Genomic DNA, 72089 nt, shown 5'->3' on the forward strand with positions numbered 1-72089 from the left:
GACCACGAGGGGCTAACAAATAGCGGCTCCCCCCCCCCCCCGATTACTGGAGACCATCTCATGCAAAACTTGATGTGCTTTGCTTTGAAATGGTTGGGCCTGTAGCAGCTTGCAACCGCGCCTAGTCACAGCTGCTCATCTCCCTTCCCTGTGGCATCTGCCAGACAACACTGGAAATAACAACATCAGAGGGAAATTTTGCCTGGCTTTTGGCCTCTGCTTTTTGGGACACATGCTTTGTTGTTCAAGAGGGCCATCTCACATTATATATTTTTGTTTTAAAGTGAAAGAACGCCAACCAAGCCAAGCAAAGCTGAGATGAAAGCCGTAATACCAAAGGGATGCATTATGGAAGCACAGCTTATCTCCAGTTCCTTACTTGGTGCCTGCCCGTTGCAATGCTGCGGAGGAAATTAAAACAAACAAAAAACAAACCCACTGCTTTCTGATGCATAAACGCAGTCCAGCTTTCTATCATTATTGACTGACAGAAAACCCAATTGAGATTGCTGAATTGCTAATGTTCCAAGTGGCTTGTTGAGATTAGATACAGTGGTACCTCTGTTTTCAAACATCTCCGTTGATGAATGTTTCAGAACTCAAACGCCATAAATCTGGAAGTAAATGCTTTGGTTTTTGAACGTGCCTCGAAAGCCAAACTGGAAACATGGTTTCTGTATTGAGTTTTCCGTATTGAGATTTCTGTTTCAAGACTTCCGTTTTGAGTTTTCTGTTTTTGAACGTTTCGGAACTCGAACGGTCTTCCGGAATGGATTACGTTCGAAAACCAAGGTACCACTGTACATTACAGGGTTAAATAGCAGCAGCAAGGGGCACAGCCCACTGTCAAGACCATATGAGCAGATGAGAGCAGTCAAAAAGCTGAGAGGAGTGTGGTTTCAGGAAGCCTTTCGATCAGCTCCCCAACTTAAAATTCTATCTGAAAAAGTTATGTTAGGAACTTCCAGCTTGTCTTTACCTTGTAATTGCCTAGGAAGTTTGCGCCATATGAAAGTACACTAGGGAGATGAAACTGTACTGCAATTAGAGTTCCCAAATACACAAACAGAAGAAATTGTGAAAAATTGCAATGACAAGGTTGGTTGGTTAGCTTGTGATTCTGCAACTTCAGAGAAAGCCATGCCTAATGGGGCAACACAACAAAGGTAAATTAAAGACCACACCATTTTATGCAGCAAAGAGGTACTTCTGTAGTTCTGCATTTCCCACCCAATATTTAAGGGTGTATATATTTCAGTGCTTCTGCTAAAGACTAAATTACTGGATAAAACTGATTCCGATACAGTACGATCACATATTACGAAGGGGTTCAGGTCCAAGTGTTCCACGTGTACACAAAAATATGTATACTCAAACCAGCTTCATATGAGCATCCCTAGCCTTCCTGACACAGTGTACTTAGCAGGCCTTACCTCCCACACCCCACCCCACAAGCAAGACAGAGAGCTTAAAATTTCTCTCTGTCCCAAGTAACCCAAGTGGACATGACATGACACAAAAGTGCTTTTAAGCTCTCTGCTGAGCAAATGGCCCCAAATCCTTGAATATGAGGCCTTTTTAAGGTCACAACGCAGGACTTATGGGGCAGGGACCAAGGTATTTAGGCAAACCATGGCTAAATTCCCTTGGGAACTTTCAGAGAGACACCTGTACAAGGAGGCAAAGATTTTCTGAAGTGCTTGTCAGAATCTTTAAACAATGCTGGGAGGCTTTAGAAGAGGATTAGACAAATTCATGGTGAACGAGGCTATTGTGGCTACTAACCCCAATGGCTGCGTTCCACCTCCACTGTCAGAGGCAGTGCGCTTCTGCATACCAGTGGCACAGGAGTGGAGAGTGCTGTTGTGCTCAGGTCCTGCTTGTGTGCTTTCCATAGGCACCAGGTTGACCACAGTGGGAATAGGATGCTGGACTCAATGTGCTACTGGCCTGATGCAACAGGGTTCTTCTGATGCACTGCTTCACAAACCAATGCAGTTGCTCCCTTTCTTCTCTCTTCCTCATCTCTGGCCACAAAGGACCAAACATGACTTTGCTTCTTATTCAGCACTAGTACATTAACCCCGTTAAATTAACGGGCGCTAGAACATATGTGGTCAAACTGTTGCCGTAGCAACGTCGGGGACATGCGCAGAGCTGACTGAGCGGCTCTCGCTTATCTCGTTTTTTCCCCTAACAACGCGAGAGCCGCATGACGTAGCCAGCTCTGCGCATAGCATCCCTGTTGCCCTAGCAACATCGGGAACACGCGCAGAGCGTCTCTGCGCTCCAAGTCCCAACGGCTGTCCGTGGGGCACATGCGCAGTAGCGCAATCCCACGGACACAGGGACTGGATGCAGAGACACTTGCACTTTATTATAGGTGATTACGTAAAAGGCACCAGATATATTGTGTTGTTTCCACGTAAGGTCTCCCTTTACATTCCGTTTCCCTGTTTTGTGCATAGCCCCACCGATGTTCTCGATTAACACTCCCTGCTCTACTTTGATTTCCCTGTCCCATTGATGTCTTCCTCTCCTGTGCTCTCTATTTGACAACTGACTTGATATCTTCTAAACAGCACTTCCTGAGATTAAGTGAAATAATTTTTTTCACCTTCTCGCCTCTTGTATTAGACATTAGGCACCATTAGCTGGCTCGTAGCTCGCCTTGGTACAACATATTGAGATTTAGAGCATCATATATTAAACATGCAAACAGATACTTTTAACGGTAGCCGCCACATCTTGCAATATGTTTTATTAACGCCAGGCTGCTCCGAGTCATTTGTCACTGTCAGGATCACTACTGTTCCCAACATTTCTTAGGACTGTGTAAGTGAACAGAATAGTGGAGGATATTACATGTTTCCCCAAGGATTTTTGGTAATCTCTGAGATGGGGGGTGGGGGGTGGGACAGACAGCAGGGGAGGAAGGAGAGGGGGGAAGCAGAATGCAGTGATTTAAAGTGCACTTCAAGTGTGCTTATGTATTTTGGGTCATTCTTGTTGCTAGTGCTTCAGAAAATAAAGGATATGTGTAGTCAAGGGACCCTCAAATTGTGTAATTACAATCAACGGTGCCTTTTAAGTAAAAGGGTACAAATTTGCTCATTTTGCAAATATTATTCTGTTTCTAAGCTTCAAAGACTTAGAAATGTTTCAGCAAGGAAGGCAGCAGCAGAAGGAAAAGAAAGAAAGAGGGGGAAAGGAATGGGAAACTGGGTAAGATAGGCTCAGGAGGCAGCAAGTAGTAGCACCACCCACTTACCACAGATAGTCCTGCCAAGTCATTATTTTGCTTTAAATCTGTAGTAATGTGACTAGGGATTGGTGACTTTTGGTTTATCTCTGTTTCTCATTTTACCAAGTAGTTGCATTTCTCTTACTTTTGCAATAGCTGACACGGTATTTGTGAATGTCCTTCCATTCTACAAATCGTGTCTTCCATCGTGGAGAGCACGTGTTGCGGTGAGATCACCTAAAATTGCCTCCTTGTTGTGGGGCAGGGCTGTTTGGCTAGCCACAACACCCCATTGGTTGCCCCTCGGTTGCTGGGGCAGAAATTTGGCCTGTTGGGTTGTCTATTGGCTACCAAGGGGCTATTTAATTTGTTCTACGTTGCTGGGAGCTTCCTCTTTCTTGCGACGTGCTCCAGATCACCCTCCCTCCCTCCCTATATTTAGGGCTGTTCTTTTGGCCTTGCTATGCCTGTCTAGGGGTCGTCTGTTTTGGAGCAGGGGCCTGGTAGGAATTTTGCCATTCGGCTGTTTGGCTGTTGCCATATGGTGTTGCAAATTGTGCTTGCTAAAAGCATACCTGCACTGTTTCTTGGTCTTTCAAACCCAAATCTAAGTTGAGTCATCTCCAGATCATCCGAGGTCAGACTGGGGCTACTCCAAAGTGCCAGATTGGGCCCCAAATCAGATCTGGGGGCCTATTCCCATCCATAGTATATCTCTCTCAGTTTTGTACGGATGGAATGTAGTCTACTGTGCAGTTACATATGTGGTTCCATCCACCTTTGCCTTTGGCCCTGTGCACCACTGGCATGCAACCCCTAGAAGGCTTTCCAGGAAGGGACGCTGTCCTTGGGCTGAAAAATGCTCTACATCCCTAGATTAAGAAATAGGAGGGCACACTCTTCCAGCATCCATCACCATCCTTATCCTGGCTCAACACAGAGGCAGTTTCTCAATGACACTAATTGAATGACATCATGAGAATTCATGTTTCTTTTTCTGGATTTGGAATTGCAACATGGTGAACAACAGAAAACTATTTATTCACTCCCACATTAATATTTTCATCAAGATACTTCCTGTTGCCAACTGGTTGCTGATTTAAATCATCCAGACCCAAGTGTTTCCCCCACTCCATCATGCCCAGATTAACCAAAATGTTGGTAAATGAACAATTTTATCCCCTGTTGGCATGCATTAAATGTATTGAGATATGTAAGTGAGTGGTGCCCATTTTATTTCCCTCCTGGGGAAAACTTGGTCCCAAGCTTGATGTTAATCAAATGGCAATGAGCGAAATGTTTGTGGACTCACGTACATGCAAAAGAAACCTGTGTACAAGAACCATTTACATGTAGTGCCAAGGGTGCACGAAAACCTAGGGCACAGCAACTGAAAAAGTGGGCCCTTAGGGCTTTGCCTCCATTTGGCAAAAGCAAGATAGCACCTGCGTATGTGGGCAAACAGTGGCAGCTGGTGTTGCAATGCTTTGCTGAATGCATCTCTGGAAAACAACAATGAGAAGCTGTTTAGCTATTCCATACAAAATATTGATAATGCTGCCTAAGTGCCTTTCCTCTGAAGGAAGAATGGCCTGATCAGGATGCAAGCAGCATCCAACACAGTCCTTTGCATTTTATATACCAGTGCAAGAGAAACGCCGTGGATATCAGCCGCGTTGTTCCCAATTTGCACTGGCAACAGCAAGAGGAGATTCAGCTCCTGGGGCTGAAATTTGCATGCGAGGTGACATTTTTATAGGCATTTACAGTATTACAAATCATCAGAATAATAAAGGGAGTGTCCAAATGGGCTTTCTAAGCAAGCCCTCAGCCACAATTAGGACAATGAGCAATTTGAATCCTTTGCAGAGAAGGCATGGGGGGACTTTCTGGAATTAAGAAGGCAACAGGACCCCACAAACTCTCTTGCGGCAATGTTACACTGAACACTGCTATAATTAATAAGAACACATACTTTACAGGAAAAAAATATTTCTTTTTCAGCTTGACTTGTCTAATGAACAACAACAATACCAAGTACTTCATAACGGGACTCCTGCCTCTCTCTTTTTAGTGGCACAGTGTTTGTTGTGAATTATTTAAGGCCTTTAGATTTAAGCACAGAGATTCAGCCTCACCCCAGATGAATTGAAAAAGCCTAATTAGCAGTTTTGATTTAATTCTATTTCAGTGCTAGTCTTCTACTCATGGAATGTGCCAGCTACACAAAATGCTTCTGTCTCTGAGTGGGGGCAAGGCCGATCTTGAAACAGGACTTGGAAGTCTGTCTTTCCTTTTTTCCTAACAGGAAATCCACATTTCATGTTTGGTGTTCCTTAGAAGCTGAGGGAAGTAGGATTCCCCAACACCACTTCTGTTTCACCTTTTTGCCATCTGACTGTAGGCTCGTTCCACACCTCCCAAGTGCCCTGGGGGAAAAATGGGACAACCCGTTTTTTGACGTGAGATCGCGGTGGCCATTTTGAGCATTGTGATCTTGTGTGCTCTCACATTGTGCACTCGCCTCAGAAAAGCACCTTTGTTGGTGGCCTGATCTTGCATGGCACCAAGATCACATGTTTTAGGGCAGCACATGAGAACTCACTCCAAAAAAGCACCCTTTCAAGGTTGAGAGTGGCGCATGTCCTGGTTTTGGCTCCTGAAAAGTTGGACAGTATGCTGTTCACTGGACACAGATACAAGCTGTCTTTAAGCGTTTATAAGCGTTTGTGTGAAAGAGTGTAACGTGTTGAACTGTGCAGCTTAGCTGTCATGTGGACAGGCACATAGACTGTACAGCTGTTGAATGTTGCACATGAAAAACTATATGAGTAATTCAGAGAAGTGTAGATTTTGAAGGATTGCTGTGGTTTGGTTCAAGTATTGTTGTGGAAGGTGCGAATCTGGTAACTTTGTCTTATAATGTGGACTGAATCACATTTTACCCCCATCTCTAGCCAGCAGAGACTGGGATGTAGGTTGTGGTGCTAGCAAGGAATATAGTTGAACAAATTCAGCACTATGCCCTAGAAAGAGCACTTTCTGTGATATGGACCCTTGATGGAGGCTGGCTAGCTTATTCAAGAATATGTGGTCTACTATAAAACACAAATATATTTACTATGTACAGAATGACATTATTTGCTGCAGCACCTGCAATGATTTATAGTAAATAATACATTTAGACTGTAGCTGAAAACAGTAAAGGTATTTATCAATTAATTTTAAAACATGAATGATACCCTTTGTTTGCCTCATGCAGTCATTCATTCTGTATCTTTTATGCAGTTGTATATATGTAGCCTTGCAAAAGATGGTTTATATCTTGTCTGTGTTTTGTTTCTTGTTAAAACTACGTCGTGATTGGACGTGTTTTATGCATTGTGTTTTATCACCTGAGCGGCTTTCAGTTCACCTTGTGGGAAAAGGGACGTAAGTTATTAAATAATAACTAAACAAATAGGTGAATTACAGCTATAACCAACAAAAAATGGGAAAGAGGGAGGAATGAAGATCAATTGGGTTTTTTTCTATGCCCTCCTGGCCTACAGTGACAGTACAGAAGGTGTGGGAAGGTGCATTTTTCTTTCTTTTTGTGTTCTTTTTTAAATGAACAATTTCCCTCCCATTGATTAAAATGGGGAGAAAGACACAGTTTGAGAGCCCTAGGGTTAACATGGTTTGTCACCCATTCTGAGTGCATGTCACATGAATAAATAGGCTTTGGGTTCTGCAGTTCTCCTGGCATGCCCCTGACATCCTTTTCTGCCCTCTCTAACGTCAAAGCTCCAGTAGAGTTTGGATTTGGATTTGATATCCCGCTTTATCACTACCCTAAGGAGTCTCAAAGTGGCTAACAATCTCCTTTTCCCTTCCTACCCCACAACAAACACTCTGTGAGGTAAGTGAGGCTGAGAGACTTCAGAGAAGTGTGACTAGCTCAAGGTCACCCAGCAGCTGCATGTGGAGGAGCGGGGAAGCAAACCCGGTTCACCAGATTATGAGTCTACTGCTCTTAACCACTACACCACACTGGCTCTCTAGTGTTGGAAGGGCCAGATGTGAATATTCACACACCCTCATAGAGAAGGCATGCAAGGTTGGATCTTCCTCTCTGAGGGCAGACTCATCAAGCTTCGTCGCGAGAGAGAGAGAGAGAGAGAGAGAGAGAGAGAGAGAGAGAGATCAGAAGAATCCTATGGTCTTCTTGCCTTGATAGGTACCACAGGATTACAACCTAAGTAAGTCTGTGCATGTTCCTTCGGAATTTCTGTAGTGACCATTTCCCCCCAGAAAGTTCAGATGAAGGAATCATGCAAGGAAGGAAGGAAGGAGGGAAGGAGGAATGAAAGAGAAAGAAAGATACACTGAGAAGTGTAAAACCAAAGTTGAATTGCTAGCCCACCTGCTTCTTTTGTTTTAATAGAAACAGATTACAAAACTAAATATGAAAATGTGGAGATGAGATTCTAAGACATCAGAAAGACTGATAGGTGGTGGTGTGCTTATGGTTTGTGACAGTGTTGCACCTGCACTCACTTTCCATGCTCAAGACAGTCAACTGTTCAGATGAGTCATGTAACATCTGACTTTCAGCTCTAGGGTCTCTCCTGCAGCAACTTCTATACTTTCTAAATATGGTTTGGAACATCCCAGTTTGCAGAAACTGCTGTGGCTGACATCCTAGAACTATTGGGTCATATGCTACATTGTTCAGATGCCCATCTGTCATGCATGATCTAACTGATCAAGGTATAGGTTTCTGTGTGATGCTGGTAACTTGTGGACAAGACCAAAGTCTTCAGTCCTGAAACCACGCAGTCCAGAAAAGGACCAACTGAAATCTATTGAGTTCAACTAAAATAAGTAGGTTTGAGGATCCAGAACAAGGTTGTTTGGTGCTGACATTCCTCTGAGTGCTGAACTTCAAGTGGAGAGCCAAAAGGCAACCTTGAAAAGGAATTAAGATGGCTACAGGAGAGTGAATGAGAACAGACAGTCAAGATTTCCCAAAGCTAAGTACTTGGGTGCAGCACATTAATACTCTGCAACAGCTCTGAATCTGCCACGGCTGACAGCCAAAGGGGACTGAACTGAACATCTGCCATCTGTGATTTGTAACTGGCTTGTTGCAATCCTCTACTCCTTTCCCCTCCTCCTAAGTCGGAGAGCATGAGTCCCACTCCAAGCATCTCATGTCTTGGTTTTACCGGATATACAAAAGAACAGCCATGCCAAGTGGGGAGTGATGTTGTCTGATGACTAGTCCCATTTGTTGCTTATTCTGACAATGAGCAGGAGACAGAATAATTGTTCCCTTTCAGATAAGTCTGTTGCTCAAGAGGTTTCCATCTGGTGAATCTGGGACTAATTAGAGTGCATCCACACACAAAGGTTTTGGAAGGGCTCAGAAGAATGGTGGATAAATTGCACCGTGCACTAGGCAAGTGGGTGCCCCAGTGGATGCAAATCACGAAGTGGGGGGTATGTCACTCAAGGCTTGCTAATAACCTGCATCAGTATTATTGTTTTGTTTGGAAGCAATGGGCAAATATGTTGCTCCCTATACAGTTTTCCCACCTAGCAGGATTTTTATTAAGATGTTACTTTGCATAAGATGTTAGAAGGGTTCAGATAATAGGCTGACAATGGAATTATGTTAAAAGTGAGGGGCAGTGGATTCAGATACAAATAAAGAAGACAGCAATTTATCCCTCAGGGCTTAGCATGTAGGAATTCTTCTCTGAATACAGCCCATTTTACATACATAGGACAGCAGTGACACAAGAAAATTAACATAAACATCACACTCTCCTCTCCCAGCCCCCCCCCAAACACTTGTGCAGAGATTTGGATCCATGTAATGTAGCACATTTCCTTTTTTGCCCAGAGGACTGAAATGCTGGAAGGAAAGGATGAAAGCAGAAGAATTATTTCATGGGAAGCAAAGATTTCAGCCAACTCCCCAGGCAGCAAAGGAGTGGGAGTCAAAAGATCATAGCTACATATCCCATCCATGGAGAATTCTTGTATTTTAGGGGTGTCTCACCACCTCGTCAGTGATGGAAGAAACATTAAAAATAAATCTGAATTGCTGTGAGGGAAAAATGCAAAATGCATTCTGGGAGGGAAAATCCATGCTTCACTTGACAAAAACAAACAAACAAAGAAAACCACCCTGATTTTAAACTTTATCAAATGAGTTGTTTCTAGCTAGAATGGGAAGAAATTACTTACTCTCCAAAATGAACAAATATCTTGTTCATTGCACTGCAATGAAGTGAAGTGCAGCTGACATATTGGACCACAGTTCAGTCTGCAACAGTTTATGCTATAGTGCAGCCTTTGCCCAACAAATGTTGCTGGACTACAACTCCCATCATCCCCAGTCAGCATGGATAATAGAATGGTTACTCTATATGCTCCCACAAGCAGGGACAAGTGACACATATTTAATTAAGAAATGCTTGGCAAGGCTTAACCTTTACAGGCTGTAGACAACTTAGTTAGGTCTGGCTTACTTCTGCTTGACTACCACTCGGTTATTGATGACTTGCATGAATGAGTGTCCTGTATATTACCAATCAAATTTTACAACTAGAACTTCCAAATGACATCATGTCAACTCAAACATAAAATTATTCATTGAATTTAGCCGACACATGGTGCTGTGAGTCATCAAACATAGGATACTCAAGGGGTTTACATTTGCATTTTCAGCCCAAGGGTCACATTCCCTTCTGGGCAACCTTCTGGGAAGCAAAAAAGAAAAAGGCAGAACAATACATGTGAATATTACCTTTGTACCATACTCTGGTTTCTGCAAACACACAAGCCTCTCTGTCCTCCATCTGAGGAAGAAAGAGGAATGATCAGAGTTCAAGGACATATGCCAGCCAGGCAAAAAGAGAGAGAGACAGGAGGGTGTGGCCAGGGGAAAGTCCACAGGATCAGACCGAGAGGCATGGAAAGTACATTTGACCCACTGGCCTGAAGTTCACCTGTTTTACCTGTTTTACCTGTTTTACCTGAAGTTCACCTGTTTTACCTGGAGATGCTGAGATTTGAACCTGAGGCCAGATCTAGCATGAGTACTGGGAGTCAAGTATCTTTGCCTCATCAGCAGAGCAATTTATTCTGCTAGCAGTGCTTCACGTTCCAACTTCCTCCAGCTTTCAGCCCAAGTATGTGGTATAGTGTGGTTTAGTGGCTAGAGTGCAGGGCTAGGACCAGAGAGATCCAGGTTCAAATCCCCACTTTGTCATGAAGTTCATTGGTTGACCTTGGGCCAATATCCCTCAGCCTAACCTAGCTCACAGGACTGTTGTGAGAATCAAGCTAAGGGAGGATAACCATACACACCTTCTTGAGATCTTTGGAGGAAGGTGCCATATGAATGTGGTAATTAAATGTCAGTAACGTTGACATGGTGATGTACTGATATGTGGCCCCTTCTTAACTCAAAGTATTTGAATGCCCTAACCAAAATATGAATAAAGTCACTTGCTGTATGATGGGAATAACAATCTTGAAAAAAAGACTTGTAAGCAGCAGTTGTGGTGTATTTATTGACTGCAGAATGTGATTGCAGCACATAAGTATTATATAAAATTGAACGATACCTCAAGGCAGCTATGGACAAAGAAATTAATAATGATCAAGGAACACTATAGGGAATGTATACTGAAAGGAGCCTTGGGTATTATTTATTATCTGAGAATAGGTGTTTTCTAGCACATCATTATGAAGTTTGAGCAATAAATTATTTGCATGTCAGGAAACAATGATCTCCCCATGAAGTTTTTTCAGCTCCAATTACTCTTAATGGAAATTGCATTGAAGTTCAAAAACAGGTTAAAATGTTACTCCTTGAGGTAGAATAAGTCAGAGAGAGGAACTGGAAATCTTCTTTATCGCCTTTCCATAAAGAGCTCCTGACAAGTATACAGCCTGTTCCATGACTGGTTTAATTTATTTACTCTTACCAAGACTCACTCAAGAGCCCTTTTCATCAGTGCTGAACCATGTCTTGCCACCTATTTGAGAAATAAAGATATTAAGCAGGGAACAGCATAGTTGGTTCTAAGAGACCTATGCAGGCTGGCTTTCAATATCTGCATTGGTGAAATCATTTGCCAGAGCCAAAGCCTTTGGTGCTCACCCTGTGGCAGAGGCCTGCTTGTGACAATAGTCAACTGTGCTGGCAAGTCAGTCTAGGCTGCAGTGTGAGAAGGGAAAAGGAAGTTCTAGCCATATCCGCACCATACATATAAAGCACCATTGAAATATACTTGGAGTCAAGTGTGAATTTCATGCTCTTTATTCAGCTCATAGTAGTGAGGAATGCAGTTTCCCCAAAACGTTTGCTTTATATACACTATTTACACAATAGGCCCCACGTGATTGGCTAATTCCGGGATACTCCTGTATGCCAATCAGAGTGCGGATTCACTTCCACCTGGAGCTGGATTGGGTGGCTCCTGCAGACCAATCAGACTGCTGCAATCTCAATCCTATTGTTCTGGGACCAGTCAGACTGCTGCAATCTCAATCCTATTGTTCTAGGACCAATCAGACTGCTGCATTTTGGATCCTATTCAACTCAGTACATAACAACCATGGTATCACTTTAACAGCCATGGCTTCCCCCAAAGTATCCTACGAATTGTAGTTTGTTAAGGGGTTGAGAGATGTCCTCTAGTGCCCTCACAGAGCTATAATTTCCAGAGTTTCCAGAGGAATTGATTGTTAAAACTACTCTGTCAGTTGCAATTCTTTGAGGAGAATAGGGGGTCTCCAAACAACTCCTAGCATCCTTAACAAACTCTAGTCCCCAGGATTTTTTTTTGTGGGGGGGAAGCAATGCCTGTCAAAGTTGTGTAATAGGTTTTTGAGGGGTAATAAAAATAAGGCTCAGTAAACTGAACAGGACTCCTAGTTGTCTAGGAAAGGTCAGGCTCCAGACTCCTTTCATCTTTATGGAAGGGCCATAGCTCAGCAGCAGAGCACTTCCCTTGCCTGCAGAAAGTCCCAAATTCAATCCCTAGCATCTCCAGGTAGAGCTGGAAATGTCTTTTCTCTGAAATCCTAAAAAGCTGCTGCCTGTCAGTAGAGCCAATACTGAGTTAGATGGAGCAATGGTCCAACTCTGTATAAGGCAAATTCAATGTTGCTCTCATGCATGGCAGCAAAAGCAGAATACAGTAAGCAATGGATTTGCCAATTTGTCTTCATTTACATAATTTATTCACTTTTCTTTTCTTGGCACAGCATAGAATACGGATTCCCCTCTTGTTAAGATTATTGCCTATATATCCTGACCGGATGGGGTTAACAGTCATAACAAATAATAATGTTCATAGTAATGTGGACCAACCATCTGCTATGTGTTAGGAAATCATGGTTTCACTGACATGAGCTTAGCATTATGGATTTACAGTGGATAGAGTTCTCCATTAGCATTTTGCTCCCACTCCCCATCCGGAGCTGTGAGAAAGCCACATTAATCCTTTGCCTTGATTGGCATCATCTACTTTCATTGGTTCATCTGGTGCAACATGGACTCAAGCTTGTCTGAACCTGGATGATAAGCTCTCCTTGTTAAAAGCCATTATATTCACTAGTAGCTGTGCATAATTCTGATGGACTGCCACACAGTTCTCTGTGCATAATTGAATTCCTATTCATCATAGAGCAATGAAAAATAAATTGTGTATCTATGCAATTCACACACACACACACACACACACACACACACACCCTTGTCATAAAGGAAGGCATGCTGCGGGCCCTGTCTTTTCCATAATCATTCCTCTTTGCAATGTTGTAATAGAATTCACAATAACAGAGGAGCTGAAATTGCACACTTGTGACCCACCTAGCAGAAGAGACCTAGTTAGCTGCTGGGAGGAAATGGATTCATTTGCTGAGGGTTAAAGCTGCAGACCATACACACTGGCCCAAGAGTAAGCCCCACAGAAATCAATGGGGCTTATTTCTGGACAGATACCATACTTTTCCATGTACAAGACTAGTTGGTTGTTTTTTTTTACTGTCAAATAAGTTTTAAAAATGGGTGGGGGGTCTTATACACGGGGAATGCATTGGGGGGGCCTGGCGATTGGTTGAGACTGTGCAACAACAGCTTAGTTCTTAGTACCTGTTTTTGGACTGTACCATTTCAGGTCACAGAAGGTGGCTCAAATGATTGAACATTGCTCCAGATTTTGTTAAGGGAAAAAAATAGTTCGACATAGAAAACAAGTATGATGGGGTAAAGACTAGACTACTACCCTTCTCCTTGCATGGAAAATATTCCATTGCATGGAAGACGCTTCATTCACAGACACAGATGCAGGCTGAGTATCTCAGGCCTATTAAGTATCATTCACCTCAAAATTTAAGTTATTAGGTTTGTCAAAGGACATCAGTTTGATATTCATATTTTAAGAAATGAGTGGAACAAAGAACTGGAGGTTCCTATATTACCTACACAGTGGAAAAGTGCTTTAGCTTTTGTAGCTGAAAAATAATATTTAGAATTTACTGGACTCTATTACATTTCTGTAGAAAATGACAGCAAATTTTTGGAGATGTAATGATAATAATTCTTTGAAACGTGTTTTTACAATGTCCTTCAGTTAGTAAGTTTTGGGAGAAAATATTGGATTGTATAAACTTGACTGTGCAGAAGAAGTTAAAATTTTCAGAGGATTTTTTTTTTTTTTTTGGAATTACATACCTACTATATGGAATTTGACAACTGGATAATATAAATGGATTCCTTGTGTCCTTATTGCCGCCAAGAGGCTGATATTGATGCACTGGAAAGAAAAATATATGATTCCCATCAGTCAATGGATGACAACACTCACCACTTATGAATGGATTGCTTGAAGACTTTGTATGGACAAGTATAGCAATATTCATAATGTGTTCATTAAAAAACAACATAGTAGGGTATAAACAACCATATATGTAATTGGATAATAACATTTATTATACTATACTACATAAGGATATATGGAATTGTAATTGTTTGCATATATAGTAATATAGTATAACTTTCCCCTTTTGCTCATTTTTTATTCACTTTTTATTTCCATTTTATTTTGTTCAGTTGAAATAATCTCAGTAAAATATTAATAATAATAATGTTTGTTAAAGGATAGGCACTAAATTTAAGAGGTTATTGAAGGAGTTCTAATGTATACCAAACTGAAGTGTAAAGTTTCATTCTGCATATTAACATATCAAAATGAAACAGATCTGTTGATACTACCATAAATGGATGATAATTACAAGGCTAAAAATGTTTTCCTAGCTTAAAATATATATTATAGATATGCTAGTTTATTCTTTACAGGACAATTTGTCATAGCTCCCAGGGAAAGTCCAACTTATATTTGATGAGCTACAGTGTGTGTGTGTGTGTGTGTGTGTGTGTGTGTATACACACACTGTATATATTTAATATTAAGCATACAGAAAACAGTTGCAATGCATCTTACAGCATTCCTAAGAAACCTATTGTTTTCCCAATTTACAGATAATTAATTGAGCCTGAGATCCCAAGGTCATCCAGTATCCATTCTCAAGATCTCCCTGGTCATGTTTAATAAAGTGGCAGCAGGGCAACATTGGTCCTCCTCCAGCCATTCCCTGGAACTCATAATAGGAAGCAGACTTGGGTGAGGAAGAAAGAAATTTCTGATTCTCAAGGCAATTGTTTTCATATGCATCCATGTTTCAAAAACCCATTAGATAGGAATCAAATGCTTGCCACTCCCTCTGGAGTCAATAAACAGCTTTCCCTAAAAGAGAGATTATTCTGGGCCCCATCCTGTACTGAAGGTGAATCTGTGGCTGTGACATTAGGCAGTACATCTGGTACCCTTCCTCAAGGGCTATAAGGAAGCCATCTCTCTGTGCAGATAATTAACTCTGATAGGAGTGCCACAGCCCAGGGAATAGCTGGAAGTGCTGTCAGATCCTGCGACTCTAATGATATAATTACATTCAACAATCTTTAAAAACATCAGATCTCATTCATGCCTGTTGGGGAAATAATTAATGCATCAAAAACGCAAAATCAAAAACCTGGTACAATAGCCCTAACCAACATCCTATAATTATTTGGGGGGGGGATCACTGTCTTTGGGGTGGATGTCCCTTGGGGAGGGGCTCATCATTATTTTTTCTTCAAAGATGTTTTTGTTCTTTACATCAGCTATTAGGGATGCCAGGCATTGTCTAGCAGACAAATTTATTGCTAACTATCCCCCCAAAGTATAAGGTGGATACTGTAATATTAGGAAATGCTAATTCTCCCTTTTATCACAATGGTAGTAATTATGAAACACACACACACACTTTTCTATGTTGTAACAAATTGCTGGTTCACACATTAACAGATTTCATGGAAGTGGACAGTTCAATCGCAGATCGTAATGCCATGAGAATACCAATCTGTTGAGATTCACCTCCCAGATTCATTTGTGCATGGTCTTCTGATAATCACTCCAAGCCAGAATAATCTGCTCAGGAGGACTCATGTCCCATGAACATGCCAGGCAGAGCATTAGAGGACTTTACAAAATGATCACAGCATAAGCAGGTGGAGGTGACCATTTCCAACTGCTGATCTGAGATGTCATGAAAAGACAGCAAATTGTTAGATATTTCATGCACTGTATTTCTTGTATTTTTGCCGTTAAGGGGCTGAGAGGTGCTTCTGGGATTTTCTGCCCTAAATAACATGGGTATTGTGCATTAGGTGGGAATTTGTTGCACTACTTTGGGTAGCCCTGATCAGAGTCCCAACTGAAGAATAGCAACTTACATCTTTGAGAAGAAGAGTCTAAGTACTGGTAATATGTTAACCACTCCAGCGCAGCTTTCTTCCTTCATATTCCAAGTGTTAGAGGGAAAAGACACCATCCCCTTTGATCAGTGTTGGAAATGGAGATATAAAAACTATGAGCTAAATGGCACCTTAAACCTGGGTTATGAGCGCAACAATGGAATGTCTAGGCGCACTTTTTAAAACAAGAATACAAAGCCGAAAATGAATGAACTGCAGCTGAAATATTGTGTTCATATTTCATGTGGTCTGGTCCTTCCACTGCCCACCTGCCCAATATCCTTAAGAGGGTCTCTTCTCCTGTCTTCAGAGAGTAGCTGGAAGTGGGGAGTTAGAAAAAGGTCTTCCTTTCCTTCCACTCTGCAGTTTTAATTTGAAATCTTAGGCACAGTACTGCACCCAGAGCTCAGAAACTGCTTGCACTGATGAAATTCTCTGTCGCAAAATGCGCCTAGAACAATGGGAGTTTTGAACACTGCCTTAGATATCTTCCCTCCATGCATATACTATATTAGTGTATTGCTGTTTTAATATTATATTACTTTTTGATCACCTTGGTTATATTGGAAGTGAGCTAGAAGGGTAAGTTACAGGTGGGTAGCCGTGTTGGTCTGCCATAGTCAAAACAAAATAGAAAATTCTTTCCAGTAGCACCTTAGAGACCAACTGAGTTTGTTCTTGGTATGAGCTTTCGTGTGCATGCACACTTCTTCAGATACGGGTAAGATAGATAATTTTTACATAAATAAATGCTGAGCAGAGGGGAGTTACAATACACCTGCTGGCCCTTCCTCTGATCTTGGGGGAATATATGCATTGGTAATTATTTGTACAGGTGTTTCATATGACTGGGAAGGCTGAATGATCAGGATTTCTGATCATGTGGAAGGCCCTGTGTGAAGCCCCAGTTACACTTACTGACCATATAAATATCAAATGTGGGGTCCACTAGTCATGCTGCTGTCCCCCTGCCATACATTCAATGAAAAATACTCTAAACCAAGTCCAATCGATGGAGCTATAGTAAATGGGTAGAAATATGCATGTTTTCCATTAAATTTCCCTAGTAGGCAGAACGCTGGAAGTCATCATATGCTGTTTCTGGATATAATAATCGAGTTGAGCTTTGGGCCACAGTGGATGAACTCTTGGTATCCTGGGGAGCTGTCCCAGGTCCTGTAGTACCTAGGTCTAACCAAATGCATTGCAACTTGGCCTCAGTTACAGATGTGTTCTCTGCTGCTGGTTGCCTTGTGCCTCAAGTTGGTTTTGCAGTATTAGTCCAGCCCTTAGCTTGGCTTAAGCAAGACACAAACCTAGGTTCTTCAAAGAAAGGGCCACAGCTTAGTGGCAGAGCACTTTTTCTGCCCCCAGAAGGTCCTAGATTCAATCAATGACATTTACAGGTGGGATTGGGGAGATTCCAGTCTGAAATCCTGGGGAGCTACTGCCAACTAGTGTGGAAAATGCTGAGCTAGATTGACCAAGGGTCTCACTCAGTAGAAGGCAGCTTCTGCAATGATGCATTTATTGGTCATAGGCCTGTTAATTTGTTTTGTGCAGCTCTCATCATTTAGGGCCATGAAACATGATGAGCTTGCATTGTAAATATTTTTTAATCTTGGTTGGTCTAATAATTCTTGGTGTTGTCATTGCAATGGGTTCACAAGAAGGTCTATGTTAATCTAATTAAGCTGTTGGCCTCTCTGCTGTGTAACAAGGAGGTGCTTACACAGGTTAATTGTGTATTGTGTAACATGATGCTTCGAGTTAGCAGTGATTTCCCCCCTTTTAATTTGCTTCCTTGTACTTTATTCTAGACTTCTTTGTTTTCATCCAACAAAGTATATCAATCACTATTCTCAAGAGTTAATCAATGGGTTTTATGCTTATATAGTCTATTCATACAAAATGTGCTGAATGTTGTCCAATAACTTTTCCTTATGGGAGAAGGGAAGCATGTGTTTTCCTTCTGCTTAAAATCTGTTTTGTTAATATTGGTGAATTGGAGGAATGAATTTTGGCTAGCAGTAAAGATACTTATTTATTAGATTTATCTCTCATTGGCTGAAAGTAGCTTATAGCAGTTCACTCCCCAAATGTCAACACTGATTTCCCAAATGCACTCATTATCCACATAATGAAAGTGTTTGGAGGATAAAAGAAGCTGAATGAAATAAAAATGACATAGCATACATAGATTTCAATCCTAAGGTGCATTTCCATGCATGGAAAAAGTTCTTTCATGGTCAGAAAGGCCTTTGATGTAGCAGAGGCTCCAACCCACCCACCCCCAACAGTACCACGATAAACAAGAATTATTATATTTGTCTCATTGCCAATACACCCAAGAAGACTTGAGACAAGAAAAAATGGGTAACACATTATATTTATTAAAATATAACAAATATAGAATGTGCCAATATGAACCACTGGCCAACGTTCACACTAGTGAGCTTGACACACCACTCTGCTTCAGATTATTAATTTACTTACCTGCCCAGACCAAATGGCAATTAGCCAAATTCAAACAAAACACCGTGGCAATTGCACAGACAACACCCATCTGTGAAGTACATGAAAGAGAGTTGTCAACTAAAAAAAAAAAATCCTACTCTGTTTCCTCAAAGAAGGCAACTAGCAGAGCCCACACTGCAAAATGGTGGGAGGGCGGGTGTCTTAATGAGAAGAGTTGAGAGCGTGGGGTGGAGTAGGCTTAAATAGGTTGCCCACATAACCCTTGCAGGAGAGTCCACCTCTCATCTTCTTGCACGGGTGCGTCAGATGTGACCACCCATATGAGGAAGGAATTTATTTCTCAGTGTTGTAACTCAGTATGCAATGTACTGAAGGGTTAAAGTTATTGAAGTAGGGTGTTGCTTGCTAAATGGCTAGTCAAAGTAGAGATCCACTTGCTAAATGGCCATTTGTTTTAACAGTACTGCAGATGAGCATATTGTGATCCCAGGTGTGGCAGTGATGGTGTCTCTGCCACTTTGCTCAGGAGTTACCGGTACCTGTATCTTTACTCACAATGTCCACCTTTGCTGCTGCTGCACCAGCTGTTAGCAACAACTGATGGGAAAGTGATGAAGCGAGGGCTAGGCTGAAGGAGGATGAGAACTCAGTCTCAGGTATGCAGAAGATGGCATCTATGACACTCTGCCCATCTTTGTCTTAAACTAAGGCTGCATCAGGAACAGGTGTGGTCATCTTAGGTACTAGACCTTCTGATCCAGGTTCCCAATGTCAGGAGTGGGAAGCTGGAAACTAGAGCATAGATTGCAACAAGCAGGTGGAGCCATTTGTTAACAAGGAAAGGACAACAGTTTAGGCTTCCAGGATTTATATCTAGCTCAGCTAACCCAGAGGTCTTATATCACTTTCTTCCCACAGGGGCTGGTGTTATTCCATGCCTGATGAAGGCTCTGGAACATGAACACATATGATCTTCTTTGATGATCACTCGTAGCTGAGTAAGATTGTCTTCCATAAACATGGTTTTAACAATGAGTCCGTAAGTGACTGTGGAGGCCAATTCTGGATCCACATGTCCTACCACAGTGGGGACATTGGTTTCCGGGCGGGAGTTGATCACGGTGTGAATTTGCCAAGCGTGCCTTCCTCTTAGCACGTTTCTCCCTTGCGTCCTGAGTTTGAGTGTCTTCAAAGCCCACGACACCTTTGGTAAAGGCTGTTCTCCAACTGGAGTGCTCGCAGGCCAGTGTTTCCCAGTTGTTGGTGTTTATATTACATTTTTTTGAGATTTGCTTGAGACAGTCTTTAAAACTCTTTTGTTTACCACCAGCATGACGCTTTCCATTTTTATGTTCAGAATAGAGTAGTTGCTTTGGAAGACGATCATCAGGCATCCGCACAACATGACCAGTCCAACGAAGTTGATGTTGAAGAATCATTGCTTCAGCACTGGTGATCTTTGCTTGATCCAGCGAGTGGGACACATATGATACTGGATACTAGGCTATACTGCAGCCTTACACTATAATGTTCCCAAGAACATGCTGCAGATTGTGATACACTCTGCTGTAGTATGCAGCATGGTCTGTTTCAGATAACTTACTGCAGTGGACCTCCTTTTTCCTTGTTACATATCACTGCACTGCAGATTGATGCTTGGGAGCCCTGGTGGATAGATAGCCTTGTCCTGAAGACATAGATTTCACTGGATAGCCTTTCCCCCCTTTTCATTTCAATTGTTTGGTGTACAAATTGCATAGATCTATAAATAATTGAACAGGTTGTGTTATTCTATTAAAATATGGCAACTCAATGGCAGTACTAGATTGCTGGGGTTTCAATTTCAATCAAGATTACCATGATTTTACAGCTTAAATAAAAAGGAGCTTCTTTTATTTCTCTGAAAATGGGATCTACCTAGACTGTGATGCAGAACTGGGCTGGCTTTCATGCATGCCATACCAATGAAGGGTAGATAAGAATCTTTAACTTAGAACAGTGTTTTTCAACCACTGTTCCGCGGCACACTAGTGTGCCGCAAGATGTTGCCTGGTGTGCCATGGGAAAAATTTGTTTATTTGATTCTTATTCAAGAGAAGTACTTCATATATAGTCAATATAGGCACAGAGTTAAATTTTTTAACATTTTCTAATGGTGGTGTGCCTCGTGATTTTTTTCATGAAACAAGTGTGCCTTTGCCCAAAAGAGGTTGAAAACCACTGACTTAGAATCCCGAACATTTTCATATATTAACCAGTAAGCGTCACATCCCATTTTAAATTTTCACTAACATGCTGAACAGATCCTTCTGAACATCATCATATTTCCACTCTGAAGGCATCTGTCTACACTTCCAGGCATATTTTTTCCTTCATCCCTCTGAAATCCTTTTCATTTTGCCGTAGCCTTTTTGAAGTAGAGTGACATTATGCCACCTGGGGATAAGTCATCATTTTTAGAGCAGAATTTCAGGACCAGCAATTCTTTCAAAAAGTAGATATCCATAGAAAATCACGGCGACTGTTTTGGCTGAGATGCAGAAAGCAGTGAGATGTTGCAGCTCCTGTTAAAGTTGCCAGCGTTTGCTTTGTAGACCCTTCTGATAGTGTGTGTGTTTTCTGGAGAGGAATCCCAGCAGGGTGGGTGACAGTACACATCTAGCCTCCTAGCTCCAGCTCCACTGCATGTTACTGGAAGGGAAGGGGACAAGGAGATGAGGAGTTAGGTGCTGTGCAAACACACTGGTGGAGTCAATCTGGTGCTCCTATAGGTGCATTCACACCTCATTGTCCCTCCACACCAACCACTCCTGTGCTACTGAATTGTTAGAGGACCACCTGACGTAGGTCTACAGAGGTACCTTGGTACTCAAATGGCTTGGCTCCCAAACAAATTGGTTCCCGAATAATGCAAACACAGAAGTGAGTGTTCCAGTTTGCGAATGTTTTTTTGGAAGCCGAATGTCCGACATGGCTTCCATGGCTTCCAATTGAGTGCAGGAAGCTCCTGTAGCCAATCAGAAGCCACGCCTTGGTTTTCAAACCATTTTGGGAATCGAACGGACTCTCAGAACAGATTAAGTCCGAGAACCAAGGTACCACTGTATTTTGTTCTGCTTTCAAATACTGCAGGTTTGGATTTCCACATGCTCAGACAATTGTATTAAAACATAGGTAATGGAAGCACTACTTACAGTACATTTAATTATGGAAGAGCCATTTTTCAGGTGTCCTCGCTTGCTTGGGAAGCTTTAGACCCTGGTCATAACAAGCAAAGTTGCCAGTCTGCTACCCTCTGATCTCATGACAAGGCAAACCCAAATGCCCACCCCAATTTGGGCCTTGCTTACAATGGGCTTGAATTGGCACCATCCAAACTCACCAACTGGGAGGCCAGGGAACAGTTATTTTCCATTCATTCAAGCTAAACAGATTAAACATCAGGGCATTGGTTTTCCAGCAGCAGTGGATCCTTTAGGGCAGTGTTTTTCAACCTTTTTTGGGCAAAGGCACACTTGTTTCATGAAAAAAATCACGAGGCACACCACCATTAGAAAATGTTAAAAAATTTAACTCTGTGCCTATATTGACTATATATAAAGTAATTCTCTTGAATTTTTCAATTTTTCCCACGGCACACCAGGCAACATCTCGCGGCACACTAGTGTGCCGCGGAACAGTGGTTGAAAAACACTGCTTTAGGGGGCTGGATAGTGGTGGCATAGCAGTGATGACTGAGGAGTGCCCCTTGGTCTTTCTGGGAACTCTCAAAAGCTGAAACTGTCCAGCAATGTATCCTGAAAAACTCAGGAATGCCAAGCCAAATATGAATCAAATTAGTAGGAGCAGTGCACACACATCACAAGTGATTGTCATGTCTACATTACTATGATTATGGGACAGTCAGTATAGAAGCATTCTTTTCCTGGTTTTCATTAATTTCATGCACGCCATAAACATTCCTACTAAAAAGTATAAACTGTTCACTGCCTAAATGTGCATTTGTTCTCTGATGCTTTAATTGATCGCATCAGCCTTCCAACTGATCTGCCTGTGGATATCACTTCATCCAGTTCATGGGATCACTTTCCCTAATCAGCACCGTTGAACTGAGAAACAACACATCTTCCAAGCCACCTCCAAGTCTGTTCACTGTCAGTGCTTACTTCTACAGGGACAGCAAAATAACCCGAGGTTAAGAAGTGGGATAGTTTTGTAATTGAAATATGCAGTTGTAATTTTTATTATTTCTTATGTTTTTAAAGGCAGGAAAGCACTGCAGGCAGGATGCATTCAAATGGGGGAATTCAATTTGCACATATTAGAATGCTCATAAAAGTTTAGCCAGTCCTTCACATACTGAATTACAATGTGCAGGTTACTGTGTTCATGAGAAAAATGGTAAATAAACAAAACCGAATAACGAGTCTGGACCTCTAGGCCTTCTGCTGTACTTGTACATAGTTAAGATAGCTAACGTTGTATGCTGCGGCAAAAAATTCAGATGAGTGGATGGCATAGGTAAAGCAGATCTGAGCTGTGTTTTTTTTTAATCCTCAGTGACATGGGGTTATTGTGAAATCTACTATAGGTTGAAGCCAACAGGCAAGACGTATGTGTTGTTTAAAAATATGGGCAATGGAGGTACTTCTACATTACGGGTAGCATTCAGCAAGGATTTCTCCCTGTGCAATGGAACATTCTCACCTTCTCAACCCGTGCATCTCCTAAATCTGTTCTAGGGGCTCCTCCAACCCTCTATAGCACATTTGGAGAGGGTTTGGGGCACACACAGGGGGAGGAGAGGGGGAGAAGTTTAGCTGAGTTACAGCAATCCTTGCACTGATGAGATGCTGTAATGGAATGCTGCCCTGGGTGTTTTAATATAGAATTGCCCGTCTTTTCCCTGTAAAAAGTGAGGAACCATTGATATGATAGGAAATGTACTGGCTAGAGCATGGAAAGTTCTGCAGCTAGCAGAACAATGAGTGGGCAGTGCTAAAAGTCCTCAGTTTGGAAGCACCATAAATTTGAGGAAGTCTTAAAATAATTGCATTTTAATTCCATTTTAATTTTAAGGGTGTGGTCATAGCTTGGGCTTAGGGCACATGTTTTTCATACATGGATGAAGTTGCAGATTCAGTCCCCAGCACCTTTAGTTAGTGGACCTCAGGCCTGGAAAGATGTCTGCCTGAGACCCCAGAGAGCCACTGAATAGTCAGAATAAACACTCTGGGCTAAATGAATTAATGATCTGAACTATAAATTTAAAGAAGTATCATACCACTTTAAACAATCATGTCTCTGCCCCCTCCCTCAATATATATATATATATATATATATATATATATATATATATATATATATGGGAAAGTGTAGTTTGTTAAGGATCCCAAGAGTTGCTAGCAGACCCCTGTTCCTCTCCTCGTTGAGCTACAATTCCCAGAGTGGTTTAACAACCAATGCCTCTTCCCAGGGAACTCAGCAGAGAATGGGGCAGGATGGAGAACAGGTCTCTTAACAACTATTGTGGAAGGTGGGGCCTCACAATAATGCAGCTTCAAATATGTGTAGTAGGCTGTCTCTAAGAACATAGGGTGTTGGTATGAAAAGCAACACCCCTGGAACAATTGTGTTTCTAAAACAATGGGCTAAAACTGGATGGTTTTTCATACTATAGCAATGAGGGTGGAACTAGGGGTTCAGATTTAAGAGGCACTCATGGTCCCCCTAGTTTACTTCAAACCGCAGGAGGCAGTAGATAAATGTATGAACACCTCCCACATTTAAAACAACAAAAACTTTAAAGAAGGTTAGGTTAGAACCCTTCTTTCTGACTTGCTGTTTTCCCTATGTGCAGGGACTTTGTTTTGGATAGGACAACATTCAGTTTTTCTATTCTGCAGCTGCAGTATCAGCGTACAACCCATCTTAAGAAAATGCCTTTTCGCTAAACGCAGGCATCTGCCTCCTGCCCTTTTCACATTGTTCTGCTAATGGCCTCAGAATTTCTAAGCAGAGCTGGCAAATGTCAGAACTTATCGATGTCATCCCTAATTCTAATAGATACATTAGGCTTTTAAACCAGTCTTCTGGAAGCTGTTGAATTTTTCTCAGGGAATATTTCACAGATAAAAGAGACTCATTTGTAGTACTAATTACACAGCAATGGATTTTGTTAGCAAATCTTGGGATATTAAAGTCAGAATTAGGTTCATCCTGTGCAAGAATTGTAAGATCAAAAAACCTTTGGTTTTAAGAGAAAAGTTGGGATGGTTACAACAAACTCATACCCACATTAATGAAAGTTCTAACTTAATTTGCATGTCATGTAAGCAGTGACATATGTTCTACAGTCTCATATATTGTATTCTCTTATAACCTCACACACCACACTTTCCTTTGGTTTATCAGCACCAAACCTCTTCCTTTGCAGGTCTTGGAAACTGGATGTGAGAATAAAATAATTGAACAGCACATCGGGCAAGCAATAACCCTTTCTGCATGGATTATCCAGACTGCCTGGTTTCATGAAATAAGTTATTGCACATTCAACAAATGATCCTTCTTTTCTTTTTATTTCTGCTGCTAATGATAACTGCTGGTTTTATTTGTTTCTTTTCTTACATTTTTATTCTCTCTATCTTCCATCAAATGAACATGGACATTCATTCAGGCACTGACCAGATCCAGACCTGCTCAGCTTCAGCAAATCGGTAGCTTCCTGTGCTTTCAGACCACACTTTGGAAGCTTACCTCAACAAGGCTATGACTTTCCAGATGCTGTTAGACTTCAAAATCCCATCAACCACAGTCTCTATATGGTCAGATACAATGGGAGTTGTAGTCCAGCAAAATTTGGAGGGCCACAGGTTCTTGACATCTGCTTCCTAGGATCTATTATATATTTTTGGAAAGTTGTTTGTCTGTTCCGTGTGCATTCAGATCCTTCCAAAGACATCATCACCCAATTTGGCATGATGGTTCCCAAGATGGAGCAGTGAGTTTTTGTCTTTGGAAACAGTCAGACACCATTTTGAGTCAAGATGGCAAAATGAACCATTCCAAACTGCACTGATTTGGACATTTCTGAATATATCGTTGCCCAATTCAGTGTGATGTTGCCTGAGTTGGAGGAGTAGATTTTGGTTTATGTTTAAATATATTTGGACTCCATTTTGAGTCAAGATGGTAGACTGAGCCTTTTGAAACTGCACTGATTTTACCCACTGACTTCAAAACTACACTGTTCCCTTTGGTTCACAGGTAATGCCGGGAATGAAACAGTACTGTACTTTATACAGAATCTGAACAGTACGGAATCCAAACGGTGGAAAGGAACTGGCGGTGGGAGGCCTCATTAGGGAAAGCATGCCTTGGTTTAAGAACGGTTTGGTTTAAAAATGGAATTCCGGAATGGATTAAGTTCATAAACCGAGGTACCACTGTATATAATGCCAAATAATAATATGGCAAACTTAATTACATTGAAAGGCAGGGCATCCCCAATGCTGGTCCATCTGCTCCTGTTGGTCCCTTCAGTCCTGGCCCAGATTTCTTTTTTTATCTACAGCATATGCATGCATGAGTTATATCATAAGGGGAGACTTTCATCTTCAAAATACAGGGATGGTTGTAGACATTTTGCTACATTGAAGTTCAGAACAAGATGGCATCCTTCCTGCTCATCTGAAGATAGCCAATTGTTGTTGTTCAGTCGTTCAGTCGTGTCCGACTCTTCGTGACCCCATGGACCAGAGCATGCCAGGCACGCGTATCTTTCACTGCCTCCTGCAGTTTGGCCAAACTCATGCTAGTCGCTTTGAGAACACTGTCCAACCATCTCATCCTCTGTTGTCCCCTTCTCCTTGTGCCCTCCATCTTTCTCAACATCAGGGTTTTTTCTAAGGAGTCTTCTCTTCTCATGAGGTGGCCAAAGTACTGGAGCCTCAACTTCAGGATCTGTAATTCCAGTGAGCACTCAGGGCTGATTTCTTTAAGGATGGATAAGTTTGATCTTTTTGCAGTCCATGGGACTTTCAAGAGTCTCCTCCAGCAGCATAATTCAAACATCAATTCTTCGGCCATCAGCCTTCTTGATGGTCCAGCTCTCACTTCCATACATTATTACTGGGAAAACCATAGCTTTAACTATACGGACCTTTGTTGGCAAGGTGATGTCTCTGCTTTTTAAGATGCTGTCTAGGTAGATAGCATAGCCAATAGCAGCCTAAGATAGCATACCCAATAGCAGCCATAAGATAGCCAATAGCAGCCTAAAATAGAATTTTGCTTGAACATTAGGGACAGCAGAATGTCTTCCATCACACCCAATGGCAGCAGACCAGTTTAGGGTGTGCTGTGTGGCACACAAATGTTGGTCCTGCAATGCTTTCCTCTGATCTAATGTGGCTGCCTCAATCTGCCTAATGGTAGGATTGGCCATATAAAAGAAACAGCAAAGAAAGATATGGGATAAATGTTGACAGCATGTAGGAAAGAGGCAAAGGTTTGACAGACACACCAGGAAAGGTTTCTGGGTCTGACATGGCCTGCAGACTGTCTATTGAGGAATTGCCCTGTTTATGTTTACAGGGGCATTAAGACTGTGTAGTCTGAAATAGCACCAAGCTCTGGTGCCACTTCAAAGAACATAGAAGAATGTAGTAGCAGCACTGAAATGTGAAATATTCCACACAGTAGCTGTAACCACTCCCTCTAGTAATGCTCCTTGGCCTTTGACCCATTCAACTACTCAAGACTCTGTTGTATATAATACTGTGTTGTGATTCACCACTCAGGAGTCCTGATCTTAATTATAATCCTGTCTCTTTTGTGTGTACTGGCCTATAATTTGAACCCCAAACACTCAAGTGTTTAATGAGGCAATGGTTTATGGCTCATATCTTGACATGCACCAGTGGTCTGCTGATGCATCTTTTCATGCAGACTCCAGGAATACAAAACCAAACCTAAAAGAATAAAAATAAAACATCAACACATGTGGGTTCTTTCAATTGGAAAGAGGAAAAGACTGTTATTTGGCTGACTTTTAAAGCTTGCCTGGATAATACATACTTTAAAAGATAACTTGCGAAGTCTGGACTTCCTTTTTCAATTCTCATCACATCACATATTCTTGATATCTGCTGGCCCAGAGGAGATGCTGCAAGTTGGATCGTATCAGAGTCATTCCTGCCTCTGACTTATCAAGACAGAATGCAAACATACATACGCATCCAGAGACACTTGCTAGTGTCTGAATGCCCTTCCCTGAGGATTGTTAACAGGCAATTCACTGTCTTGCTTCCATAACTGCTAGGCTGAAATGCCAACTTAGATTGACACTCAGACTTCGTGACTTCTCGTGGCTGGTGTAGGCTTGAGTGCCTTTTGCAATGTTGCACAGATTATTCTGGGCGCTGTTAACAAAAACAACCAGAAATTATCTGATAGCGTATTATCAGACTACTTCATCTGTGACTATATAGGAAAAGCTGAAATTGGTGGCTCCTCAGGGAAATGCATGGGAGTGTTCAAAGAGTCTGCAGGGGGAAAAATAAGGCCTTAGGGGCAGTATAATATTGGCAATGCACCATTTAGAGAGAGAGAGAAAGGGAAGACAGGTGGGGAAATGTCCAAAATGGGAAAATAACATAATACACAAGATTTTGGGATATTTCAGAGTGGTGTGTGTGTGTGTGTGTGTGTGTGTGTGTGTGTATGTGTATGTATGTGTGTGTGTGTGTGTGTGTGTGTGTATATATATATATATATATATATATATATATATATATATATATATATATATATTTAAGGAAATTGGGTTCATTCCAGAACTGCACAGTAGCTGTGAAGAAAAAGAAAAAAGAAAAACCAGAATTACTGCCTGCTATTTTAGAAAATTACAATTCCAGAGACACAAGCCATTGTAACACCACAGGACCCTTATCTGTAGCCCAGAAATCCTTTCTAGGAAGGAATGAGGGATGCCTATGATTCATAGGTATTTATTTATTTCATAAAATTCATATTGGAAAAATGATTGTAAAAAACAAAACGAAAACCACCTTCTTTCTCCAAGGTGCTTAGGAAAGGTTGTCTGCAAGGCCACAATACTATGAAAGACTACAGTACTGCAATGAGCCCTGACTAACCTTCTATGTGCCCATCCCTTTATTCACTGTACATCTGTTTCACCAAGGACTTGAGCCCTACATATATATTAGTTTCCCTCATCACATGACAGGACCGAAGGGAAAATGCTCATTAGTTGAATCCTGGTTTGAAATTGACATATTTGCCCATCCATGATTTCAGGTGAAAGTCACCCAGTGCAGATGAGTTGTTTATGTATGTACTCCATACCCTCCAACATTACTCCAATGAAAATAGGGACTCCCCATTCCAGAATTTCACAATTTTCCCCACACATATTATTGGGTTGCCTCAGCATTCTGGGCAGCTTCCAACATATTTTTCTTTTTAAAACCACACATAATAAAATTAAATTAAACATAATTAAACATTAAACAAACCTTCCCTATACAGGATAGCCTTCAGATAGCTCAGGGGTTGGATAACTCCATACCCTCCAACATTTCTCCAATGGAAATAGGGACGTCCTACCATACCCTCCAACATTTCTCCAATGAAAATAGAGACGTCCTAAGGAAAAGTGGGACATTCCAGGATCAAATCAGAAAACAGGATGGCTTCTCTAAATCAGGGACTTCCCTTGAAAACAGGGATACTTGCAGGGTCTGTGTATTCAGATATCTGGGCTATTTAATTGCTATTGTTCAAGGGTGGTTATGATCTAAAATACATAGTTATGAACATGAGTCTTCAAATATCAATTGCAATCATTCCTCAAGTGTTTTGGGCAAGAGCTTCATTTGTGCAGAAAGAAAAAAAAATCTCATTCCGGCTATGCTGAAAATATTTGGGGGTGAAACTTTGGGAGACAAATATTTAACGAACCCTGACTTTGTATACCTGTTTTGCATTCTGTTTACTGTAACTGTGCCACCCCCAATTTGGAACTTTAGCATCATTTTTCAGACAGGGGCTCCTTTCAATCATATAACAAAGTCAAGTCAGAGTGAGTACAATGCTCCTTATTCTCACTCTGAATAGGTAACATTTTTGTCCTGTTTTGCAGAAGATTTTTTATTGTTATTATTATTGTTTTGCAGAACTCTCCACATTTGTCTCATAAGCAGCCTTCAAAAAGTCATTCTTCCAATTCTCAAATGAAAGATCTGGCACAAACATGACACAAATTCAGTGTTATATTCATAGCTGTCTACTTATGAAAGTTGTGTTAATTAATAGGTGGAATTAGCCAACAGCTCTTAACAACATAATTGTAAATAATTTCCTGATGATTTGCACAGTTTCTCTTGCAAACACAAGAGATGAGCTAATGATAATCCAGCAACCTCCAGAAAAATGACAAACATTAATTATGGACTATTATGATGTAATCTTCAAATTTAACAGACTTTGACATTTGCACAAAGAACCAGATAGAAGGACTTGTTTGACAACCTTGCACTCTGCCAATGCATTCTATAGCTTGTATTATTTTCAGGCCCTGTTCTTTGTCACTGTCATGACAATAGAACAGATTACAGGGGAACAGAGAGCAAAATAAATTCTAATATTTGTAACATTGGTGCTTGATGGAGTTATAAATATGCAGAAAGTAGGGTGAAGTGGAATGGCTTACAGAGCAATACATTATTAAGGAACACTTGGCCAACTTCTTTCAAGGCTGCAAGCTGGAGGCTGAAACGTACGCATTGCACTAGTGATCACAAAGCTGTTTGCATTCATTGGTACCCATATTATTCAGACCAGCTACAACCTTGTCCCAAAGAGGCAAGCTTTCCTCAGTGTGGTCATAATTTAAAATACTTATTAAATTCTCCCTATCCCAGTTTCCTCTTGGATTTTGGTTAGGGTTCCAAATTACCTGGTCCTATTTAGAATCAGAATCTTAGAATTGTAGAGTTGGATGGGACCCCGAGGGTCATCTAGTCCAACTCCCTGCAATGCAGGAATCCCAACAAGTGTTCCCCCACTAATTTGAACCCTGCTTAGCTTTGCAAATGTGCTAGTAGGTTTTTTTTTTTTTTTTTTTTGCTGCAACACTAGGAGGAAGATACCATTTGTGTAGCTTTCTGGATTTTGCAAGCTCAGTTTAGCACATTTTTCATTTCCTTCTGTTCTTTTGAGTCTCTCCCCCCCCCTCAATTTTGTGATGGTTGCTCATCCCTAATTGTAACTTGCATGTGCTTTGTACATGCCTGTCCATGCAAGTAGCTAACCATGAGTTACGAAGCATGGTGGCAACATCGTAGACAAGCTTGTAAATTGGATTGCAATTCATTCAGTTCTCATACGGCCACTCCCAGTGCATGTACACTTAGGGACCTAATTCAGTACAACGATAGAGGGCAAGGTCAGAGCTCTCAGCTGTGCATCATAGCCCAATACAAACCATGTGGATGCATCACTCTGTTTTTTTTATTAATGTTGCTGAATTTTCATGGCTGGATGACTGTGAATAGGTGGGACATAGTGAAACAAGTGCTGGGGCATCTTTCGATAATGAAAAGCAGTAATATCTTAAACCTGGTTTTATTGTGTTTTACCCATTATAAGCTGATTTAATGTTATTAAAAAAATAAGGGTATTGTGATGGCCTGGGAGTCAGACTCTGATGCTGAACCTGAGGGATCCCAGCCTGCACAGGATTCCCCGCCTCCAGAACCAGCTGAGCCAAGGCCAGGGCTTGAGCCTGAAGGATCCCCACCTGTGCTGGATCCCCAGGTGCAGGCATCAGCAGAGTCTGCTCTGGCTCCTGACGGGAGGGAGGACCCATTGCCTGCAGGTGCTCCACTCCCAGCCTCTTCAGAGGAAGCTGAGGCAGCCCCTGGGTCCAGTAACCCACCAGCCTCTCCTGAGCTGCAGAGGCTCAGGACAGAGAGGCGAAGGGAGCTAAGTGCCTACAGGAGGAGTGCTCGCCTCCAGGCCCGGAGGAGAGGTGAGTCTCCGGAGGATCAGGGCCGCCCTAAGCATAGGGCCAGATAAAAGCCAGCCATACCCAGCCCAAGTTGCGTGAGCAACTTAGTTGCAAGTGTATGCTCAACCTGCAACCTCGTGCCTGCACCTGCCTTGGACCTTGACCTGCTCCCTGCCTTGCTCCCCGCCAGACTGACCTCCTTTGGACCCCTAGACCCAGGACTGGACTTGGACCTCGCTTCACAGACAAACCCCTGGGGCCAGCACAGATATACTTTTTTCAGCAAAATATATAAGAAATTTAGGGCTAAGCCAAAACAACTGGCATCTGATTTTTGTTTGGAGTCTGTGGAAAGATTTAGTATTGTTAGTTATGCTTTTTAGCAGGGGTTGGCAACCTAAGGCCCATGGGCCACAAGCGGCCCACGGGGGTCGTTTAACCAGCCCATGAGCTGCCCCCGAACCGAGCTGCCCACTCGGTGAGTCCCTGCCACTGCACTAAACCGAACAGAAATTGTGTCTGTGCATGCACAGATGCTGGAAACTGCACCTGCACAGATGCAGACGTCGGAAATCACAGGCACGCACGCTCATGCGCAATCCAGCCCACGGAGGGATCGCCGCTGGATTGAACTGGCCCAGGGGAGGTAAGCCTTGCTGACCCCTGCTTTTTAGGGTGGGTTGTGTTCAAGGGAGAGGGAACGAATTTAATTTCTGCTTTTGCTGTGCTCCAGCACAGTGGATTCATTAACCAGCTTTGCAGGGGATGCACTACATTTGCCAAGACAACTGGATGAATCTCTCAGTCCTCCATGATTAGGACAGCACCACAAGGGCAAGGATTGGAATTGCCACAGAAAGTGCGGAAAGAGAGGACATGTAGGTAAGAGCTGTACAACAGTCAGAAATGTGTAGAGGATTGCAGCCTGCTTCGAAATCTGTACATTCATTTGTAAATTAGGCTTAATATGAAATGCTATGATCATGTTTAATATGGTAAAGCTGATCTTCATTATTAAATATTTTGATATCTAAGTGATCTATCCCACTTACACCAATATTTTCTTTAAGAAGACTGATGTAATCATGGGAATTGATTAATCAAGGGTTAAATGCTGTACTGAGATTATATCTCTATGAATACTAACAAAGGAGCATGTGACTGTCCTCATTCCTTATAGACAATGAATCAGCCACAGGATAATTGCAGAGTTGCTATATTTATAGGAAAAGGGCATTTCAGAATTGCTATTTCCATATGGACCAGTATTCTATAAATAACGATAATTGAGAATAATCACCACTGGAATGATTCACTAGAATTACTAAGATGTGAAAAGGACAGACTGAATTTTTTGCTGTTCAGTGGTTGTTTTTTTTTTTTTTTTTAATGAGACGCCTTCAACCATTATTACCACTAGAGGGATGCATGGATTCAAAATTTTGGCCCAAACTTACAAACCTTAGGAAGTAGATATGGACCTCCCTTAGTAATTGAACAGCTTGTCCTTTGCCAAAGCCAGCACTATTTTGGGCACAGGACAGTTCATTGTTTTTCAGCACACTTGGGTGCTAGGTTTGGCTCTGCAATTTAATTGCTATAAGCTCTTCATTTTTAATTATCTTTTCCTTTAATTATTTGCATGTTTTGATGCAAAGGAGGATGCACACAAAACATATGTCCTTTCATTGCCCTTCCTCAAGCCTTCCCTTACCAGCGAAGGGCCTGCTATGGGAGCTATGCATTTATAGTAACAAAAGGGAAGTTGAAGGCAGCCTTCAGTTTAATTTATTCAGATGAATTAGAGCAGGGTGTCTCAAACTTGGGTCTCCAGCTATTCTTGGACTACAATTCCCATCATCCTTGACCACTGTTCCTGCTGCCTAGGGAGGATGGGAGTTGTAGTCCAAAAACAGCTGGAGACCTAAGTTTGGGAAACCCTGAGTTTGAACTTTACACGCATGGCTTCTGCAGTTTCCAAAATTGGCCCCCTTTGAGCTGATGCTATTGGATGAATCATAGCAGGACCATGTTTCTGCATGATCTTGGTCAGGTCAAGCCAGCAAGCTTCTTCAGGTTTGCCCCCAGGCAAGTGAATCAGGGCCCCAAGAGCACTTGAACCAAGTCACAGAAAAATCCCTTAGATACAGATAATATGTAAATATGTACTTTATGTACATTATCCACAGCTTTATTCAGCTTCTTGCTTAACAGAAACAACATTCTCTTTTTACTTTCCGCCAAGGGGTGCAAGAGGTATCTGGAATATTTAGCTCAGGCATAGGCAAACTCCGACCCTCCAGATGTTTGGGACTACAATTCCCATCATCCCTGACCACTGTTAGTTAGGGATGATAGGAATTGTAGTCCCAAACATCTGGAGGGTCGGAGTTTGCCTATGCCTGATTTAGCTCTTAAGAAAGCCCGGCTTCTTTGATAACACAGCTTCTAGAATGATAACCTGTTATTGTTTGAACTTATACTGGGATACAACCATATAAATCTCACTTTTGAGATGTAGTGCCAAGAATGGCCTCTCTCTGGAGAGCAACTTTTGCAACTGTTTCAGTTCATGACTATCAATGCTTTTAACCCAAGGATAGTTCCAGCAAGTACTGTGTGCCAAAAACTGCTGTCCAGTTTCTCAGATGCTTTATTCCTCTCTGAAAGAGGCATCTCCCTTTTCTGCCTCTTTCTCGGGTTCTTTAGAATTTATTTAGAACTGCTATGGGTTTGGGGCTTGCAGCTTCCCTCATCATTATGGGGTGGCCAAGAGTGGTTTTCACCCTAGAATTGTAGAGTTGGAAGGGATTTTGATTTTGTGGGATATGAAGGGAAATTACAAGCTCCGGAGGAATTCCTGGGCTAGCCGATGGAAAGCTGGCCAAGCTAGGTCCATTAAGAAACAATATAGGGCCATTGAAGGCCACTGGTTATGCAAGAGAACTTGGATATTTCTCCAGCACTCCACAGCCTCCCTGGCTGCCCACACTTTCTGATCTGAAAAGGTCCCATGGAAAAAGTTGTTGGGTTGCATGGGGGGGGCAGGTGTATAGAAAGGAGAATTCCCTGGATGCCTAGATCCAGGTTTGGAGCAAGTACTCTTTTGTGAGAGAACCCCAGCAGATTTTTTTTTTTATTGCAGCAAAGTAAAGCATGGAAATACAGGCTTTTAGACCTTTAAAATATGTTGTTGTGAGTTCCAAAACTTCCCTCTTCATTTAATATTGAAACAGGCCACACATTTAGTAAGTTACAAATAATTTACTTACAAACTCTCCAACAGTCAGGTTCATGTGTGTTGTGTTTTTATATTCAATGGTTTTTATATCTGTATTACGATTGTCTGTATTCGCATTAGGGTAAAGTAACTGCCTTTCTGTTCCAGAAGGAACAGCTACTATTGGTTCATTTAAGCTGCTGTATTTGGATCCTCAGTCTTATTGGTTCCCACCAAAAGGCAGCTTTGTGATTGCTTGAGATTGTTCCCTCCAAAATATATCCTTTCTAGCCAGTCTTCTGTCCCTATAAATGTAGCTTCCCTCTCCTCAGTCTCCAGTCTAGTTTGCCTGAATAAAGAGTGTTACATGAAGAAGCTGTCTCCTACCTGCTATGTCAGAAAGCTGAAATCACTAACCCCACGCTACAACAATGTGCTTTTCCATACATCAGTGAGAAAGCACAGGCAGTAGAACTTGGCTTAGTTACAGTGATGAAAGTTCCTCCATTTTTGGTATAGGAACTCAAAAGAGGCTGACTAGAGCCATGTAGACTTTATTACCTGGGACAAGGTTGTAGCTGGCCATGACTAGAGCCATGTAGGCTTTATTACCTTTCTCCCAAGGTAAGGAAGAGTGACATAGTTAAGCCTGGCAGGACATCTTACTCGCTGGCATTAAACTTTTCATGCATTAATTAGAATTAAGCATGTTGGTTATATGAGGCTGCTTATCCCACACAAGTTATGTTATGTTGTTTTTCTCTGGGCTTTAGCTGAAGTGAAAGGAAGCTGGGAAGACTGCAGAGTGCAGACCAAGGGAATGAAAGCAAGGGTGCTCACAAACACTCCTCAGCCTACTCAAAAGTAAGGTTAGGATGACCAAAACAACCCACATCTCACTCACCCATGAGAATTTCTCTAAAATTTTGTCTCCCTTTTTGATAATTTTCAGATGCATATTCTTTCCTTATTAATTGTTATAAATGGGTGGGAGGGAATGTAGGAGAAATTTTTGGCATAGGACTAGTTCCAGCTGCATGGCCTGAACTGTCTGTGTGTATGCCAGCACCACCCAGTCCTGCAGAGCTCAGCACAAGGCATCTGATTGCACAGTAATGGCTTGGCTTATGGTAATACTGCTTGAATTCAGTGTTGGCTACTTTTCGGGGGAAAGAAATTCAGTAAAAATAATCTTTCATAGAGAAAGTTGTTTAAGCTGCAACTTCCAGTGCTCACACAAATAAGCTCCCATTATATTCTCATACTGTTCCTCCCAATTATCCATAAAGCATGTTTGTTTCCCTCCAGCAACAGTCACTATCCAATTACTAACACACCTTCTTGGTTATCAATTCTGTTAGTGTGTCAATCTCTGCAAGAACCAAACAGTTCAAAAGACACCCCATTAATGGCATGTGTTGTGGGTCTTTTCTTTCCACTTACAGGCCAACATAAATTTTGTTAAGATCAATAAATTCAAGCTTATTGATAGATATTTCCAGTAGTATCTACTGAAAGCAAAACTATGGGTACCTTTAGACTGTCGTTATTTGGGGGGTGGGATTCAATCACAAATACAGGTTGCAAAATGATAGTTGATTGCATAGTATTGTGCAACAAATCTGCTTCTCCAGTAAAATTTGACTTTTTGCAATAAGGAAAGTGATGGAGAAATGCACTGGAAATGTGGGATAACACTTGCAATGTTGTCTAGCCCAGTGTTTTTCAACCACTGTTCTGTGGCACACTAGTGTGCCGCGAGATGTTGCCTGGTGTGCCGTGGGAAAAATTCCAGCCAGAATATCAGCTTTGTGTTCAGCCAAACAGGCCCTGGTTGTGCACTGAAAAAAGTATTTTATAATTTTTCATATTTCTGTTTACTTACTATTTCATAATAAAGTAATTATAAAATACTTTCTTTGTGTTTATTTGATTCCTATTCAAGAGAATTACTTTATATATAGTCAATATAGGCACAGAGTTAATTTTTTTAACATTTTCTAATGGTGGTGTGCCTTGTGATTTTTTTCATGACACAAGTGTGCCTTTGCCCAAAAAAGGTTGAAAAACACTGGTCTAGCCACTCCACCCCGCCCCTTTGTTGCAGTCCTAATGTCCTTCCCTCATTGCCCCCCCCATGCCCCCATACACTGGTGAGCTGCCTACAGTCATGGAGGATCCCTGTGTGATGCAGAACCCTGATCATGCACGATTCTAATTCCATGGGCCTCTGGAGAAAAGACTCCAAGCTGTAGATATTCAGCCCCAAAGTGTGGAGGGTGGTGGACCACCAGGAATACAATAGAGGAGGAAAGGTCATCAAGCATGATCTCACTCTCCTTGTCATGTGATGGGAAAAGTGTGAGTGGCTCAGGTGAATAAGGTTTATATTTGCTAGGATTTCGATGTGAGGTTCTCACATTGTCAAAACAGTGTTAATGTACCATTCTTTGGTTTTTGAATCACAGGTCTCCCAGGTTAACTGGGTGTCACACTTTATCTTCAAGATGAAATTGGTACCCACAGTAGTAAACTTGTTAGCAACCTTTACTGATAGTTTCAGTTATTACTTGGCAATTCCAGCAATGTCAGCTGAAAGTGTTGGCTCAACTGAAGGGTGAGAGTTTTCCCATGTTCCTATGGAGCAGTCAGATAATGTATTAATTCTGCTACTTTGCCCAGTTGCAAACAAGGGCCTTGAAGTGGGTGGGTGGAGGGCAGCAAAGGTGTCAGGGTAACCTGCCAAGCCAACATACCTTCTGCTCTAAAAGATAATCCATGGAAAACAGGCAACAGCTCACTGCTGTTTCTCATTTTAAGAGACTTTCACAACTGCTCAGTAGGCTAAGAATCATCAAACAGAGTATTAAAATACAATTTAATATAGTATCACCTTAGAACTCTATTGGCAAGGCCTGTTGGCACAGGCCATTTAAAGTAGTGTGTTCAGCAAAGAGCTAGTTTGAAATCCAGATTGATCTGAAGTTCCAGTTCAAAAAAATCTGCTCCAGAATTGTGCCCTTAAAGTATTCCATGGGCATAAATTATACAAATAATATTTGACTGTTTTTGCCTTCATGAAATAGGCAGGTTATTTGTGTATTAGATCTATTGTGAGCTCTGCTATTTTGTAAAAATAGGGAGGGGGGTTGTTATCTTTGCCCAGATCTCCAAAATGGGCTCTGAGACCAGGCATTTGAAGGGTAGGGCATGACTAATTTGGACCCGAAGCTGGCATCCCTGCCATGCTTCCTTCCACAGTGAGTGCTGTGAGCATGCAGTTGTGGTAATTTTGATGCAATGCAAAGCCCTGCTAATATGGAGAAAGGTTAGGAATTGCATCCTTGAATGCCTGCTAAACCCTTTCTTATTATTTCAACAACCCTATCCAGACATATAGGGAGGAATTGAACATCACACACTTTCAATCGTTCCATCAGTGGCCTACAAGCATTTAATTTCATATCCCTGATGGAACAATTTCTCCTCTCCTCTCCCTAAACACTGGGAATTCTCCAGAATTCCCCCCCCCAAGCCCATTGAGGGGGCACACAGAGCTTAAGAGGCTCCAGAGAGGCCTCCGGGACACTGCTGCTGTTGATGCTCCTGTGAGAGTTTGAGAAGACTGCACCCTCCTCCGGCCAACTCCATTGGCCCTAGGAGGCGGGGCCTACACTCACCGCCACAGCTTCAGAGGCGGCCTCGGCTCTTGCTCTGTAATGTACTAGTGTTTGTATATTTTTACATTGCAATGTAGCCAACGCAAATTCCAAGTATGTTGGAAAATGTACTTGGCCAATAAAATTATTCCTTTTCCTAAATCCTGTTACACTAGCAGGAATTCCTTTATTGGCTCCTGCCATTGCACCTACTTAGTTGAATGTGGTCCATATTTTAGTTATGTATACTTATGTTTAAATTAGGATGGTCTGTATGTTGCTGAGCATTATATTTTATGTACACCATTGAAATTATTTTTTTAATGAAGAAATGTATAAAAAAATTCTTTAGCATGTAAATAAGTAGACCTGCATTATTATTATTATTATTATTATTATTATTATTATTATTATTATTAATCCCAGTAAGGATCTGCAAGCACACAGATATTTTGCTGGTTTGATCAAAACTCTTCCTTTCTTCCAAGTTTTTCAGATGTTTTGCCCTAAATAGTGGAGCCCATTAAGTAAGAATTTGTGACAACTCTAATGCCACAATCCTAAACCCCCTTATACATGGAAGTAACTCAGTGGGACTTACTTTGGAGTAAGCATGCGTAGAATAAAAAAAAGGAAATGTTTCTGACAGGGATTAATGCTTTGCTTTTTAGGTAGCTGTGTCGTATTCTCCAGAGAAACAATGTAGGGGAACTTGTAAAATATAACATGAGGCAATTAGGATTGCCAAAATGAGCAAACTGGAGCTTCCAGTCATTGATTCTCAAACCAAACACTAGAGGAGGGAACGTTCCTTACAGTCAGTTTTACATATAGAAAGCACTGATTGTTTATAAAATGGCTACTGTCCAGTAATAAAAACTGAGTTTTGGAATAATCCATTTAAAAAGGGGGCGGGGAAAGGATGCAGCTCATCAGCTTTACTCTCACTTGTCTTCTGTAACCTCCTGAGGCTTAGAAGGTAGCACATTTAGAGGTCAGGCAGGATGGAAGAGGACCTCGTCCTGTCTTTGCTGAAAATTGATGGCAGGTTGAAATGACCAATTTCCCCCCTCAAGCCACCTCCAAGGGCAGCATGCAGGTACTAGCCATCATCCTGCAGGGGGTGGATTGTGCTGGCTGATGAGAAATTAAGAGCCCCATTTCCTGGCTCCTCAAAAATGGTTCATTTTCTAATAGTGAAGTAAAACCTTACAGTTATGAAATAGTAACTTTGCCCGCAGGCATTTTCTTATTCTTGCTGTGGCAGCTGTGTGACAGTGCACTGCTAAGATGACATCTTTCAGTGCCCTGCTTCTATTATCTCTCGCCCCACCATGATTCCTTTTCTAATTGTTAGTGTTTTTTTATTTGTCATGCTTTTATTTCTTCATGCTCAACCCACACATGCAGCTGAAATAGGAAATGAATGTTTCCTAGAATGAACATCCCAGTATCTCTCCAACCTATTGTACACCTCTGACCTTCTCCCTTTAATATTGCCGAGGTTCTTAAGTGTCAAACACTGGAAAGTAGACATTTGCAAAATATGCAGCTGGAATGCCATTTTCAACCCTATCCATGGGTAGCTATCTCCATAATCTGTATTTCAGCTACTTTGATCCATGTTACTATTCCCATTTTTAAAATAATAATAATAATAATAATAATAATAATAATAATAATTTATTTCTACCCCACCCATCTGGCTGGGTTTCCTCAGCCACTCTTGGCAACTTTCAACAGAACAATAAAAACAGAATAGAACTTCAAACATTAAAAACTTGCCTAAACAGGGCTGCCTTCAGATGTCAAACATTTTCACACATGTGCATATAACAACATGGATCTTGGAGTCTTGAGCCACAAAATTTAGTTGTTCTCACATGCACCAATAAGAATGTGTGATCTAGAGAAGAAGCATGCCACAATAATGTAGAAGAGGCACCCCCAACCTTTGGCCCTCCAGATGTTTTGGACTACAATTCCCATCATCCCTGACCACTGGCCCTCTTAGCTAGGGATCATGGGAGTTGTAGGCCAAAACACAGGTTGGGGATGCCTGATGTAGAGGATATTAAAGGTTTCAAATAGACATTAAAGGGAAATTGAAAAACTATGTTTTGAATTATAAGACTTGAGGTAAAAGCTATGAATCACAGTGACCATCATATAAGTTACTTTGTCTGAGAAAGTGCCCTAAGATCTTGAGTGCAATCCCAGACTGGACTAGAATTTTCTGCTGAAGAAAAATCCATTCCCCCCACTCTCTCCTGAACTGCCTAGTGCTGGTGCTCTGTCAAAGACAGAATGGCTAACTAGATTTTAGTCAAAAGTCTACAGAATGCTCATACCTGAGTGTTTCTGTGACGAGGTGGGGCAGACTGTGAAAGAGGAAAAATTGAAAACTTGGGAGAACACCTGAGTATGACAAAAGTCTCTGAGAAATTAAAGGCTTGTGCAAAGCAAAATGCATTCTGGGAGAAGTAAAGAGACATGCAGAGGCAGAAGGAACTGATCTCAGACATGTGTAGTGTCCTATTTTAGTTGGGTTTCCGTTAGCCTACTAGCAGACTGGCCTTGGTGCACATATAAATATTCATTTCTCACTGGTAACAGAACTGTCACTGGACAAACCTGAAACAAGGAAGCAGGCAGATTTCTGTCTTAAGTTTCAGCCATGAGCAATGGGGCGAAACCTGCCAGCAGGGAGTGAAGAACCAATGACAGTTCATTTTCTTCTTATCAGGAAAGCAATATCTTGTTCACATACATGTGAAGAGGGAGGTTTACTGAATCACATCAGTGAGAAAGAAACAGAAGTTCTAACAAAGAGTTGGTAAAAGGAAAAGTATAGCAATGTGAAATGGACATTGTGGGATGTGAAACTGGCCACTACAATAACGTGAGACCATAACTCACAAGAGATGCCGGGGGTTTCTTTTGAAAGTTATCAGGTGGATCAAATCTAAACATCCTGGCCATTACAATCCTGAATGCCAGACAGTACCCTCCAGGCATTTATGTTCAATGTCTTTTCATGGATATTACAGCAAAATATATTGATACTATGATCTCAGAAGTCTCTGCACTAGTGCCTAATGCATAAATTTACTTAATTAAAGTGAATTTTGTCAATTCTCGCTGCCTGCACAGTAATATTTGCTTTATGACAGGATTGTTGTCTATGAGCTCATAGGAAATAATAAGAGAGAGGATGAAAATATGAGTTATATTCAATATCTTGTTAAGCTTGTGCTTCATAATTAATCCTTTGTCTTTGCCTTTTTCATTCTGTCCTCTTCAGCTAGCTGTTTCCTCATAACTCAGTGTTTCCTAGTCAGTGTCTGCCAACATGTTTAGATATTTGTTCATCTGCATTTCATCTGCTTTATTTCTATCGCCAGAAGAGCAAGAAAGTCTGTTGAGGGTCTTAACTTAACTTTGTTAATATTGCTTGCTTGCACAATAAGGTGAAGTTGTAATGCAAATATTTTTGAAGCAGTTATATTGAAGGTCACAGACAGGGAACTCTTACCTGACCTAAAGTCGAGTATTTTGTTTTGGACCTTAGCAAAGCTCATCACTTAGGAAATGCTGACATGTGAGCAATAAATTGAACTTCAAACAATTCATTATTTAAGAGTGATGACCGAAGGCATTTTTTTTCAAAGAAATATCAATATGTGTTGGAGGGTATAAATAGAGATGGTTCAGGGAGAATTTGAATGAGGGTTTTGACACCTTAACACTCACATCATTATGCTTTCTCCTATTCTCACATTCTATGGGACAAACTCAGACCATTTGGGTAAGAATTGCCAGCACCTTAAGAATTCTTAGAAATCTTTTGTTTTTGCTTATTACATGTGTCCTGTACATGTGCTATGCTGTCATATTATATTTTGTTACTATGTAACCATTATTTAGTATTTTGAAGTAAATTACTTGAAAAAACAAAACCTTTCTCTCAAGTAATTTCATTCAAATTTAATATTCATACAATACTGCTCAGAACTGCCATGAACTCAGGATTTCTGAATGGGGTGTGAGAACCTATCTATAAGAGGCATACATTAACAATCCATTCAGAGCCAGGTCATGAAAGTAGGATGGGATAGGGAGGACTTTGGCTAAGCATTTACGGTTTAGAAATCAAGCTTCAATAGTAAAGTTGTGGGTTCCAAACTGATAAAATGAAATTTAATATGGATAGGGAAGCTGACATGCACGTGTACACACGCGCGCGCGCACACACACACACACACACACACAAATAGCTTTATGTCAGAAGTTGTTTTTTTAAAACTAAGTTTGTTATGATTCTGGATTATAACAATAACCATTTGTCCACTGACTTAATAAAACTGTCACAATTTTTTTTTGCCAGTAATTAAAAAGTCAAATCCAATTATGCTCCATCGGAAGCCACTAGATCATGAATTGAGAGTAATTAATTAAGTAATGTGTACAGTCCAGTGAATGTCAGAAATCCAATGAATGTTGACATGTGCTGGTCAGTCTTAAGATTTAGAAGGCCATAGAATGCAATGTGAACTGCTGAAAACCGAAGCTGTTCTTAATTGCTTAACCTTGACCCACTCTGGGTTGCCTGTTTTGTTTTGTTTTAGTCATGCTAGAATATGACAACAATATAAACTGGTAACTGGCTTGTGTACATAGAATCGTAGAGTTGGGAGGGACCCCGAGTGTCACCTAGTCCAACCCCCTGCAATGCAAGAATCTCAGCTAGAGCATCCAAGACAGATGTCCACTCAACTTCTGCTTAATACCCTCCAAGGAAGGATAGTCCACAACCTCCCAAGGGAAACCAAGCCTTATGAGGAAAGGTTGAAGGAGCCGGGTATGTTTAGCTTAGAAAAGAGGAGGCTAAGAAGAGATGTGATAGCTATCTTCAAATATATAAAGGGCTGGAAGAGGGAAGAAGCTTGTTTCCCCCTGCTCTGGAGTGTAGGACTCAAACCAAAGTTACAAGAAAGGAGATCCCAAGTAAACATCAGGAAGAACTTTCTGACAGTAAGAGCTGTTTGATAGTGGAATGGTCTTCCTCAGGATGCTGTGGACTCTCCTTCCTTGGAGGTTTTTCAGCAGAGGCTAGATGGCCATCTGTCATGAATGATTCAGTTGAGATTCCTGCATTGTAGGGGGTTGGACAAGATGACCCTTGGGGTCCCTTCCAACTCTACGATTCTATGATTCTATGAACCCACTACATTGTCAAGTGACTCTTACTGTCAAAAAGTTCTTCCTGATGTTTAGTTGGAATCTCCTTTCTTGTAACTTGAAGCCATTGGTTTGAGTCCTACTCTCTAGAAAAGGAGATGTGTTAAGTATAATTGGTTTAATTCACACTGAAATGATAACGCCTGTGTATTGATAAAAAGGTTTAACATGGAGTGATTCCACTGAAGGTTTAGAACAGCAAGAAGAGCTCTGTAAGCTTTTTGCAGGTTAATAATTCTCTGGCAGCTAACACATGAGTGTTTTAACCCTAGATCATGTGACAAAGGTATTTGGTTGCAAATCTCCATTTTTCAGGGAGTTGCCTTTGATTCTTTGTTCTCCCAAACTCTGTGGAGTGAGGACACAAATGAAGCTCTCCAGGTAAACAGTTCCAGGGAAAGTGGAGGCTGGAATGGGGGAGAGACAGAGTTACAATCTCGATCCTGTTTAAAGGTATTTGCATGCTTAAATAAATTCAGACAAGACTCAAATTTTTGGTTTGGTTTCTGGCAGAATTTAGGCCACAACTTTATTGATTACAGCAAGTATGTGGTTGCATAGATTCTGGTTCGACTAGCTCCCTGCACTGTGGCAGGTAGCGCTGACCCAGGGTTCCAGCATAGGTCAGCCTAGGGTAAACACCTGGAACAGGGGAAAACGGGGTCATGCCAGTCCGCCACCCAGATGTTCCCCTGGACTCAGGCACAGGCACAACCCCTCACAGGGTTGACCAAACAATTGAGCCCCTGGATTCCTTTAACGGAATACCCTTCACATAGGGATGGCTAGAGCGTTCTGCCACCCCATCACCTGAACCAGAGCCTATCCGCAACCTTACAAGTTGTGACGATTTGCTACGCGGCAGGCAAAACCCAAATGGCAACAGCCAATCAGCCAAGTGGGGAAAATTCCTGCCGTGCCCCTGTCCCAACGACAAACGACACACAACGACATAGCAAGGTCAAGCGCAAGCCCTAAATATAGGGAGAGGTGGGTGGGTGTTCCGATGCACTGGCCAAAAAGAGGAAGCTCAGGGACACGTGCATGGGCTTATGTAGGTTCCTTGATCCATTTAGCCAGCATCCCATTGGTCTGATTACACCCATCATCAAGGGACCTACCAATAGGGTGCTGTGGCTGTCCAAACGTTCCCACCCACAACACAAGGGTTTGGTTGCCAGGTCACACCGCAACACCTGCCCTCTTTGAGGCAGGACCCAATTTCTGTGCTGTGCTGGATATGCACAAGATTTGGATGCATCATTTACTGTTTGTTTTAAAGAAAGTTCTGCGAGTAAGCTTGGAATAATATTTTCATGGGTCTGGGCAATGCTTCATTCCAAAAGGACTCAGTTTTCATACTTCATGCTGCACAATATTAATATCTGCAGTAAGTTGAAAGTCATCTTAATTCTGCTTGGTAAAGTTGGCACAGAAATTGTTCTCTTAATATATAAATAGCAGCATGACACTGAGAAGGTGCATTGCATGGAGGTTCCACTTCAGTGAAGTGGGTGATTCAAATACATGACATTTGCATAGAAATAATTCCATGTGCATTTTTTTTTTTAAAAAAAAGAATATAGGTTGCAGCATCATGCTGGCCTGCTTTCAGGATGAAAAAAAATTAAATGGCTCAATCTCCCTATGAATTATAGGGAGAAGGTCAGATTAATAAATACAAGCTGTTGCTTCCTGTCTTCAAATGGTTTTTGAATGCTTCTTCTTCTTCTTCTTCTTCTTCTTCTTCTTCTTCTTCTTCTTCTTCTTCTTCTTCTTCTTATCACCCTTTGCCAAAGGAGAGGCTGAGTTATTCCAAGGGGGTAACCTGAGTTATTTTCAGTTTTCTTTTTCTCGTCTTGCTCCTGGTGCTCTGGCTCCCAATGTGAAGGGCAAAAATAAGAATAAAAAATAAAAAATAAGAAGGATGCCTTTTATATGCCCTACATTAGCAAAAACACCAGATTGAGAGGATCAGAAATGGAAACTGCATTTCTCTTTTGAAAAGGTAGAGCACTGATAGCATCTGTTTATCTTTCCTATGCTTCCGAACTCCTGCTGGGAGCTGCAGACTTCATCTAAGAAGACTGTACAGAAGATTGCATATTTGATGATATACATGTGGGCAAAAAATGCTGACTATCTCCTCCAGAAACCCTCTATCCCTGAATGGCTCTAGATTAATTCTGGCATTATCAAGTTTGTTCATTTGTAGGCAAAATAGGATGGGTGACACCTGCTGTGAGCCTCAACTTTCAAATAAGAGGAAGATATTGGATTGGACACTTGATGATATGGCTGTGGACCCAAACTCTGAAAATCTCCTTGTCAAATGTTTATAGCTTTGAATGATTATGGAGCATTGCTGCTGTTATCAAAGCCCAGACATTTTTAACAGAAAACAGTATTTCTAAGTCCCTGCTGTTTTCAGCTAAAGGAGAATATTTATTGCATTTTTATCCCACCTTCCATCCAACCAACCAACCAACCTGTAATGTCCCAAGAGAAGATACCAGGTTGCACTTTTGATGCACAGGTTGCCAAATCATAGAATAGCCCCTTTGTAATTCTGCATCCATCTATGTCTAAGAAATGCTAGTCATCTTGTTTTGGGGCAAAATAGAATCTGATTGCATTTCATTTAAGACGAATAGGATCATTTGCTAGATTTGAAGTCAAATAGTTATGCCTAAAGTTATACCAATAGTTATGCCAAACAGATAATAACTATAAAACGCGGGTGGCGCTGTGGGTTAAACCACAGAGCCTAGGGCTTGCTGATCAGAAGGTTGGCAGTTCGAATCCCTGTGACGGGGTGAGCTCCCGTTGCTCGGTCCCTGCTCCTGCCCACCTAGCAGTTCTAAAGCACGCCAAAGTGCAAATAGATAAACAGGTACCGCTCCGGCGGGAAGGTAAACGGCATTTCCATGCGCTGCTCTGGTTCACCAGAAGCAGTTTAGTCATGCTGGCCACATGACCTGGAAGCTGTACGCCAGCTCCCTTGGGATTTGCTGGATATAATGCTGGTATGTCTTGTTGATCTTATGGTTTCAAAATAGCACACACCGTCTTTGTGTGTGCATAGCATCCAGTGACCAGTGCTCCAGACATGTAACTGAAACCATTAGATAGCCCTAGATCAGCTCAAAGTTTTATAAAGGTAAAGGTAAAGGGACCGCTGGCCCTTAGGTCCAGTCGTGTCCGACTCTGGGGTTGTGGTGCTCATCTTGCTTTACTGGCCGAGGGAGCCAGCGTACAGCTTCCGGGTCATGTGGCCAGCATGACTAAGCTGCTTCTGGTGAACCAGAGCAGCGCACAGAAACGCCGTTTACCTTCCTGCCAGAGTGGTACCTATTTATCTATTTGCACTTTGACATGCTTTCGAACTGCTAGGTGGGCAGGAGCTGGGACCGAGCAACGGGATCTCACCCCATCACAGGGATTCGAACCTCCAACCTTCTGATTTTAGTGCAGATTTTTCCTAGCCAACATATTTTTGTTTGTAGCTTAGACTAATGTGCACATTTTTGCAAGCGATATCTCCTAACATGATACATTTTGGGTTGTTATTTTCACTAATATGTTCGTTTTAATGCATACTTTTACTTAATGTATATATTATTGCAATCATTGTTTGGATGGGGAACAGCATTGCAAATTCTGGATTACAGTGAATTTCAAAGGTTGGTTTTGTTCTGGTTCTCATATTGTTTCGAAAAGTGTTAATATGATAAATTTGCCCTTAAAATGCAAACTGAACTGAATCAGATTTCTCTCCTATTCCTAGGGTAACCAATTTCCTTACGGAAAAAATATTCTTCCAAAGCTGCTGTTTGCCTCATGTAAAGAGCCATAGCTACCTGGGGGCGGGGAGCTGAAGTATTTTGCCCGGGGGGCACCACTATGGCTCCCAGCCTGTGTGTGTATGTTTGTGTGTGTGTGTGTGTGTGTACTCCAATGTGCATGGCATGTGTGCCAAACTGGGCCTTTGACCCAGGTAAAATAAAGCCTATTTTCACCCCTGGGTATGAAGATGAAGTGCAGAGCTCTGGAGAGTTTGGCAAATGTCATGGTTCCAAGCACATGCATATACAGTGGTACCTTGGTTCTCAAACTTAATCCGTTCCGGAAGTCCATTCCAAAACCAAAGTGTTCCAAAACCAAGGCGTGCTTTCCCATAGAAAGTAATGCAAAACGGATTAATCCGTTCCATATTTTTACAAACAACCCCTAAAACAGCAATTTGACATGAATTTTACTATCTAACGAGACCATTGATCCATAAAATGAAAGCAACAAACAATGTACTGCAGTCACACAATCAATCAATCAGTAGCTGAACTGGGTTCCACATAGTCACAAAAACAAAAAGAAGAGCAGCAAAAACAAAAATGTAAAATAAATAGCAAAAACAGACCTCAGTGTAACACTCAAACGGATATGTAGCACTCAAATTGGAAGTGTAATACTCAAAACGGAGGATGTTTGGCTTCCAAAAAAAAAGTTCTGACGAAGAAATGACCAGTCCATAATTTTAATGGTAGGTTTATTGTAGCTGTGAGAGACAGAATAACAACAGGAAAACCCCCAGAAACCCAGAAGACAAAAGTCAGATATTGATGTGCATTATAGTGAGGTTTTCCTGTTGTTCTTCTGTCTCTCACAGCTACAATAAACCTGCCATTAAAAGTATGGACTGGACATTTCTTCATCAGAGGACAAATGGGCAAATTTAGCATGGGATCAAATACTTTCCCCCCTCACTGTAGATGATAGATAGATGATAGATAGATAGATAGATAGATGATTGATAGATAGATAGATAGATAGATAGATGTAATATCATACAAAGATGTAGTCGCTGCCAATACTACTACTGCTAAACCTTTCTTTGGTGTCCAAAGCATACTGAGCATTGCATGAAACAGAAAAGTGCTTTGTGATTCTTGTCTGTTTTGGAAAGAAGAAGAGAATGGGGGGATGAGAATAGGAGAGGAATAGAGAAAGCAACATGACAGATGGTCGAGGGGAGGATTAAGTGGTAAGAGAGGGAATGAAACAAACTATGGAGGTACAGCTGTAATAAGTTAGCTTTGAAATGGAGCATAAAGAGAGAGAGAGGAGGCTTTATCCACATGTGCCAGCGGTGTGGCTATTGCAGGCGGGGGGAGCAGTATGGCAGAGGTACAGTGGCAGGACAGGAACAAAGGAGGTCAATCGCAGATGAACAAAGGTGGCAAGTAGCAGATGCACTGTCCCAATTTATTTTGGCCGTACTGCTAGGGAATATCACTGAGAAGCAGCAGAATGCTGCAGAGCTATTGTTGTTCCAAAAGATGGTGTGTTCCAGGTATCCTGCTGGAAGCCATAACCCTGTGTGAGAGTCATTCATCATGTGTCGCCCTCTTTTATCATGGTGTCAAGGATTGGCCCATTTGCTCAGTGGTGTGCAGGATAGTCATCTTGACTTCAAGCAGGAAGCCTGAAGGGAACCATTGGGGGGGGGGAGATATTGTTATGCTGATGGTGAGCAAGTGGAAATGTCTATAATAAAGTATATCTGTTACAGTCACAATCCTCTCTCCTTCTAAGTGCAGAAACAGAACTATGTGCATTTTCATAGAGCAGACCCCATTTTCTGCCATCTTTTTTTTTTACTATGTAGAACCTGCTTAGAGTTTCCCCTCATCTTGTAGGTTTTCTTTACAATCAGAGGAGCCAAGTAGCATATCCCCTTCTTGATTTGGGAGTGCAGCAACAGATTTTACCAAGAAAAGTATACAGGACACATTTAAAGCCCACTGTTAGATCTATTTGTGAGTCAACTGCAAAAAAAGAGAGCATTTACTGTGTTTATTGTTTTTTAATAACTCACAAATGGAGCAATGTTATCAATGCAGGTCAAGAATTGTTAAAAGCAAAGGTTGAGGATTGGGCTCACTGCATACAGAGGCCGATATCATTGTATAAAATAAATGTATGTTTATCCAGTCTGTGAGCTGCTCTAGCTCAGTGGTAGAGCATATGCTATATATGTAAAAAGTTCCAAGTTCAATCCCTAGAATTTTCAGGTAACCCTAGAAAAGTCTCCTGTCCAAAACCTGGGAGATCCAATGCCAGTCAGTATGGACTTGAGAATACTGAGCTAGATAGATACGTTGCCAAAGTTTATTCTCCATTTTGTTCTGATCAATGCTTTTTTTTACTCTCACTTTCCTACTTCCTACCTTGAAATACTGTCCCTCAATGAGGCCAAACTTCAATTCACACAATGTTTAGGGGTATGTGTATCCCTGCGTCCCCGCAGAAAAAAAGCACTGGTTCTGATGAAGCATGAAATAGGATGCAGCCAGGAAATCTTTATCATAACAATTTGATAACAAATTTATATCAAATTTATATTCTCCAAAGAACTTTGTGATACAGTAATACCTTGGGTTAAGAACTTAATTCATTCTGGAGGTCCATTCTTAACCTGAAACTGTTCTTAACCTGAGGTACCACTTTAGCTAATGTGACCTCCCTCTGCTGCTGCGACGCCATCATGCGATTTCTGTTCTCATCCTGAAGCAAAGTTCTTAACCCGAGGTACTATTTCTGGGTTAGCGGAGTCTGTAACTTGAAGCGTATGTAACCTGAAGCATCTGTAACCTGAGGTACCACTGTACTCTCTGGGGCGCATTTGAATAGCTCCAAAATACTGTTGCAGTGCTCGTACAAATAGCATATTAATGGCCATTAGCAGACATTTCACTCCCGTTCCATATTATAAGGCAGTGGCTTGATGGGCATCTGAATGGGGTAATATAATTAATAGTTCCATATTGATGAATGATTGAGCCCAATCAAGGCATCATTCTGATTGAGGGAGAAAGGAAAATTAGGGAAATGGTTCTTCTGCAATCACCGCTCCCATTTTTATTTTTAAAAGTATGTTTCAGTTCTTATTTCATAGACATGAAGCTAGAACCTGAAAGGTTGAAATGCTTTATTCAGGGTAAACTGCTGTGCAATTGATTTGGAGTTTAGAATGATCAAAGCCGTGCTCAGGTTTATGGGAATGTTTCCAGAACATCATAATGTCATTTTCCTTTATGGAATATACAGGGCTTGTGACTTTTATAGTGAGTCGAGACATTTCAGAATCAAATTTGTTAGTTTATCAAGCGACATGCAGCCACTTATTGGCAAAGACTATTATTCAAAGAACATTGCATAATTAAACGCCAGTTCATAGGAACAATGGCAGCTCTAGGTTTTGCGAGGCTGCCAGGCAAGATGTCCTGAGTGGTCTTCTCCCTACAGTCCCCCACCTGTTCTCCCTCTGCCAATCTCCAATGCTTCCCCAAGAAAAAGGGGTAGAGACGTAAACAGGTAGTGGCACTGTTGTTTCCTCCTGCTCACTCTCATTGTTTGTAGGCATTCTCCCTTTGGACTAGGTCAAGTGGGCAAGCAATGACAAAAGGAACAAATCTAGGGGGCTGTGTCCAAACCCACCAACCTCCTGGCCCTGCGTATGAACATATTGCTGTCTGAATTTTGAATATGTTGAAGCTATGATACAAGTGCTTTACTGATCATAATTTTGAGTTGACCTTTGGGCTGGGCATTCAGGAAAGAAATTTCTTGACCACATTGCCACATGTCAACTGCTGTGTGTGAAGCCACACAACCTATGTTCTTAGATTATTAACTGGAATATCTGAACTGGCCTTTGATAAACATCTTAATATATATAGTCTATGTGGTTGGGGTTTTTGGGTGTGTGTGTGTGTGTTCCTAGTCATGGACAGCTAGACAGAGCTGTTTAAACGCTTCCCAAAAGGTCTTGAAGAACAGAGCCTAAGGAACAAGGAACTCTTGAGTTTGTCTGACTAAACCCCACTTGTACAAAATAGTGCTTTGCAGATACTGAGCACAGGTGTACAGGCTATAAAATGAAAGCAAATCTCTTAGGTCTGCTTCATTAAGAATCAAGGCCACAGTGTGTTGGGTGTAGACTAGGCCCTATGGAACTGTTTTAACTAAGGTTAACTTTGGGTGCTCTTGGTAGGAAACAATTTATTTCGGTATCACGGTATAGAAGAAACTCAAGTTTTTGGAAGTGGTTTCCCATGTGATGATATTAACGTAGGATATTACCACAATGGACTGTAATGAATAAAGTACTGCTCTAACAAATGGAGGACCCATTGAAATCAAAAGTGAGATTTCAGTAGCCTGTAAATAAAAGTACTTGTTTTAGTATTCCACAGGTAAGTGGGGAATACAGAAGATCAGTGTTTTATGGCTTCTCCTGAGTGGCCAGGGAAGAACCTAAGGTTGACCATATGTAGCCCATGAAATTACTGACTTCACTAGGACTCACATTCCAGCACTTGGAAATATGAGTCTTGAAGGTTCAAAATGATTGTCTCAAATATGAAGTAAGCACTGTGGACCATGATTTGTCTCCATCTGAATATGGGTATCAGTTTGGTTTGACTCATATATCAACTGAACTATTTTCTGATTAATTGGGGAAATCGCCCAGTTTATTTCCAAGCCAATCGACTTTGAGCTTGGATCAGCTTGCCCTTCCGTCAGGGAGGATGCTGCTTCATACATTGTCTTCGCCTGCCTTAAGCAGCTGCTGCTGTATATGTTGCACTGGAATGCCGAAATAAATAGCATGGTAAGATTGCTGATTGAAAGAATAAAGAAACTTAAGGTTTATTGCTTCTGGCAAACAAATCCATTGTAAGCACAAGCTTACAGGTGGCCACTGACAAGCAGAAGAAGTAAGAAGAAAGTAAAAGCTGGAGAAGTGAGAATCTGTAGGTACTTACTCAAGAAGGAATCATAGGTTGCCTTTCTGTCTACCACACCCCACTGTTTCAGGTAGCTTATTGCAAGTGTTACTGCTTTACTTCCAACAACAACAAGTTCCTAAATTGGGCTTGAGGCAAATCCATGAGTATTCCTGATGTTGCTAGACCAACACAGCTCTCATCATTCCTGGTCAATCGGCCTTGCTGGCTGGAGCTGATGGATGTTGGAATCCAGCAACATCTTGAGGACCACAGCTTCCCCATCCCTGTCTTAAACTAACAGGTTCCTAACAAAGTCACACAATTCTTAACTTTCACCTTTTTCAAGCTCAGTGCAACCCACAACCCCTCCTTTTCAACTCCTAGGATGAAAAGAGGAACCTTCTGACCCTCTTGCATGGTGATTTCAGCCTGATTCATAGCAAGAATTAGAATGGAAACAAGATATATTGCTATGGAGGAGGGAACAACTTAGGTGTCATGCCAGGGTGGGGGAAAGCTTGTCTAAAGCTTCCTTTCTTCCTCTGGATTGCTTCATATAGAACTCTGACCCTTACTCATCTTTTGACTGCTAGAGTTCACACAGTGAGATTCACTTGGGAGGTGGAACTTGAAGAAGAGCTTTAAACTGGAAAATATCTAAAAGACCCAGCCTCAGGGCTGAAAATCATCTTAGGGGAAAATGTGGATAGGGGAAACCAAAGTTATTTTGAGTTTTCTATCTGAATTGAAGCCCCAAAGCCATGTAATATACTTACCCGAGAGGTATTGCCTATAAATCTATTTACCGGTACACAAAGGATTTCACTCCTTCTCCTTATCTGAGGTCAGGTCTGCAGATCAGTGGCAGAGGAGAGCTGGAGACAGGAAGGAGGAGAAATATTGCCTGCTTAGTCAGCTGACCAGGTCCTGTCAACTGATAATAATAATATACAATGTCAATGTTGCTGTAATTTGGGAATATGTGCTAAATTGCACTAACTGCTTGGTCCGGGTCTCGAGTTCCCCTTCCCTTTTGTCTGATTTTCGTTCAGGGCTAGGACACCAGCTGTGGTGGGTCTCTTGAAACAGTTCAAGGCCACAGGCCTCTGGCATGACTCATCCACCCTCCCTTTCTTCAAAGAATATGTTCATTGGTGAGTATAAAGCCAAGGCTGCATTTAGCAGCAATGTGGGAGTAGTGGGTCGTGAATTGTGGTGCTGGTAGATCTCTCTGTATATTTGGATCTCTTCAGTTTAAACTCTAAGACCAGGCTACTATACTTTGTAGATGTAGCATAGCTTATTATGCACCAGCATCTCTTAACTTTAGGTATACAGTGTGCTTGAATTGCCTTGCGTCTTGAGGCAATGAAACACTTCGCACTGAACAGTGTGAGCAAGGAGTTTTCTTCACCATCAATTCTGGAAAGGCTGACAGAAGACTATGAAGCTACAGCTGGTTGCACTGCTGTAGGTTTACTATCAAAATGCTACCAGTCAAGACTCTTAATCGCTCTCTTTTTATGGTTCATTTATCTTTAAACCAGACTTGGGCTGAATTGCCCTCAAGTAGAGGAGCCCTTCAAATCCTGTCCTCTGTAAAATAGGATGCACCTGGTCATCCTAGCAGTGGGCTGATTGACACCAAAGGAAGGGGACAGTGACTGCGAAGCAGTGACTGGAGAAAATAACATACAGTGGTACCTCGGTTTACGAACTTAATCCGTTCGGTTCTTAAACCAAAACTGTTCTTAAACCAAGTGAAATCTCTCACTGCCTCCATTTCTTCCCCTTCTATTTGCCAGGAGGTGATGGGACCAGTGGCCATGACCTTAGTTTTTTTGATGTTGATCTTCAGACCATATTTTGTGCTCTCCTCTTTCACCCTCATTAAAAGGTTCTTTAATTCCTCCTCACTTTCTGCCATCAAGGTTGTATCATCAGCATATCTGAGGTTGTTGATATTTTTTCCGGCAATCTTAATTCTTAATCTTAATAGGATCCGCATACCATTTCATAATTCTTAATCTTAACAGGATCCGCATACCATTTCATAATTGGGGGGGGGGAGCCTTCTAAGAGTTAGACGTGCAAATGTATGAACTAGTCATTAAAAACAAATATTAAGGCAGACTTTTTAAAATAAAAAACACAAACAAACAGCAGAGATAATAAAATTATCAAAATATAGAATGAAATAACTGTGAAAACACACACACCCGTACATAATAAAATCACATGCCTGGAAAGGCTTGTCTAAATTAAAAGAGGGTGCCTACCTAATTGTAAGGCAAGAAGTTTCCTTAATCATGGAAATTTCTCACTAGGCCAAAAGAGGTGAAGAAATCGGGTTCTACCATGAGTAAGAGCACGTGTTGCGATCGGGACCTGGCAAGACACATTCCCTTCCCGTGGGGGTGGGGCCGGTAGCCGACCTTAGTAGCTAATGGTCAGTTAGGAGTTGCTGGGCAAAAGTTAATGTTGCAATTTGTGATGGACAGCTTAGCGTCCTATTTAAGCCTCCACACGTAGGGTGTTCCTTCTCTTGGTTTCGGCTGCTGATCACCCGTCCCGCCCCCCCTTTTTTCTTAGGCCTCTGCTTTGACTTTGCTCTGCCTGTCATGGGGTCATCTGCTTTGTAGCAGGGGCCCAGTAGGAATTTGTCCATCTGGCCGATTGGCTGTGCCTTTTGGTTTTGCCTACTGCAGTAGCAACTTGTCACAACTTGTAAGGTTGGCGGTTAGGCATTGGTTCCTGTGTGGATTGCTGGATTGGGCGCTGCCCATCCAGAATCAGGTTGATGCTGGGAATTCCGTTAAAGGAATCCGGCGACTCTTATGCTTTGTACGATGCCCCCGGTAGGGGTTAGGGCCATAAGCCGAGTCCCCGGGACCATTGAGGAAGAGGGACGCGTTGCTTCCCCCCGGTCCTTAACTCTCCTCAGTCGCATTCTCCCAATCGCTGGTTTTAGGCCAGCCTCTGTCCCGGTGTGACAGTAGTCTGAACCAATGCCTACGCAACCACTCACTGAATTTGTATTTAAATAAAGTTGTGGCCCTAAATTATTTGCCAAAAACCCAAACCAAAAATCTGTCTCCTGTGTCAAGTCAATGGGGGGTGGATTGAGGTCCTCGGTACGCAAGAGACCATCTATTACAGCACTCACTTTTCACAGTGGCCAGACAGATGCCTGTGAGAGTAAAGTATTTTAACTTATTTGCAATATTTGCATACTCCTTTTCTAACATAATGATTTTGTAGACGTCTTTTCTGTTGATTTGTTCTTTTAAGATCTGCAGCACTCACACAAAAACCAAGTGTACCAGGTTCACTACAACACTGGGAATAAGCACAAATACATATACACATTTTCTTATATGGGAAATGCCACCACTATGCATCCAGAAACACAATGACCAACTAGTGTGAAATTGTTGAAATTACCTCATAAATAACTCTTAATGCACAGATAACTAGGAGTTGCTATAGCTCATAAGTGAATTATTCACTGCCATTATGGGGCATTACACAGTGGTTGATAAGGGAAATCTCCATAGGAGATTTACTGAATGCAGTTTTTCTACAGACTTAATCCCTGGAAAATCAAGCTGCCATTTCTCTTTTGCTCTGTCCTGAATTGTTAAAGGGAAAACATTTCTGGAAGGTGGCATCAAGTCTGTTATTTCATGGTTGGGGAACTGTTTCATGTGAAAACATGAAACTACCTAATGGACATTTAGAGGAACGTTGCACACATCCCTTCCTTTCTTTAGTTTCCCTTCTCCCTCCCCTTTTCGCTTTCCTCCATTCTTCACAGATTCAGCCATTAAGCAACTTTCATGAACAGCATATATAATACATTAGGTAATCATTTCACTTTGTGCTGTGCTGTGTAATATAATCACCCACATAGTCCTCTAGGTATTTAAAAATGATTGTTTCATAATTTCCTTTAATATCTTCCCACGTAGTCAAATCACCCTCGTTGCTCCGTTATTCCCTGACTCGCCATTCCACTTGTAAAAAATAATGATGATGCTTGTTATTCTCCGGCCTGTCTGAACCTGCCAATCCTCTAGTTTTCCAGCATAAGAATATAAGAAGAGTCCATTTAGTCCAACATCCTGTTCTCACAGAGAACAACCTAACATGTAGTTCGTCCACTTACATTTTTTGCTCCTAGTTCTAACCCATCACAGTTGACTTCTTGTGCAAAGACTAAGATGAAGCAAGAAAACAAGGAGACTACCTCTTGTCCTAATGTACACTGCACTAATATCAGTGCAAACTTATAAGGGGCATTTAAAGTATGTTGCATTGAAATGCATCTTTGCATGCCCCATGCCCCAGCCCCCAGGGACCACCAGAAATGAATAATGACTCATGACAATATGTTATGGAATTAAAATTAAAATTTGGCCACAACTTCATTAAACTCTCAGGTGTACTCGAAGACCTTGGCTTAGGCACTGGGCATGTATCCCTCCCAGCCCCCCAGCCAGGGAAACTGGGGCTCATGAGGGTAAATGGGATATGGGGGTGCTCTGCAAGATGTATGTGTCTGCAGGCAGCTCACCCCATATCCCCGTACACAGGGTAGTTCACTGACAACCTTTCAGTGTATGGCCAGTGATACCCATATTACAACCCCTTTAAGAGGGGACCCTGGAATCGCTGCTGCAGGGGGGAGTGAGTCACTACTTCATGTCTCCCCCCCCCCCATTATAGGGAAGAAAAGACTAAAGGATTCTGCCCAAGGCCTCAAACTGCCAAAATTGGATGAATTGCTATGGGGAAGACAAAACCTGCCAATGCAGGAACAATTTTTCCCGGTTCTTCAACAGCAACCAGTCAAAAGATCGTAGTAGCACCCGCTAAACAGGAAGAAAAAGGTTAACCTGTAAACAAGAAACATTAACGAAAGGGAGGTTTGGGTGAATGGGTGAAGCTCCTGAGCCGACTGCCTGGCTACTGCCGGCTCCTCCCGCTATTTATGCGACTGGCCCCACCTCCCAGCAGTGTAACTTGACCACCGAGGCTGGGTGTGAGCCTCCAAAGAATAACACTGAGAGGCAGGCCAGCCCACACAAACTGGTAAGTTCCCTGATGTCCGAAGCACATCGCACAATCCCGCAAAGTGCACCCACAGTGTAAAGTGTGAATGCTCATTATACCCAGTCAGACCATCAGACCATCTAGCTCAGTATTGTCCATACTGACGGGCAGTGAGGCTCCATGGTTGCATCAGGGGCATTTCCAGCCTTACCTGGAGCAGCCAAGGGTTGAATCTGGGACCCCTGCATCAAATCAGATGCTCTGCCACTGAGATATGAGGCTTCCTTATAATGAGAACAACATGATGTGAGTCACATTGCTCTAATTATGGAAAGAGGAAACCCGGTTCACCAGATTACGAATCCACCGTTCTTAACCACTAAACCATGCTGGCCACAGCCTGACAGTCAGACAGTGTGCCTGGGAGGTTTCGATGGGAGGGGACAAAGTCCTCTGCCTAAGGGCACAGACCATTTTGATACAAAGGCAGCCACTGCATGAGTTGATAACTTTGTGTCTGGTGCTTGGAATATGCTGCTTAGAGAAAACTCCAGACCTGGAACAGAGATAGATGAGGTAAGATAAGATAAGATGTGAAGGTCAGCTTGTGTCATGCCTCACATTCCCGTACCGATCTTCAATTTTTTTAAAAAAATCACAAAGCTCCCTGTTGTTGATGGATTTTTAGAAACAAGCTTTATGTCCTGGCCCTCCCTAGCCAAGGAAGGCACATGTCTGATAGTTAACTCTTTACTGATAATAATAAGCACTCACAGCAGCTCCCACAGTGCTCCGAATATGCACATGCTTCTTGCCTCTAAATTACAACAACAACAACAACAACAACAACAACAACAACAACAACAACAACAACAACAACAACAAATTATTTATACCCCGCGCATCTGGCTGGGCTTCCCCTGCCACTCTGGGTGGCCTCCAACTGAATATAAAAAAACTAGGCAGCAGTGAAGGATAGGCGTGCCTGGCATGTTCTGGTCCATGGGGTCACGAAGAGTCGGACACGACTGAACGACTGAACAACAACAACAACAACAACAGGCAGCTGTCCACAGGTCGAGGCCCTGCAGAGCAGTTGCAGCAACAGGGAGACTCCGCCTCCCTGCTGGCTTATATATCCTCCCCTGACAGGTTGTGCAGCCACAACCTGAGACTTCTCCTGCCTGGTAGTTGCCACTGCTCTTCCTACTTTAAGGCCCTAGCAAAGATTGGTACATCAACTCAACATGATTACCTTAAGATGAGCACTTTCAAATCACCCCTAAAAAGGAAATGGCACACACAAAAAAACACAAAAGAGGGCACAGGTTTGCAAAACATTTGCATATGTGGATGGAAAATCTAAAAAGGAACATGATAATGTAAATAGAATACAATATACTTCACCATAGTGGGGAAGATTGGCCAGGTGAGCTATGCGCCCTTTCAGTCTGCTGGCTAGGTATTGATTGGCAACTCAAGAACCCTGCTCTACTTTATTATGGTTCTTCATCTTTTAACTGGACTTGGACAGCCCTTCAAGCAGCTGATTCCTTCGAATAGAGGACAACCCTCAAAATAGAGGACTGTCCTCTGAAAAGCTGGGCATATAGCCACCCAGGAACAACTCCTGGAATGACTCAGCTGGTAGCATTAGATCTTTATAAACTGTCCCAATGAATGAAACTCTGTTGCCTAACAGTGTGAACAGTGTCAAGATGCTGTAACTCCTGCTCCAGGTAACAGGGAAAGGTAATTGTAGATTCCATTTTCAGGGTTACTTTGGGACCAAGCTTGCTGCTGCAGTCCCGTAATGCCTGCTCAAACGGCCTTTTTGAAGATAGATTATTCCAGGCTCCTATGCTTTCTCCTCCAAAGGACATTTACCCTGTGTAAAGGCTGCCCAGAACTTGGCACTGCTCAAGGAACGGGGAATATGAAGAAATATATTGGTTATGCCTTCCTTCCCTTGCATTTCTGTGTTCCTGGCTATAAAGGTGCAGCAATAATTTTATGATTTATATCCACTCTCTTATGTTCCTCATTCAGAGCCAATATATCTTATATATGCTCCAGTGTACAGGGTCAGAGATGAAAGATTGCCTCATATAGTTTTCCTTTGTCTTAAACCACAAGACTGCATCCCATGGTTTTATTTCTCAGCCTTTGTTCCCACACGCCCAAGAAATGGAAAGTCCTAGCCATGTCCGCTTTGCTGTGTGTGGAGGAAGACAGAGAAAGTAAGGATGTTTATTTCACAGCTTGGTTGGTTCATCAAAAACGTAACAAAAATGTCATGGTTTAAAAATACACCTTCAGTTCATGCTAAATCATGGGACTGCATGCAAGAATTCAGGGCAGTTTAAAGGGTTTAAGTGATCCTCCAGCTTTTTATCAGGACCACACAGGATGTAAATGGTGCTCCAGTAGGAATAACCTGCACACACTGCTTTGGTGAGGAGCCAATTGGTTCAATCATCATACAATACCTGTACAGGCCACAGGAGCTGTAGTAATCTCTGTGTGACTGCCCCTTGTGGTGGACTACTAGAGTGCAGGTAGACTGACTACCCAACCAAACTGGATATTTCTGGGCAGGAAGAAATATAATAAAGGATGTTCTTTGTGTTTTACTGAGTGTTGCTGTGAATAGAAACACTGGTCTGAATAGAGACATTGGATTCTTATCTCATTATACATGACAAAGCTATTTTTAACCTTCCCACCCCTTGTTTTATCCTGTAAGACCAATTGCAATCGTTAACAGTTGTCAACAGGTTTACCACAGCTATCAGCCTATCACCCATTCCCACCACCCTTCTGAGTAATACACCTCCCCACCCTCTCACTATATATAAGTGTCTGGTGACTTCTGTTTCAGTGTATCTGAAGAAGTGTGCATGCACACAAAATCTCATACCAAGAACAAACTTAGTTGATCTCTAAGGTGCTACTGGAAATAATTTTTTATTTTTTATTTTGTTTTGATTAGGCTGAGAGATAGTGACTGGCCCATGCCCAGCACTTATCAACTGCACAGCAGTGGTTCTGAAGTGGAATAAGAAAGAAAAGAGATGGAAAAATTGTAGTGTAACAAAAGGGAAAAGGGAAATCAAAGTCTTCTGATGACAGGGGTACAGTGGTTTCTAATGCTCCATGATGTCAATAATACAGCTCCTGGATACAGTCCCATCAGATCCTATACTGAGCTGTTCACCAAAATTCTCCTTCCATTCACTGTTTTCACTGGGGCTTCTTCTTTTCTTTCCGTTTTTGGAAAAGAAAAAGAAAATCTTCAGCTTACAGACTCATTTGTGATTTTAATCACAATACAGAATGTGATATCTATATTCTGCTTTACACTCGAGGAAGCTCAGACAATTCTCCCTTGAACTAAGGAGGCTTGCTTTGACAGTTTGTGAATCCCTGATCTCTACCAACGTTAGCAAGTGTTTTATCTATAAGGAATGATAAAGTACAAAAATGTGATAACATTCATCATTCCAGAAATGTATGAGGACTAGAAAAATACAACGGTATAGAGACACCTACAAAATGGTTTTCATATTATCTGTGAGTAACTGCTCACATTTACTTTGTGTATTAGCAGAAATTGTCACCATACATCATGAATGCCTGTGAATTTGCCTTATTTTCCCCATGTTTGTCAGATAAGTTGCTATTTTAGGGCCTCTTCACTCATTCTATGAGCCTAGCGGGAGTCTAGTTGTTTGAATCTGCTCTTCATTCCAGCTTTCCCAGTATTTTGCTGCTATCTATGGATCACAGCGCCACCAAACAAAGGTGCCCCATGCTTACTGGGTGCTGAACACGGCTTATGATGGAGCATCATTCCAAATTTGGCTTTATGGAAGAACATGGTAGCTTCCATAAGTGCAAGCGGTCAGAATTTCCGTCCAAAATAATTACTTACCTTCTTTGTTTATTCATTATAATTATAGTACTACCTCTGCCTTTATTTATAGTGCGGTGTAGTGGTTAAGAGCGGTAGGCTCGTAATCTGGTGAACCGGGTTCGCGTCTCCGCTCCTCCACTTGCAGCTGCTGGGTGACCTTGGGCTAGTCACACTTCTCTGAAGTCTCTCAGCCCCACTCACATCACAGAGTGTTTGTTGTGGGGGAGGAAGGGAAAGGAGAATGTTAGCCGCTTTGAGACTCCTTCGGGTAGTGATAAAGCGGGATATCAAATCCAAACTCCTCCTCATAGCCCCCTTTTTTTCTTCTGGAAATTCAAAAGGACTTTTCTGCCCCCTCTGAGCATGTCACTGAACCCCCCCCCCCCTCACTTTCATGGCCAGTTGACAGAACTGGTTCTCACACACAACCACACACAACCACTGCAAAGCAGTCAAGGGTAGTATAATCCCTACATGAGTACAGTGCAGCTTCATTGATTGCTCACTCTTCCTGATTTGAAAAATCCCCAAAAGGTAAGTTATCTCACTACATTTCACCTTGAGTTTTGATTGAAACATGGGCACATGGGAAGACTGCAGAGTGTTGACCACTGGTGGGATGATCTATAGAATGGAACTCATATTCACAAACCCCCTTAACCCTTGACCACTTCAGAAGTAAGGTAAACACACACAAAATCCTGCATCCTAACCATGAGAATATCACTAACCTTTCCCCTCCCCTTTCTCTTCTCACTAGTTGATGGGAAATGGTTGAAAGATGCAGGACAGATTTTTGACAGAAAACTATTATTGACCTTGGTGTATAAAACCCTAGACAGCTAGGGACCCAGGTATTTGAATGCACATCTTTTTCCACTGTCCACAACCCAGATTTTAAAGAGAGGCTGTCCTTGTAGTTCTATTTTCTGCTCCAGGAAACATCCAATGGCACAGACCAGGGCCTTATCTGTTATGACCCAACTGTGAAACTTCCTCCCATTGAAAAATATGCCGTTCCCCACATAATCAGCCTTCCAACTACATGTTGTATTGCCCTGGAAACCTTTGGCTCGAAGGCTCCATTATAAATACAAGAAATAATAATAAATTTCAAAATGCATTGCACTGATTTGCAGCAACAACATGTTGGAGAGAGAGTAAGCTACAGACATATAGCTTTTTTATGGATGCTATTTTCTTGCTACTTCCAAAGCAGAAACTGGGAGAGTGAGCAACAACAACAAAAGAACCTCCCCCGTCCTTTTTTTCTCATCAGCAACTTTCCCTTGAATTCCATCTCCCCAGTGCCTCTTTCTTCTTCTACCAGTGCCTTTGAAGAAATGGGGGTCTTCTCCTCCCACCTGGGATGTTGCCTTCCACTTGACAAGTTGGAGAAATTTGAATACAATTAAAGAGAGGAAGTAACTTGCGGATTAAAATAGCATCTTTGTTGTACTCAGAGGAAGAAGACTTCAAAAGAAAAAGACAAGAGGAAAAACATGCCATGTCCCACATTTTTAAGGTGAAATGCACTTCTTTGAGAATAATCATAGATCTTATTGTTGCACATGACCCTTGGGATGGTAAGAACTTCCTGTGCCAAGAGTTCACCAAAGTCATTTTCATGGTGGCTAATCAGATGCTAAGAAGCTCCCAAGCAGAAGAAAATTGCTGTTCCCTGCTGCTTGCCCTACATCTCGCAATCCAAGATATCCTACTTATGAATGTGGAAGTTCCACTAAGCTGTATTAGCTAATATTTATGGCTAGACAATTCCTTTCTATTGTTTTTGAAAGCCAGAGGCCATTGGCATATATTCTTATAGCAAATAAACTTTTTTATATATGTAGTTCTTTTTTATTTGAAAGAATGTTATACCATGTTTCTACTTCCATATTTTATATTTCTGCTATTACACATCATTGGGAAGTTGGTGGAAGACATCCTGTGAGACAGGAAAATTATTTTCCCAGTCTTTCACAGATCAACCTACAGCATGCAGATTAGAGAACAGCAGAAGCCCACCAGAGTGTGATGGAGGTTCACCGTGGAAGTTGCTTTCCAGAAGATGTAGATCCAGATGCTATAAGCATGTCTTTAAAAAAGCAAAGTTCACTGGATCTGTTGTAGCTCTGTTTTCCATTTTTTTAAATGCTCATTGACCAATCAAAAGTTTTTGGTCTAATGTGTGTAGATTTGCTGTACCCTACAGTATACTTGTCAATAGAAATCTGCCCATCCGTCCCTTGAGCTTTCTCCAGGGTCTGGTTAACCTTTCCTCACGTGGAATGAAGTCTTCTAACTTGGCAAAAAAGGGAAAGATCACCAGGAGACACTCAAGCCATTTGAGAAAAGACACACATCCAGTTCAATTAATTCAAGAGCTTACATAACTTGTAGGAAGACTGAACTTCACTCTCTCTGTGCTCTTGGTAGCGTAGACTGTTGACAACTGAAGTCAAAATACAGTAAAGGTGCAAATACCCAATAGATTTGCGACAGCAGAAAGGTCAGCCCTAGAAGGAATAATTAATATAGAGTCAGCCAACTGACTGGGATGACTGCTTAGTCTTCTACGTGGGAAGAACTAATAGACCTTCATGTTAGTAGCAAACGTGGAGGGTGGTCAATTATTATTAATTGGTTGATGATTGATTGATTGATTGAGTAATTTAATTTATATACCACCCTATACCTGTAGGTTTCAGTGCAGTTCACAACATAAAATTACAATAAGTTGGGTGTGATGATTCAAACTCCAAATTAATCACATATCCAGGGCTGCTTTTTTTCTTTTTCTTTTTTTTACACATTTCCTTCAAGGAAATAATCTGTTTGGTTGTAAAAATGTGTACCCCATCATTTGTGAAATGCAGCACAAATTCATTTCACCACAAGCAAACAGGCAGAATACTCAACATAAGCAGTTAGTTCCTTGTGCTGTGAACACATAAACATTCCAACTGTACTTCTGAAGTTTAGTTCTGGGTCAGATTTATTCCATCTAATTTTGCAGCCCTGCTATCAAGCCATGAATGTGGGGGACCAGGGAAACTCAATAGCAGCCCTCCAGGCTTCTCTTGGCCACTGTCCCATCTTTGGTTTTCTCCAGAAGACTACTGGCATTGTGTTATTTCAGGGCACTCTTGGGAAAACAAAATGGTGGCTGCCAGCCAAGAAGAATGGAGAGGAGCCCTAAAGTGTCCCTACATCAAAACATTGTAAAAAAAGAAGAAGAGGATTTTCAAATTCCAAATCTCCTCCCCAATAAAAATTAAAAAATTAAAAATCAGCCAAAAATTTAAGTTTTCACTGAAAGAGTAAGGTTCAATGTTCTTACAATTTACACAAGCCCAGGAACTATTGAAATGATTGAACTGGATGTCTTTTGCTTGTCGTTCTTTTTACTATGTTAGAATACTTTGATATTGTAACTTGTAAAGAACGCCGCATGAGAAACACAAGGGACTCATCTTTCCTTTTCCTTGCTGGGTTTTGTAACATTGTAAGAGGCAAGATCTGTCTCTGTACCTTGTGCTCACACATCTCACTGAAAGGGGAGTTCAGCTTTGGATGTTCAAAATAAATGAGGAGGACAGGAAGCCTGAGCCCTTGCACTTCCTGTAATGTCTGAAGTTGCTCTCAAGCCTCTGTGCATCAAGGATAACAGTAGCCTACCTCAAATGTCATCATGAGTTTAAATGCAACCTAAAACAAAATATAAATAGTAAAATGAGCTGGGACAGCTTTAGGGGCCACAAGTTAAACTCTGTAGAAAGCTGAATTCTGGTGCCAAAAAAGTTTTTTTTTTTTAAAGTTTATTTCTTCTTTCCTACACATAGACCCCATCTGCACTAGACATTTAAAGTAGTATCATAGCACTTTGGTCTCCTTTGAAGAGTCCTAGGAAGTTTGTTTGTTTTAATGTATTTTTATTAAAGATTTTCTTGATTTACAAAGGCAGAAGTTAGTTTGTTAAGGGAACTGAAAATTGCTAGGAGACACCTATTTCCCTCACAGAGCAACAGTTCTCGGAGTCCCCTAGGAAAAGGGTTGAAGCACACTGGGAATTGTTAAAGCACACTGGGAATTGTAATTCTTTGAGGTCAATAGGGGTTTCCTAACAATGTTCATCGTGCTTAGCAAACTACAGTTCCCACGATCCTTTGGGGGAAGGCATGGCTGCTTAAAGTGGCATGCTTTAATTGTACAGTGCAGAGCAGGCCATAGTATGAAATTTTTGGGAACCCATGAAGTGTGAATCAAGTAAATAATCCTTCTGTGCTTTTTTCCGCTTGCCCTGTACTGCAGGTGGAAGTGTGAGGTAGTTTTCCGCAATCTTCATAGCCCCAAGAGCTAGTCTCTACAGTATAAGATTCACCCCCGGGGTCCTGTAGGATTCCCCCCCCCCACTTTCAACCTACGACCCCATGTCCTGAAGGGAGTAAGTCATGACTTAAATGGGTCACATCAGGCAGGGTCTGTGTGAGTAAAGCAGAGAGGATAGGAAGTAAGTAATGTTGTGAACAAACAGGCAACACTTGCACAGCTCATGACTAACCTATGGCCTTCTCGTTGCTGCTACCACTTCAGGGCCACACCTTAGCCACCCCTGTCTTATTAGCAGGAGTGGCATGTCCTGTTTTGCCACCTGAGGTGAAATGGGAAGGCGCCCCCACCTCACTGCCTAAGTCTTGCTTACTTGGGTTGCACAGCAGTAATGGCTTCTGGTGAGATCTACTGCTTCTTCTCCTCACTTCTCTGGTGGTGGCAGGGGTGCTGTCCCATAGGATTCCACTGTCCAAGGTGGCTGCCTCAGGTTGCCTCATGGGGCTATGGGGCTCAAGAAGAGACTCCGTCTTGCCAATTCAAACCAAATGTGTTTGGAGGGGTGCTGGTGTCATGCCATGTCTCTGAAGACATTGTAGAATATGGCTGTGAAGAGCCAAAATAAAGTTCTGCGTACACTGATCCTAGACTCTGAGCCACAGTGATTTCAATCTGAACTGGGCCTGATAATCACTGCACATTAGGAGTTAGTTGGTCAGAGTTATCTCACTGCATATTCTTTAAACTCTTAATAATGCTGAACATATTTGAACCCCAAGAATTGTGCTTCACCTTTTTTACTCCTGAGTCTGTGGGGAATGCCAGAGCAAGCTTATTAGGTAGAAAAGACTAAGGCTCATACATTGTACAATCATTGTTCTCTTTTTCCTCAGCCTTTTCAAGCTCCCTCCCAGGCTCATCTGATCTCTGTCAGGGCCACCAGTCTTGTCAATTAGGTAGTTTATCCATCAGGTGTGGTTCATCAGTGGTCTAGAAGAAAGAGAAAATGAAAGTCATCAAGGCAACACACCGCAGAATGTATATGCTGCAAAAAGGAACCTGCAGCAATGGTTATTTCTCATATCCTCTTTTGCTCGAACAACATATTAACCTCCCATGCAAATTAATGTTGTGAGGCATAGGCTGGAGGGAGAAGAAAAAGGTTAATACACCCTGTCACAAGCTACTCCACAGCATTATAACCCATTTAGCTGTCCCAGGAGCACTGCAAAAAGAACTGAATATATAGCAATTACTTTTTCTCTCCCTTAGAGTGGCTCCATTGTTTAAATTCATTAATCCAGAGTTTCCTAAAGAGATAGAGAGATAGAGATAGAGATGTACTCCTACTCTGTAAACTGCAAAAAGTGAGCTATTGCTTTTTTTTTTTCAGTACTGCACATGCTAACCATTTCAGTGAAGATGACAGCAGTATCATGTTTTTGAGGGTCAGTTCTAAATCTGGGAGAAAGAGATGAGAAAGAAGGATGAATGGCATGAAGACCTTTCATGAGGACAGCCCTGTTAATTTCAATCTGGGGGCCACTTTTGTCATTCAAAACGTATAATTGGAGGTGGTGATTGGGGTCATTCTCATTTGTCTTTCTTCCCCTCGCCCAAATCAATACATTGGCATGGTATTATTTACACAGGAACATACGTGTGTACAGAACATACATGGTTCTATGACCTATGTCTCTTTGAGTATATATGCTTGAAGACCCCTGAGCAAATGACATTAAACCTGAGAGGTGCAGGGCCCAGTTTGCATAAAATGTGCATGTGGTCATTTATATGCATAGGTACAAATTTAGAAATAATTACCGCCATTTAAATAGACTTTTAAACAACACTTCTCACCATACCTAGGTGAGTGACGTGTGACTTGTGTGCCTGTTCAGTATGTTCCTTGTTCCTGTTCCTTACCCTTTTAAGGATTGGGCAGCATCCAAAGAAAGGACTGTCTTCTAACAACCCTTCAAAACAGAGGACTTTTCTCTGTAAAGTGGGACACATGGCCACTTTACCTTTTTGTTTCCCTCTACCACCACCCTGAGTTAATGAATGTTTTTTTTACACAGAAATGAGCATCAAAACAGGTCTTAGCAAAATAACTATTATAATAGCAGATAGTGTGTATGAGAGCTTGAACGCTACACAGAACCAATGGGAGGCACACTGCATACATAGACACACTGTCTATGTAACAAAGCTTTGAGAGGTAAGGAGGAGAGGATCCCCTCTGTTTGGTTCCTTTTGACACCCCAAGTTATTCCTGCCGCAACCAAGTGGGGTTTTGTATCTGCAAATGGTGCTACTCACTCATACGGTGCCTGAACGCCAAATTGTCACTCATGTGCCCAATTTACAAAGTACATAAAATAATGGGGACAATGTGTAAATATGAATTGCATATGATCTGCCACTTTGGTGATCAAACAAGCTGCTTGCTTGCATCAATTTGGAATCAAGTGTGATTGGGGCAAGTGTGGTTATTATGAGCACTCTGTTACAAGGACGAGATACTATTCAGTTCACAGCAATTCAATTCACTCTAGCCATGTTTGGGCTAGTATGATGAATCAGGTTTGTATTCAAGATGGAGTGCTCATCAAATCCACTTCACCATAAATAACTCTGCATCAGAGCAGATAAACAAAAACTTAGCTTGTATAGTATAGAAAATAAACACTGAAACATGGATCTGACTCTGATAGAATCTCTCTCTCTTCCTTGTACTCTCTCTGTGTGAGAGAAAGAGACTGATTTTAGAGTATCACAAATGGAGAAGTAATGATTAGCCTCCCTTGTCCAAGACCAACCCCAAATATTTTGGTGTCTGAGGCAAATGCCAAGATGTCCCCTCCCAACTTCCAGTCATTATCCCAACAACACAGCCAGAGGACAGGAGAGGGTCTGGAGTTCTGACGGGACCCCTGTCAAACCCGCAGTTCCTCAGAGCCTTGGGGTACATCTCCATGCTGTCTCATGACACCTCAAGTCCAGAGGGGCTACATCACTATCGGTTATTAGACAGGGTTTGGCTGGATGCTGTTTTGGTTACTTTTTCTAGGTTTCTGGTTGGTCAGTCAGAGGAGCTGCAGCATTATAACTGCTTCAATCTCTCCACTCACATACAGCAAGATGGTAATAAAAGCCAGAGTTTAGAGCTGAAAGTTTGTGTTATGTGACCTAGAAAAAAGCAGCAGGTTCAAAAGCCAGAGAGGCAGAGCATGATGTTTGATTCCTGTTTGAATCCAAGACTGCAGCTATGGGAGAAACAAGACTCTTTTTGGGGTGTTAATGCTGTGAACTCCTCCATCGTAGGCTCAGGTTGCAAATATGTGTAAATATACCATATATCATAAAGACACCACAGTCTCCACTGTGCCTCATTTGTAGAACCCACCTACCTATATATATCACTATTATCTGCCTACAGTTTACATTTCTTCTTGATGTCCACATACATTTGTGTGTGCCTGCATGTGACATGCATGGATATAGAGAAAAACTGGAAACCATGGATCCAAAGAGGCTAAAAAATGAAAGCAGCAGCGTCTGTGACATTTCCCTGCAAAATTCAAATGCTTACAAGATAAGCACTGTGGCCATTAGTGCTAATACCTATGAAGGGTAAGATTGTCCTTATCTCGTGTAATCGTGTTACCTATAAGCATTGCAGGAAAATGTCACAGCTGCATATTTCATAGCGTTATGGCCCTAGTTAGAATTTCTCTCTTTACTCAGGATCTACATGAAGAGACATATAAATAAATGGATGGATGATAGGTAGATAGGCTAACAAGGATGCATTACATGCATCTAGTCCACAAGTGGGCTCTAGTCCACAAAAGCTTATAATGCAATATGTTTGTGAGACTGAAATCCTATACACTCTTATCTAGGAACAGGCTCAGTTCAACTCAACAGTTTTCTTCTGAGTAACATGCATAGATAGGTGGGGTAGCATGTCTCTTGACTAGAAGAAGATTATGTCAGAACAGTAAAGCAGGCAGAGGCAGGGTGGGCATTGCTACGTCATCCGTCTATTGAGAATGAGTCAATGCTTCCATGACAACTGAAGGGGTTGGTAGGTCAGAACTGGAAGGGAACCAGGCCAGAGGATACATAAGCAACATGAGGTGTAGCACATGAAGAGCCTCTTTTCTAAGTAGGCATTGGGTATGACTTCTTACAGAAAGCCAGAGTGCCCTGGCAGGTTGAGATTTCTTCCTCTAGCAGCTTGGCATGGAATGGACATAACACGGATCATTAAAGAAGGAGTGTGTGAGTTGCCACTGAGTGTGAGCGAAGCTTGGAAAGTGCTGTGAGAGAAGCAGTTGGTGGGGAGTGAGCTAGCAGGTTGAGTGCATCTCTATTGCCTCGTGCTTCAATAGATTCAGGGGTGTAGTGAAACAGGATTGTTACTATTTCTCACGGTCCTTCATCATCCATAGTTGAATGACCTTTTAATAACCTCCATATGGTGTGCAGATGCCGTCCAACAGAGCTCAACATGAGCAGCCAACGCGCATGCTTGCTTTTTTATTTTTTGTCAAAATCTAGTGTCTCGATACACTTTTGTTTTCAGTTTCTCAGCACATTTTATTCAATTTTATTAGGTCATTTAGCAAATAATTTTAATTTTCTGCTTAGATCTGAGTTTCTGGAAGTAATGTACTGTTGTACAGTTAATGAGTCTGCTAATAAGCTCCAAGAAAATGTGATTTGCAAATCATTCTCTGACATAACTGTCACTCAGACCCTATGCCAATTAGCATAACCATTAGCAACTATCCCCAAAGAGGTCCTTGAAATTTAAATGAGAGTTCCCAAGATCCATTTTTATTGGGATAGAAGATTCTTTCTTATATGGAAAAGCACAACTACAAAAAAGCAATAACTCATTAATAAAAACTGTATCTTTAGAGGTAAATGGCCACCTGGGCTTCCAAGCGCTGAGCTGCTGGAATATACAGCACATGTTTGCCTTCTTAATGACGCTAAAAGTGATCGTGGCTGAATAACTAATTGAACTGCACACGGAGGCAATGAGAGAAAAAAGCTTCCGGTAAGAGATGTGTTTTATAACATAAGCAAAGACACTTTTGAAACTGTACAACTATATTTTGTCAGGAAATCACAAATTCCCAGGAGGCCCCAGCCCATCATGAGCAACATGGAAGATCTCATAAAAACTAATGGATAGTTCAAATGAACCTAACAGTTAAGTTTCCCTTCATATACACCCAGTCTGTGTCTGAGTAGGAGATGCCTGTGTCCCACCCATTTGTAACTTCAAAATATCACAACCACACAATCAGAGCTTATAATATGGGTCTCAAAAGCCATGCGATTGGCTCTGCTCACATGACTGTTTTATTCATGCATACCCCTTTGACATGAGATTGAAAGACAGGAGTGACTTCTGCATGCTCGTGTGTGTGCATGTGTGCAGCCATGCACATAAACATAAAAAGAGCCTTGCTGCACAAGGCCTGAGGCTCATTTAGTCCTGCCTTCTGCTTTCACAGTGCCCAACCAGATGTTTGGGAATCCCAGGAGAACCTGAGTCCAACGGCACTCACCACCATTTGTGATCCCTGGAAACTTTCATTCGGAGTATCCTGCCTTCAATAGTGCAGGTAGAACATAGTCATCATGAGAGAGTCACAAAGGGAGCCTAAAACTGAAAGGTGTGATTTCTTAATGTTGAAAAAGTGAATGATAGGTGAAAGTAAGCTGAGCAGGGATAAATAAGTTCATCACAGTAATACTGGGACTGCCTGTCAGGGACTGTTGGGCTCCAAAGTGTGTGTGAAGTCATCCAAGCTATTGATAATCCAAAACAACTAGTGAAGGAAAGTTCCATACCCGTGACACTGCAACCACAGGAAAACAACTTGGTGTCCATCAAGGCTAGGAATTGTGCACATGATATTATTTTGTTCTCATCATCACCCATTGTGAGGAAATGTAGATCCTACTAGCACTCCCACTTTGATCTTTGAAACCTCCCACAGGTCACTAAACTTATAAGAGAAGTAGGCAACTAGAATTCAGTGTCCAGACGAGGTTGGACTGGATTGGTAAACTTTGCTTTCCATCCTACCCTCATCTCCCAGTTCTCTTTTCTTCAACTTCACCTTAGTTTTTGGTATTTGCTCTAGTCAAGTCTCCAGATGGCTTTTGTTCCTCATATCGCACAAGGCTGAACGAAATCTGAGAGGGTTATCAGAGACTTGAAAGGGCAA

This window comes from Lacerta agilis, chromosome 6 (assembly GCF_009819535.1).
Source record: "Lacerta agilis isolate rLacAgi1 chromosome 6, rLacAgi1.pri, whole genome shotgun sequence".
Taxonomy (NCBI): Eukaryota; Metazoa; Chordata; class Lepidosauria; order Squamata; family Lacertidae; genus Lacerta; species Lacerta agilis.